At 40.1% G+C, this 72089-nt stretch overlaps 2 protein-coding genes and 1 long non-coding RNA gene across 3 annotated transcripts; all 3 read left to right on the forward strand.

Annotated features, from left to right (window-relative positions):
* Window positions 1–16326: 16326 nt before the first annotated feature.
* LOC122048281 (pentatricopeptide repeat-containing protein At2g41080-like) lies at window positions 16327–17193 on the forward strand. Its single transcript, XM_042609871.1, has 4 exons — window positions 16327–16597; window positions 16643–16896; window positions 16983–16999; window positions 17112–17193. The coding sequence occupies exons 1-4, from the start codon at window positions 16327–16329 to the stop codon at window positions 17191–17193; spliced, it is 624 nt and encodes a 207-aa protein (XP_042465805.1).
* LOC122048282 lies at window positions 16462–18161 on the forward strand. Its single transcript, XM_042609872.1, has 5 exons — window positions 16462–16905; window positions 16983–17032; window positions 17112–17292; window positions 17380–17597; window positions 18000–18161. Exons 3-5 carry the CDS (start codon window positions 17229–17231, stop codon window positions 18159–18161), a joined length of 444 nt encoding a protein of 147 aa, XP_042465806.1. The 5' UTR covers window positions 16462–16905; window positions 16983–17032; window positions 17112–17228.
* Window positions 18162–18167: 6 nt separating this feature from the next.
* On the forward strand, window positions 18168–19418 carry LOC122049111. The gene is made up of 4 exons (XR_006130832.1): window positions 18168–18247; window positions 18322–18403; window positions 18953–19025; window positions 19362–19418. It is a non-coding gene; the product is annotated as an uncharacterized LOC122049111 (long non-coding RNA).
* The last annotated feature ends 52671 nt before the right edge of the window (window positions 19419–72089 follow it).

Consider the following 72089-nt stretch of genomic DNA (forward strand, 5'->3'; position numbering starts at 1 on the left):
GGCCATGCCAAATGGCACGGGCAGTGGTGTCTCATTCTGTTGGGTTATCGGGCCGCGAAAACTGCTTTTTCGAGTCACGGAAACCCCGAATAACCCTAGCCAACGGATCTCGTGTGAAGAATATAGAACAAAATTTACGAATACGAGTTTACAACTTAGATCTACTCCTAGATCTACATGAAGAAAGAATATACCCTTGATGCGAAGCCCTTCGCAATCCCGCTTGTCTTCGGTTCGCCGGATCTCGAAAGTGTCAAAGTAGACACTTCTCTATGTGTATCCACACAAGCAAGAGATGGAGAAAAATCTCTAAGGATGTGCTAGCAACCTTAGAGATCAGTAGGGAGGAGAGGGAGAGCAAGAAGAAAACTCAAGAGGAAGAAGAAGATGGAGTTACAACCACTTGAATGAAAAATCAATTTTCATTCCACCTAAAAGTGGCCGGCCACTTCAAGGCATGTAACCCCCATGGAATATGAAGAGTCAAGTCTCTTGATCTCCTCCATGAGGTGGCATTTGGTCAAGTCAAACTTGACCAAATGAAGAAGCCTTGATGATGTGGCATTGGTCAAGTCAAAGTCAAGTCAAAACTTGACTCTTCATCTTCCTACTTAAGTCAAGTCAAACTTGACCACTTCTCTCCCTTGGTTGATCTAATCTAACCATTGGTTCAAGTTAATTTTAATTTAAAGAATCTCTATTCATTGAATTAAATTAATTAAATGAGTCTAAGTCCAAATTAGACTCACTTAACACATGAACCAAATTGAGTCCAACTCAATTAGCCTACTTTGGATTACTCTTAATCCAATTTGGTTCATAATATGAACGTAATCATTTAGGTTCATCAAATGAACCTAATCTCCATCTAATTTCCCTTAGTGTGTGACCCTATAGGTTCTTGTAACGTTGGCAATGCCCCTAAACCTATTTAGGAGCATAAGTAATGAGCGGTATCTAGCAACACATCATTACTACCCAAGTTACAAGAATGTTGAGATCCAACATCACCTTGTGACTACTAATTGTGACTCCTCACAAAATATGACAAATGTCCTTCTATCCTAGACATCTAGATTGATCAATGTGAGGCATAGACTGTGTCATCCTCTAATCAATCTAAATCTTGAACTCCAAGTAGACTCACTCAATCAAATGAGCTCAATATCCTATATTGACTCATTTGGGCATGGTCATGCACTTCGTGGTCTCACTCTATCAAGAATATCGATGTCGCTCCCGTCATATAGGAGGGATAGATCCCATCTACATCACTCACATCCCTCTGCATAATTCGTTACATACCCAGTAATCGCCTTTATAGTCCACCCAGTTACGGGTGACGTTTGACGAAATCAAAGTACATAACTCCATATGTAGGGATCCATGGTGACTTCAGGTCTAAGGACTAGTAGTCATACTAATAGCCACATGAGAAAGTATATGACACTCATATAACGATCCATGATACTTTCTCATGGCGGGTCATTCAGTATACATTCTCTAATGCATACCCATGTGTCAACTTGATATCTCTATATCCATGACTTGTGAGATCAAGTCATCGAGTTGACCTACATGCTAGTCTTATTGCATTAACATTGTCCCCGAATGTTAATACTCAACTAGGAATGATTAAGAGTAGTGTTCCCTATATCATCTCACTATCGGTTCAACTAACCGATTGATATAGGTGAGAACCGTCTACTCAAGGACGTTATTATACTTAATTTATTTGGCACCAATACAAGTAAGTATAATAACCAAAAACCAAATGCCTTTATTTATATAGAATATGATATAACAAGTCCAAAATACAATCATCAAATGATTGGCTCTAGGGCTCTAGCTAACAATCTCCCACTAGCACTAGTGCCAATCAGTGTAGGCTCTAAGCCCCAATGACCTAATGTGACCATCATGTTTCCTCTGTGCCAAAGCCTTGGTCAAGGGATCTGCGATGTTAGCCTCTGTAGGTACTCTACAAATCTTCACATCTCCTCTCTCGATGATCTCTCGAATGAGATGGAAGCGCCGTAGTATGTGTTTGGTCCGCTGGTGTGAGCGAGGTTCCTTCGCCTGTGCTATAGCTCTATTGTTGTCACAATAGAGCTCAATGGGGTCAGCAATGCTAGGAACCACCCCAAGTTCAGTGATGAACTTGCGGATCCAAACTGCCTCCTTTGCTGCCTCTGATGTAGCAATGTACTCAGCTTCTGTTGTAGAATCAGCTACTGTATCCTGCTTCGAACTCTTCCAGCTGACAGCACCACCATTAATGCAAAATACGAACCCTGACTGCGATCAATAGTCATCCTGGTCGGTCTGGAAGATAGCATCACTGTAACCCTTTACAGCTAGCTCATCATCGCCTCCATATATCAAGAAATATTCTTTAGTCCTTCTTAAGTACTTAAGAATATTCTTGACCTCTATCTAGTGACTTTCACCTGGATCTGACTGGTATCTGCTCGTCATGCTCAAAGCATACGAGACATCAGGTCGAGTACATAGCATGGCGTACATGATCGATCCTATGACTGAGGAATAAGTAATCTGATCCATGCGGTCTCTCTCCTCTCTAGAAGAGGGACCTTGAGTCTTCGAAAGACTCACGCCATGTGACATCGGCAGAAATCCTTTCTTGGAGTTCTGCATGGCAAACCGTAGGAGTATCTTGTCAATGTATGTACTCTGACTTAGGCCAAGAAATCTCTTAGATCTATCTCTATAGATCTGTATCCCTAGAATGTGGGATGTCTCACCTAAGTTCTTCATTGAGAAGCAACTCCCTAGCCAGGTCTTGACAGACTGAAGCATTAGGAAGTCCTTCCAAATGAGTAGTATGTCATCCACATACAATATTAGGAAGACAACTATTTCCCCTAGAACCTTCTTGTAGACACAAGGCTCATCTTCGTTCTTGATGAAACCAAACTGTTTGATTGCATCATCGAATCGAAGATTCCAGCCCCGACAAGCTTGCTTTAATCCATAAATGGACCTATACAGCTTGCATACTCTGCTAGTATGCTGTGGATCTACAAAACCCTCAGGTTGTGTCATGTACACATCCTCGAGCAGGTTTCCATTCAGAAACGTGGTTTTGACATCCATCTGCCATATCTCATAGTCATGATAGGCTGCAATAGCAAGCATGATCCGAATGGACTTAAACATTGCTACTGGAGAAAAGGTTTCATCATAGTCAATACCATGAATCTGCTAGAAACCTTTACCTACCAAGTGACCCTTATAGATAAGTCCATCCATGTCAGTCTTTCTCTTAAAGACCCACTTACACCCAATGGATTTTACCCCTTCAGGTGGATCAACCAAAGTCCATACTTGGTTGGTGTACATGGATTCTATCTCGGATCTCATGGCCTCTAGCCATTTCTCAGAATCTGGTCTCATCACAGCTTCCTGATAGGTGGTAGGCTCATCCTCTATGAACACAACGTCATCATGGTCAGACAAGAGAAATGAATATCTCTCAGGCTGACGACGTACCCTATCAGACCTGCGAAGAGGTATGTCTACTTGAACTGGTTGTTGTTCCTCAACTCCTTATGGAACAACATCATCCACAATACTTTGTGGTTCCAGTTCAACTTCCATCGAGGCTTCAGTGCTATGGTCCGCATCTTGAACTTCTTCAAGATCGAATGTGCTCCCACTAGTCTTTCTAGAAACAAAGTCCCTTTCTAGAAAGACCCCAGTCTTTGCTACAACTACCTTGTGCTGACCGGGAATGTAGAAGTAATATCCCTTAGTTTCCTTGGGATATCCAATAAAGTAGCACTTGTCAGATTTGGGTCCTAACTTGTCTGAGACTTGACGTCGAACATAAGCCTCACAACCCCAAATCCTCATGAAAGACACCTGGGCATCTCTCCCAGTCCATATCCTATATGGTGTCTTTATCACGGCCTTGGATGGAACTCGGTTGAGTATAAAAGCTGACGTGTCTAAAGCATAGCCCCAAAGGTTTGTCGGAAGATCTGTGTGACTCATCATAGATCGTACCATATCTAATAAAGTACGATTCCTCCTTTCAGATACACCATTCCACTGTGGTGTTCCAAGAGGAGTGAGTTGGGATAGAATTCCACACTCAGCTAGATAGTCACGGAACTCATGGCTAAGGTATTCTCCACCTCGATCGGATCGAAGTATCTTAATACTCTTGCCAAGCTGGTTCTGTACTTCATTCTTGAATTCTTTGAACTTTTCAAAGGATTCAGACTTATGTGTCATCAAGTACACATAACCATATCTACTGAAGTCATCAGTAAATGTGATGAAGTACCTATAACCACCTCGAGCAGCGACATTGAAAGGGCCACATACATCACATGTATAAGTCCAAACAAATCAGTCGCTCTCTCGCTGTGCCCACTAAAGGGAGTCTTGGTCATCTTGCCTCGTAGGCATGACTCGCATATCTCATATGATTCAAAATCAAATGAGTCCAGCAAACCATCCTTATGGAGCTGGGATAAGTGCTTATCATTTATATGACCTAAGCAACAGTGCCAGAGGTAGGTTTGGTTCATGTCATTTGACTTGAACCTCTTGGTATTTATGTTATAGATAGGGCTCTCAAGGTCTAGAATATAGAGTCTGTTTATCAGAGGTGCACTACAACAGCACATATCGTTTAAATAGACGGAACAATATTTGTTCTTTATAGTAAACGAGAAACCTTTCTTGTCCAAACAAGAAACTGATATAATGTTCTTAGTTAATCCAGGCACATAACAACAATCGACTAACTCTAGTACAAGCCCAGAGGGCAGAGATAGAAAGTAAGTCCATACAGCAACAGCAGGTCCACCTCGCCCTTTGTCAATGCCCTGCTATTTATCAGCGCCTGCACATCCGTACAAATGTGAGAAGCACATCCAATATCTAATACCCATGATGTAGAAATAGATAGACTGACTTCTATAACATATATACCTGAAGTGGAAGTCTCACTTCGCTTCTTCTTAAGATACTCCAAGTATACCTTACAGTTCCTCTTCCAGTGCCCGGTCTGACCACAGTGGAAGCAGGTAGCATCCTTGGCGACCCCTCCTTTAGGCTTCAGTGCCTTGCATTTTCCCTTGGCTTGAGACTTTCCCTTGCCTTTGGGTTTTCCCTTGCCCTTATGTTTCTGAACCATCAGAACAGTGTTGGGCTTAGCCTTCTTAAGGTTTAGCTCAACAGTTCTTAACATGCTAAGCAGCTCGGGCAGTGGCTTGTCAATCTCATTCATATTGTAGTTTAGAACGAATTGACTGTAGCTATCCGGCAAGGATTGCAAGATTAGGTCAGTAGCCAGCTCTTGGCTAAGAGGGAACCACAACCTTTGTAGGTTCTCTATGTACCCAATCATTTTGAGTACATATGGGCCTACTGGAGCCTAGTCTGACATCTTGCACTGAAACAGTGCCCTTGAGATCTCAAATCTCTCATGCCTCGCTTGACCTTGATATAGTTGACGAAGATGTTCAACCATATCCTAAGCGCCCATTAACTCGTGTTGCTTCTGAAGCTCAGAGTTCATGGTCACGAGCATTAGACAAGACACATCTAATTCGTCATCTTGATGCTTCTTGAGAGCATCTCGGTCAGCTCGCGGGGTAGTGACAGGAGGAGCCTCCGGAATGGGCTGCTCCAGAACGTACAGTTTACGTTCTTGGGTGAGAACTATTCTCAGGTTCCTGTACCAGTCCAGGAAGTTTGCTCCATTGAGCTTGTCCTTCTCGAGGACAGATCGCAGGGAGAAGGTGTTCGTATTCGACGTCATGGTAATCTACAACCGAAATAAAAGCAGAAATAAATATCATATTCTTAATCATTTAATTAGGCCTTTAACTAAATGATGCTCCCACTGAATTCTATAATTCATGTGGGACAAGATCCACATCATACTAAACATTGAGTTAGCTTTGGCTAATACACCCAAGACTTAGTATGATCGGTAGATAACGATTACCAATTACATCTCTATGCAACTCTTGTTTATAGAATCAAAATCCGCATTTATATTAAAACTCGAGTTAGCTTTGGCTAATATGCCCGAGAGTTAATATATATGTGATTTTGACCTAACTTTCCAACCGTTGGAAGAATGCCTATAGTTATACTCGATCCAACCAAGTTAACTAGGAATACTCAATCTAATTGAGTTGTACTCACCCATGCGTTGATCGGCGGGACCAAGATTGTCCCTCCGTACCCTACCAAGATAGTATGTGTTGCTCTACTTTGGCAGATTCAACAACTACATGCGATCGAGGTAGTGGTAGGTGTCACGGCATGGTAGACATTACGAGTTGACGTGATTTAGATCTAATCTAAACGATGATGCGTATCATATACTAGATAGATCTAATCTAATCGAAGGGTGCACATGTGCACGACTTAGATCTAATCTAATCGTTAGGCACAAATTAATTACTTAATTAACTAGCATGCATCACATACACACAAAAGCAATTAATTAAATTAATTTGTGATTTAGTCATGGACCTACTACGATCTTCTCAAGCCAATGAGAAGATCAGATGGTCAACCTAAGGTCAACAGTTTCTCAAGCTCCTTCCGTTGACCACCTCGTGTTGCTCGTGCCCTCCTCGTAACTCCGTCTCGTGTGTACCTTCCACCGCTTAAAAATTTACATTACAATTTTGAAACTCGAGTTACATTCGAGTCTAAATCTAATTTACAACTAGAATATAAGAGAAAGGCACGACGTGCAGGTCATGAAAATAAAAATAAAATGAATACAGCACACACATCACAAATAACGGCGCGCAGGCCGTAATATGAATTACAACACAATTCCAATCTTATTGGGTCTTTTTGGGACATGACTATCAAAAAATTAATATATAATTTTAAATTATATATTTTTCCATAATTTTCTGTAATTTTCACAATTTTTACAATTTTATGAGTAAATTTTTCCTGGCGGTCCCGTTTAGCGTTTTCGGGCGTAATCGCGGAACAAATCCCCTTGCGGGGCCAGGGGCAGCGCCCCTACCCGCGATCTAACCATCGCGAGGGTTCCTTTGCGATCTAACAGCGTCTAAGTCCGCTGTCCCAAAAAATTTTGGGGCGAAACATTGCCGTTTCGGAAAATTCTTCTTGGTAGTCAAAGCCTACAAGTGTCTAAACACTTGTGCTTCGCTTGTACTACAAAGATACCCATTAAAACTATAAAAACATGAATTTACAGAAAGTTTACAGATCTATATTTTTCATAAAAATACGAATCTAAACTCGTACTCGCTTCGCCCGTGGCTCTGATACCACTGTTGGGTTATCGGGCCGCGAAAACCGCTTTTTCGCGTCGCGGAAACCTCGAATCACCCTAGCCAACGGATCTTGTGCGAAGAATATAGAACAAAATTTACGAATACGAGTTTACAACTTAGATCTACTCCTAGATCTACATGAAGAAAGAATATACCCTTGATGCGAAGCCCTTCGCAATCCCGCTTGTCCTCGGTTCGCCGGATCTCGAAAGTATCAAAGTAGACACTTCTCTATGTGTATCCACACAAGGAAGAGATGGAGAAAAATCGCTAAGGATGTGCTAGCAACCTTAGAGATCAGTAGGGAGGAGAGGGAGAGCAAGAAGAAAACTCAAGAGGAAGAAGAAGATGGAGTTACAACCACTTGAATGAAAAATAAATTTTCATTCCACCTAAAAGTGGTCGACCACTTCAAGGCATGTAACCCCCATGGAATATGAAGAGTCAAGTCTCTTGATCTCCTCCATGAGGTGGCATTTGGTCAAGTCAAACTTGACTAAATGAAGAAGCCTTGATGATGTGGCATTGGTCAAGTCAAAGTCAAGTCAAAACTTGACTCTTCATCTTCCTACTTAAGTCAAGTCAAACTTGACCACTTCTCTCCCTTGGTTGATCTAATCTAACCATTGGTTCAAGTCAATTTTAATTTAATGAATCTCTATTCATTGAATTAAATTAATTAAATGAGTCTAAGTCCAAATTAGACTCACTTAACACATGAACCAAATTGAGTCCAACTCAATTAGCCTACTTTGGATTACTCTTAATCCAATTTGGTTCATCATATGAACGTAATCATTTAGGTTCATCAAATGAACCTAATCTCCATCTAATTGCCCTTAGTGTGTGACTCTATAGGTTCTTGTAACGTTGGCAATGCCCCTAAACCTATTTAGGAGCATAAGTAATGAGCGGTATCTAGCAACACATCATTACTACCCAAGTTACAAGAATGTTGAGATCCAACATCACCTTGTGACTACTAATTGTGACTCCTCATACGACAAATGTCCTTCTATCCTAGACATCTAGATTGATCAATGTGAGGCATAAACCGTGTCATCCTCTAATCAATCTAAATCTTGAACTTCAAGTAGACTCAGTCAATCAAATGAGCTCAATATCCTATATTGACTCATTTGGGCATGGTCATGCACTTCGTGGTCTCACTCTATCATGAATATCGATGTCGCTCCCATCATATAGGAGGGATAGATCCCTTCTACATCACTCACATACCTCTGCATAATTCGTTACATACCAAGTAATCGCCTTTATAGTCCACCCAGTTACGGGTGATGTTTGACGAAACCAAAGTACATAACTCCTTATGTAGGGATCCATGGTGACTTCAGGTCTAAGGACTAGTAGTCATACTAATAGCCACATGAGAAAGTATATGACACTCATATAACGATCCATGATACTTTCTCATGGCGGGTCATTCAGTATACTTTCTCTAATGCATACCCATGTGTCAACTTGATATCTCTATATCCATGACTTGTGAGATCAAGTCATCAAGTTGACCTACATGCTAGTCTTATTGCATTAACATTGTCCCTGAAGGTTAATACTCGACTAGGAATGATTAAGAGTAGCGTTCCCTATATCATCTCACTATCGGTTCAACTAACCGATTGATATAGGTGAGAACCGTCTACTCAAGGACGTTATTATACTTAGTTTATTTGGCACCAATACAAGTAAGTATAATAACCAAAAACCAAAAGCCTTTATTTATATAGAATATGATACAACAAGTCCAAAATACAATCATCAAATGATTGCCTCTAGGGCTCTAGCTAACAATCTCCCACTAGCACTAGTGCCAATCAGTGTAGGCTCTAAGCCCCAATGACATAGTGTGACCATCATGCTTCCTCTGTGCCAAAGCCTTGGTCAAGTGATCTACGATGTTAGCCTCTGTAGGTATTCTACAAATCTTCACATCTCCTCTCTCGATAATCTCTCGAATGAGATGGAAGCGCCGTAGTATGTGTTTGGTCCGCTGGTGTGACGCCTGCGCTATAGCTCCATTGTTGTCACAATAGAGCTCAATGGGGTCAACAATGCTAGGAACCACCCCAAGTTCGATGATGAACTTGCGGATCAACGCCTCCTTTGCGCCTCGATGCGAATGTACTCGTAGTAGAATCACTCGTATCCCGAACTCTTCCACCACCATTAATGCAAAATACGAACCCTGACTGCGACTATAGTCATCCTGGTCGGTCTGGAAGCTAGCATCACTGTAACCCTTTACAGCTAGCTCATCATCGCCTAAATATATCAAGAAATATTCTTTAGTCCTTCTTAAGTACTTAAGAATATTCTTGACCGCTATCTAGTGACTTTCACCTGGATCTGACAGATATCTGCTCGTCATGCTCAAAGCATACGAGACATCAGGTCGAGTACATAGCATGGCGTACATGATCGATCCTATGACTGAGGCATAAGGGATCTGATCCATGCGGTCTCTCTCCTCTCTAGAAGAGGGACCTTGAGTCTTCGAAAGACACACGCCATGTGACATCGGCAGAAATCCCTTCTTGTAGTTCTGCATTGCAAACCGTATGAGTACCTTGTCAATGTATGTACTCTGACTTAGGCCAACAATCTCTTAGATCTATCTCTATAGATCAGTATCCCTAGAATGCGGGATGCCTCACTTAAGTCCTTCATTGAGAAGCAACTCCCTAGCCAGGTCTTGACAGACTGAAGCATAGGGATGTCCTTCCCAATGAGTAGTATGTCATCCACATACAATATGAGGAAGACAATTATATCCCCTAGAACCTTCTTGTAGACACAAGGCTCATCTTCGTTCTTGATGAAACCAAACTGTTTGATTACATCATCAAATCGAAGATTCTAGCTCTGAGAAGCTTGCTTTAGTCCATAAATGGACCTATGCAGCTTGCATACTCTACTAGTATGTTGTGGATCTACAAAACCCTCAGGTTGTGTCATGTACACATCCTCGAGCAGGTTTCCATTCAGAAACGCGGTTTTGACATCCATCAGCAATATCTCATAGTCATGGTAGGCTGCAATAGCAAGCATGATCCGAATGGACTTAAACATCGCTACTGGAGAAAAGGTTTCATCATAGTCAATACCATAAATCTGCTTGAAACCTTTAGCTACCAAGCGACCCTTATAGATAAGTCCATCCATGTCAGTCTTTCTCTTAAAGACCCACATACACCCAATGGGTTTTACCCCTTCAGTTGAATCAACCAAAGTCCATACTTGGTTGGTGTACATGGATTCCATTTCGGATCTCATGGCTTCTAGCCATTTCTCGGAATCTGGTCTCATCACAACTTCCTGATAGGTGGTAGGCTCATGCTCTATGAGCATAACGTCATCATGGTCAGACAAGAGAAATGAGTATCTCTCAAGCTGACGACGTACCTTATCAGACCTGCGAAGAGGTATGTCTACTTGAACGGGTTGTTGTTCCTCAACTCCTTGTGGAACAACATCATCCACAACACTTTGTGGTTCCAGTTCAATTTTCATCGTGGCATCAGTGCTATTGTTCACATCTTGAACTTCTTCAAGATCGAACGCGCTCCCACTAGTCTTTCTAGAAACAAAGTCCCTTTCTAGAAAGACCCCAGTCTTTGCCACAACTACCTTGTGTTGACTGGGAATGTAGAAGTAATATCCCTTAGTTTCCTTGGGATATCCAATGAAAAAGCAATTGTCAGATTTGGGTCCTAATTTGTTTGAGACTTGACATCGAACGTAAGCCTCACAACCCCAAATCCTCATGAAAGACACCTGGGCATCTCTCCCAGTCCATATCCTATATGGTGTCTTTATCACGGCCTTGGATGGAACTCGGTTGAGTATAAAAGCTGCCGTGTCTAAAGCATAGCCCCAAAGGTATGTCGGAAGATCTATGTGACTCATCATAGATCGTACCATATCTAATAAAGTACGATTCCTCCTTTCAGATACATCATTCCACTGTGGTGCTCCAGGAGGAGTGAGTTGGGATAGAATTCCACACTCAGCTAGATAGTCACGGAACTCATGCCTAAGGTATTCTCCACCTCGATCGGATCGAAGTATCTTAATACTCTTGCCAAGCTGGTTCTATACTTCAATCTTGAATTCTTTGAACTTTTCAAAGGATTCAGACTTATGTGTCATCAAGTACACATAACCATATCTACTGAAGTCATCAGTAAATGTGATGAAGTACCTATAACCACCTCTAGCAGCGACATTGAAAGGGCCACATACATCACTATGTATAAGTCCAAACAAATCAGTCGGTCTCTCGCTGTTCCCACTAAAGGGAGTCTTGGTCATCTTGCCTCGTAGGCATGACTCGCATATCTCATATGATTCAAAATTAAATGAGTCCAGCAAACCATCCTTATGGAGCTGGGATAAGCGCTTGTCAATTATATGACCTAAGCGACAGTGACAGAGGTAGGTTTGGTTCATGTCATTTGACTTGAACCTCTTGGTATTTATGTTATAGATAGGGCTCTCAAGGTCTAGAATATAGAGTCCATTTATCAGAGGTGCACTACAATAGAACATATCGTTTAAATAGACGGAACAACATTTGTTCTTTATAGTAAATGAGAAACCTTTCTTGTCCAAACAAGAAACTGATATAATGTTCTTAGTTAATGCAGACACATAACAACAATCGACTAACTCTAGTACAAGCCTAGAGGGCAGAGATAGAAAGTAAGTCTCTACAGCAACAGCAGCAACCCGTGCTCCATTGCCTACTCGTAGGTGACCTCGCCCTTTGTCAATGCCCTGCTATTTCTCAGCGCCTGCACATCAGTACAAATGTGAGAAGCACATCCAGTATCTAATACCCATGATGTAGAAATAGATAGATTGACTTCTATAACATATATACCTGAAGTGGAAGTCTCATTTCGCTTCTTCTTAAGATCCTCCAAGTATACCTTGCAGTTCTCTTCCAGTGCCCGGTTTGACCGCAGTGGAAGCAGGTAGCATCCTTGGCGACCCCTCCTTTAGGCTTCTGTGCCTTGCCTTTGCCCTTAGCTTGGGACTTTCCCTTACCTTTGGGCTTGCCCTTGCCCTTATGTTTCTGAACCATCAGAACAGTGTTGGGCTTAGCCTTCTTAAGGTTTAGCTCAGCAGTTCTTAACATGCTAAGCAGCTCGGGCAGTGACTTGTCAATCTCATTAATATTGTAGTTTAGAACGAATTGACTGTAGATATCCGGCAAGGATTGCAAGATTAGGTCAGTAGCCAGCTCTTGGCTAAGAGGGAACCACAACCTTTGTAGGTTCTCTATGTACCCAATCATTTTGAGTACATATGGGCCAATTGGAGCCCCGTCTGACATCTTGCACTGAAACAGTGCCCTTGAGATCTCAAATCTCTCATGCCTCGCTTGACCTTGATATAGTTGACGAAGATGTTCAACCATATTGTAAGCGCCCATTAACTCGTGTTGCTTCTGAAGCTCAAAGTTCATGGTCACGAGGATTAGACAAGACACATCTAATGCGTCATCGTGATGTTTCTTGAAAGCATCTCGGTCAGCTCGAGGGGCAGTGGCAGGAGGAGCCTCTGGAATGGGCTGCTCCAGAACGTACAGTTTACGTTCTTGGGTGAGAACTATTCTCAGGTTCCTGTACCAGTCCAAGAAGTTTGCTCCGTTGAGCTTGTACTTCTCGAGGACAGATCGCAGGGAGAAGGTGTTCGTATTCGACTTCATGGTAATCTACAACAGAAATAAAAGCAGAAATAAATATCATATTCTTAATCATTTAATTAGGCCTTTAACTAAATGATGCTCCCACTGAATTCTATAATTCATGTGGGACAAGATCCACATCATACTAAACCTTGAGTTAACTTTGGCTAATACTCCCAAGACTTAGTATGATCGGTAGGTAATGATTACCAATTACATCTCTATGCAACTCTTGTTTATAGAATCAAAATCCGTATTTATATTAAAACTCGAGTTAGCTTTGGCTAATACGCCCGAGAGTTAATATATATGTGATTTTGACCTAACTTTCCAACCGTTGGAAGAATGTCTATAGTTATACTTGATCCAACCGAGTTAACTAGGAATACTCAATCTAATTGAGTTGTACTCACCCATGCGTTGATCGGCGGCACCAAGATTGTCCCTCCGTACCCTACCAAGATAATATGTGTTGCTCTGCTTTGGCAGATTCAACAACTACATGCGATCGAGGTAGTGGTAGGTATCATGGCATGGTAGACATTACGAGTTGACGTGATTTAGATCTAATCTAAACGATGATGCGTATCATATACTCGATAGATCTAATATAATCGAAGGGTGCATCATGTGCACGACTTAGATCTAATCTAATCGTTAGGCACTAATTAATTACTTAATTAACTAGCATGCATCACATACACACAAAAGCAATTAATTAAATTAATTTGTGATTTAGTCATGGCCCTACTACGATCTTCTCAAGCCAATGAGAAGATCAGATGGTCAACCTAAGGTCAATAGCTTCTCAAGCTGCTTCCGTTGACCACCTCGTGTTGCTCGTGCCCTCCTCGTAACTCCGTCTCGTGTGGACCTTCCACCGCTTCAAAATTTACATTACAATTTTGAAACTCGAGTTACATTCGAGTCTAAATCTAATTTACAACCAGAATATAAGAGAAAGGCACGATGTGCAGGTCGTGAAAATAAAAATAAAATAAATACATCACACGCATCACAAATAACGGACCGCAGGCCGTAATATGAATTACAACACAATTCCAATCTTATTGGGTCTTTTTGGGCCATGACTATCACAAAATTAATATTTAATTCTAAATTATATATTTTTTCATAATTTTCTGTAATTTTCATAATTTTTACAATTTTATGAGTAAATTTTTCCCGGCGGTCCCGTTTAGAGTTTTCGGGCGCAATCGCGGAACGAATCCCCTTGCGGGGCCAGGGGCAGTGCCCCTACCCGCGATCTAACCATCGCGAGGGTTCCTTTGCGATCTAACAGCGTCTAAGCCCGCTGTCCCAAAAAATTTTGGGGCGAAACATTGTCGTTTCGGAAAATTCTTCTCGGTAGTCAAAGCCTACAAGTGTCTAAACACTTGTGCTTCGCTTGTACTACAAAGATACCCACTAAAACTATAAAAACATGAATTTACAGAAAGTTTACAGATCTATATTTTTCATAAAAATACGAATCTAAACTCGTACTCGCTTCGCCCGTGGCTCTGATACCACTGTTGGGTTATCGGGCCGCGAAAACCGCTTTTTCGCGTCGCGGAAACCCCGAATCACCCTAGCCAACGGATCTTGTGCGAAGAATATAGAACAAAATTTACAAATACGAGTTTACAACTTAGATCTACTCCTAGATCTACATGAAGAAAGAATATACCCTTGATGCAAAGTCCTTCGCAATCCCGCTTGTCCTCGGTTCGCCGGATCTCGAAAGTGTCAAAGTAGACACTTCTCTATGTGTATCCACACAAGCAAGAGATGGATAAAAATCTCTAAGGATGTGCTAGCAACCTTAGAGATCAGTAGGGAGGAGAGGGAGAGCAAGAAGAAAACTCAAGAGGAAGAAGAAGATGGAGTTACAACCACTTGAATGAAAAATCAATTTTCATTCCACCTAAAAGTGGCCGGCCACATCAAGGCATGTAACCCCCATGGAATATCAAGAGTCAAGTCTCTTGATCTCCTCCATGAGGTGGCATTTGGTCAAGTCAAATTGGCCAAATGAAGAAGCCTTGATGATGTGGCATTGGCCAAGTCAAAGTCAAGTTAAAACTTGACTCTTCATTTTCTTACTTAAGTCAAGTCAAACTTGACCACTTCTCTCCCTTGGTTGATCTAATCTAACCATTGGTTCAAGTCAATTTTAATTTAATAAATCTCTATTCATTGAATTAAATTAATTAAATGAGTCTAAGTCCAAATTAGACTCACTTAACACATGAACCAAATTGAGTCCAACTCAATTAGCCTACTTTGGATTACTCTTAATCCAATTTGGTTCATCATATGAACGTAATCATTTAGGTTCATCTAATGAACCTAATCTCCATCTAATTGCCCTTACTGTGTGTAACGCCCGCCCTTTACCACTCTTGCCTAGTGAGGGCGGGGTTACTTTCTTTCTTTGACTTAGCATACATAAACATACATACAACGGAAGCATATTTATTTTTTTCTAGAATCATACTAAGCATATGAACATGAAATAACATGGTTCAACTTAAATATTCATACACTACAACAAAAATTACAAACAACAACACCCCTACGACAACGGTTTTAAGAGAAAGCGTTGCATATTTGCTCAAAGACAACGGTTTTTGCCAAAACCGTTGTCTTTGAACTCCCTATTAAATATAAAAGACAACGGTTTTGGCAAAAATGTTGTCATTGAGCGTTTTTTTTTTAAAACGACAACACTTTTTACAACGGTTTTATAAACCGTTGTCTTTATCCGCGTTTTTAGTAAATTTGGTCATTTTCCCGCTCGCTGTTTTCCTTTCCCTCGCTGTTTTGTTTTCGGCGCAGTGTTTTTCCCTTCGCGCTCACGAACCTAGCCACTTTACTTTCTCCTTCGTCGCGATGGAATCAACGAACTGGTGGGAGGTGACTCCGGCCTCCGCTCCCTCCATCCCTTCTTCCTCCACGACCTCAACACTATCCATAGCTCCAATCGTCTTTTTGTAATAGAAACTTCTCGATATCTCTCAAATCCCTTCCGCCTCCGCATTTTTTGTCGCATTCCCATTCCCACAGCCACGACCATCTCCCCCTCTCCCAGCCTCCATCGTTTTCCTCTCATCGTGCTCCGAAAGATGGCCGATCTGACCCCAGCTATGGTCCGACCCCAACCTCTTCTCTCACCTCCTGAACGCCTGCTGCCTACTCCCTTCGCCGCGCTCCCTCCGCCTAGGCCGTCAGCTCCACACAATCATAGCCATCGTCGGCGCTGCCTCTTTCCACCGCTTCACTGGAAACCACCTTTTCCACATGTACCTCAAACTTGGCCGGGTCCCCGCCGCCCGCGCCGTGTTTGACGCAATGGCATGTCGAAACGTGATGTCCTTCAACATCCTCATCGGCGGCCTCATCCACAACGGGGACATCAACGCTGCCCGCAAGCTGTTCGATGAAATGCCAGAGAGGAACCTCGCCACCTGGAACGCCATGATTGCCGGGCTGGCTCACTTCGAGCTCGACGAGGAGGGACTCGAGTGCTTCCTGAGGTCGAGGAGGGAGGGCCTGCGTCCCGATGAGTTTGGTTTGGGAAGCACCTTGTGATGCTGCGCTGGATTGAAGGATGCAGGTTCTGGTCGCCAAATCCATGCCTTCGTGGTTATCAATGGGTTTGAGCAGGACATGTGTGTTGGGAGCTCTCTAGCTCACATGTACATGAGAAGTGGTCATCTTGAAGAAGGAGAAAGGGTTCTGAGAGGATTGCCTTTCCTCAATGTGGTCTCTTGCCATACTGTGATTGCAGGAAGAGCACAAAATGGGGACCCTGAAGGGGCCTTCCACCATTTCATCCTCATGAAGAATGTCGGATTGTTGCCAGACCATGTAACCTTTGTTAGCACCATTTCATCCTCTGTTCTCTTTTACAATTTTCATGTTTTCTTTTTCACATTTTGTCAATCTTTAATCAGATTTCTTTAATGGAGAAGTTAATATACAATCTTTGACACCGAAAGCGAAGGTATGATACTCTTCTTACCAGTTCTTTTCGAATCTTATGGCTATCTATGCTGCTTGTTCATATTAAATCACTGTTACAGTTGCTATTTTTATGCCTCTGAATCCAGGAAATTAGAAGAACAGCAGCAACAGGAAGGTCCTGACTTCTCCCATTACAATTAGAGATTACGTACAATCTTGAAACCCCATACGAGTTGATGGATTCGCCGGGTGCTGATTGGAGTCCGGAATCCGAGTTAGAGCTTCAGGAGATGTTATTGGGTACTTTATATTCAATCTTAATTAGAGCAGCAATTAGATCTAGCCTTCATATCCCATGATTATCCTGACAAAAATGATTATCTGCAGGTCTGGCATCTTCTGACGAATTCAAGAAGAACACGAGAATCATGAAAGAAATGATCAATGATGTGATCAGCAAGGTAAACAAGCCACTCAGTAAAGGCGAGGTCTTGTGGCGCTTGATGATGCAGCTCGACCTTGATGTTGGTCGTGATTGTTCTAGGATTTTTGCTATAGGGACGCATGTTGCTTGGCCTACACGTTGGGTAGTGATGAAAAATGAGGTAAATTTCTGACTCATTCGGCCACCACACTGTGAGTACAAATTTAATTCTTCATTGGGAATTTTTGAGGACTTGTTTCAGCAACCACAAATTTTCAGCTTCTGATTTGGTCAGTGTATGTTTTCTGGTTTTTTTTCTCATTTGCTTGGCATAGTTGTTTAGCTGGATTTTTCCAACCAAACCTTCTTAGATTTTGATTGAAGGTTGTACGTATTTGTTGGATAAAATTTAGTAATACAAGATATATAAGATCTAGCACACCCATGTAATCTGTACATTGAGGTTACATGCGTGAACAAGAACATTGATGGTAATTGAAACCCAATTAAAGGGTTGTTCAGAAAGATGCTGAACATAAGTGATAGAACTTTCCACTAACATTTTTATATTTGCAATTTGTAGAAGCCTCAAAGGAAGAAAAGTATTGCAAAAAGAAGTAATCCTGTCTTGCCATCAAATGTGCCACGGTCATTACATCTATTGTACTGTTACTCTATGTGTGTTTTGGACAGCCCTGAAAAAACTATATCAATTATTTTTTATCATGATTTCTTTGACCATTAGTACGAACTGCTAGTGAACATTGAAGATATCACACCTTTTTATGAGTTGGAGTCAATATCTGCTAATTGTCTGGTTGCTTACATGTGGTAAGTTTTCGCATCACTCATTTTTTTCATTTTATTTGTATTAACATACTAACATTTTTTTGCTTGAATGGAAGGTTTCTCTTCAAAAAGATGAAAAAAGAAAACAAGGTTGATAAGTTCAGATTTGTGGATCCACAAACACTTCCAGTACATGTGGTAAGTTTTCGCATCACTCATTTAATCTATATGCCTGTTAGTGATTGCTTGAGAATAATGAAATGAAGAGCTTGTAAAGGCATTTTGTGTATGATCCATAGTATATTGATATACAAAACATCTATATATTGCAGTTTGATTTCTTAATAGTTTGCTCTATATACTTTTGCTTGGATGAGCAGTGCAAATTACCCGTGAATTGCATGTGCATTGCAGCTAAATTTGTTAGATTTTCTTTTTGTATTGATGAAATGGAATGAAAAATCTATTTTTCCAGCTAGAATGTAGTGAATGTTATAGCTCTTAATCTACACTTATTTGATTGACACTTTGGTTCTTTTAAGTGTCCTATGTAATAATTAAAGCTGTGCGTATGTGATTTCTATTTTGAGGAATTTGTGGAATTGTTTTAGCTCTACAAACAATTCACCCTACCATAACTCATCATGATGATCCAATTCTTTTTGTTCAAGTTTTAATTGGAAGATTTTGAACCCATGTTTTTTACTTTCACTTATGCGGCTTTTGTCATGGGTCTGTTTATTGCAGATCAATTTGCAGCTCCTAGCAACTTGTTACTTGCAAAATGGAAAAGCATATTGTGCATACCAAATTCTCAAAGGTAATGCAGTCTGGAAAATGGCACAGAAAATTACATGAATATTTTGTTTCAAGATGTTAATGGATGTAATGCACTTTGCATGGATTCTATTGATCTTGGATCATAGTTCACTTAAATAATGTTAGCTGCATGTAGTGCTAATTATTTAGTAAACTATGCTAAGCTAGGTATCACTGCTCCTAGTAGATTCCATGTACTGTTATTCTCTAATAAACACCTCTTTTTGTTTCCTTCATTTGGTTTGTTTTTGCCTTCTATGCACTACAGATTGGTTAATTACATTCTCCTTTTGGAATTCTGGAATTTGATAAATTTTGTTAAATTATTCTCTTGCAGGTCGGGCAATACGTGAGGCTTGAGTTTTTTTGATGCAAGAAGTGAGCTTTGTTAGGATGTAGCTTGCCTTGCTAATTTGTAAATTAAAAGCCATATGGAGAACAGCAAATGGAAAACATGTGATTTAATGTATATGGAGAACAGTAATGAAAAACATGTGTATTTTGATGAGTAACAACTCATTTTGTATATTTTTGTATATGTGGCTACAAGATGAATTATATATGGATGTTTATTTTAGATTTAATGTAGTAAATATTTAGTTTTGTATTGGTGGTTTGCTTATAGTAAAATAAGATTGGTTGTTTGGTATTAATGAACATTAAAGACAACAGTTAAAAATGTTGTAAAAATAAGGTAAACCACAACGATTTTTTTTTTTGTAAAAAGTGATAAAAGACAACGGTTTTATCCGTTGTAAAATATATTAAAACTATTGTAAAAAAAACAAAATGTGTCAAATATTATCTACCATAACCGTTTATATCTGTTGTAAAAAAAGTCTACCACAACGGTTTATTTTTGTTGTTGAAATTATCTACCACAACGGTTTTAAAACGTTGTCGTATCCTTCGTAGCCAAATTTTGAGCATATATACAACAACGGATAAAAATCGTTGTCAAATGTCTACAAAGACAACGTATTCAAAACCGTTGTCGTAGGGCCATACATTCTACAACACCCTCAGTTACAACAGTTTTTTCACCCTACGACAACGGATAATATCCGTTGTCGTTTGCAGTTTTTGTTGTAGTGATATTATTCATTCCTAACACATGCATCGGGAATCATGAAAGACATCACATAACATAACATATTATTCTAAGTTCACTTCAACAGGTCATTTTATTTCTTTAGCCAAGTCACCATCACACATCTCTTGCCCCTTCCTGCTGCTCCTCTAGTTTATCCATCCTTTACCTTTATATGTGGTACAAGGAAAAGTATCTGTAAGCACTCAAGGCTTAGTGAGATCCTTTCCTACTCACAAAATCAACATATCATGTAAAATTCATCATATCATACATCATAGAATAAAGGATGCTCATATCATCATATAAATAAAACATGTCATATCATGGCATGAATTTCAATAATATCGTAACATAACGTGACAACATGTTATAGCATAAATCTTATCATGGTATAAGTAACATCATATCATAGCATAAATCATATCATAGCATAAGTAATCATCATATCATGGTATAGATCATATCATAGCATAGGAAATCATTATATCATGGCATATATCACATCATAGCATAAGTGTACATCATAGCATAAGTGAAAGCATTATTTCACATCATATCGTAAGCATGGATGCAAGATATCCTTTAAAACATGGGAAATGTCATGTGCAATATGCCTTTCAAAACATGGTTTATGTCATGTGTGAGATGTCTTAAAACAGTATCATATAGTACTTGAAAATAATCTCAACATGAAGGGGCCCGGCTTAGTACCACATACATACATAATGCGTACATCCTAAGTAGACCCAAGGTAGCTAGTCTTGAACCTACTAGGAACTAGACCCGTAGCTCGGCCTAGGGGCACGTAAGGAGCCCACCCTTTACTAGGCCCGTAATTCGACCTAGGGGCGCATAAGGAGCCCACCCTTTTGGTACAAGCCATTCAAAGTAAAATACATGTCATATCATATCTTTATCATGTGTCATTCATAGCATATCATATTCATGTCATTCATAGCATATCATGTCCATGTCATTCATATCATATCATGTTCATGTCATTCATATCATATCATGTCCATGTCATTCATATCATATCATGTTCATGTCATTCATATCATATCATGTTCATATCATTCATATCATATCATGTTCATGTCATTCATAGCATATCATGTTCATGTCATTCATAACATATCATGTTCATGTCATTCATAAGGTATGCATAAATGGCCACATAGCCATGCATACTTGGGCACATAGCCATCATATTTGGGCACGTAGCCATCACATTTGGGCACATAGCCAATATAGGTATCATTCTCATGCATGGTTCATAAGCATACTTAAACGAGCATGGAAGGAAAAGAAAACATAATCATGCATGGATCACGAGTTAACTTTTCCTAATTCATATCATGGCAAAGGAAAGTACATAATGAGTCATAATTTGGTCTAAATCCTCAACCAACTAAGGGTGGCCGAAACATGCATAGGCTCACTTAGGTTGCATGAAATCATACAAGCATATGAACCCAATTTCATTTCTATAATATTTATCATAAAGAACATCATGAGCATATTTGATTTAGGTTCTTTGCTTCCTAGGTTTAGAAATCCACATTGGCCGAAACATACAAGGTCCAAAACTTGGTTACAAATAGCATGTAAACATGTGAACCCTAAACAATTTCCATGCATTTATCATAGGCAACCACATGAGCATATTAGATTAAAGTTTCAAGCTTCCTAAGTCCATAAACATAGGTGGCCGAATGCCACAAAACATAGGTTCTAAGCATGTGAGTATCCTATAACTTTCATAGCACATCATAGAGAAGAACATAAACATGTTAGGGTTGAATTTAGGATTGCCTAAGCCCTACATTTTGTTGGTGCAACCTTAGGTCAAGGTTGACCTGGTTGACCAGACTCGAGTTGACTTGACTCGAGTTGTGTTTTGATGTTTGACGAGTTCTGTTTGACAATATTTGATGTGAACAGAAAAGTTGTATCTTGATGTTTTACAAGGATACAAGCTTGGGAGATTGTGGGTGCAACCCGTGGTCAAGGTTGACCTGGTTGACCCGAGGTGAGTTGACCTGACTCGGAAAAGTCCAAGCAGGGAGCTTGGCACGGGAAAAGTCCAAGAAGGGAGCTTGGCATGGGAAAAGTCCAAGAAGGGAACTTGGCATGGGAAAAGTCCAAGCAGGGAGTTTGGCATGGTGAAAAGTCCAAGCAGGGAGCTTGGCACGGGAAAAGTCCAAGTATGGAGACTTGGCACGGAGAAGTCCAAGTATGGAAGCTCGTTCTCTGGACCGGATGTGGAAAGTCCTGGTGAGTGAAGTCAGGCAGACGGAAAAGTCCTGGTGAGTGAAGCCAGGCAGTGGGAAAGTCCTGGTGAGTGAAGCCAGGCAGTTGGAAAGTCCTGGTGAGTGAAGCCGGGCAGATTGGAAATCCTGGTGAGTGAAGCCAGGTGAAAACCCTAGTGAGTGAAGCTAGGTGAAAGTCCTGGTAAGTGAAGCCGGGCAAGGGAAAATCCAGATGGATCAAGGGTGATCGGACATCTGGTGTTGAGAAGGTCAAGTAGGTCAAGGGAGTGAGCGGATACTTGACACGAAGAGAAAAGTCCCAGTGGGTCAAAGGGATTGACCGGACACTTGGTGGGGAGTCTTAGCAGGTCAAGGGAGTGACCGGATGCTAAGCATGATGTACCAAGAGGTCAAGGTTGACCGGATATTGGTTTGGACTTGGTTTGGGCAAAAACCAAGACCTGGATCAGTCTGGAGACCGATCAGAAAGCGATCAGTGCCTCTGTGAGCTTACTGATTGGTCTGGGGACCGATCAGCATGAAGCCTGATCGGTCCTCGGGACCGATCAGGGTACGCACAGAGAGTTGGGCAACTCTCTGTGAAACATTCTGATCGGTCTAGGGACCGATCAGCATAGAGCCTGATCGGTCCCCATGACCGATCAGCAGCACCCTAGACCGATCAGGGTGGAGCCTGATCGGTCCAGGCCTAGCCGTTGTGACTCAACGGCTAGGTTATTTCGGGCTTCTGTGTTCTGGCCTTTTTGCTTGCAGGTTCACAGGTTGGCTCAGGATATCAGAGGTTATAAAAGGAGATCGAGCTTCTTCTTCTCCGAAGCTTCTGCTTTTTCTTGATCATCTTCTTGCTTCTGCAAGTGCTGTTCTAGAGCTTTGTTAAGCTCGCTTCCGAAGCTTCGCGTGAGCTTCCTCGACTTCTTCGACTGGTTTCAGCTGCTGCTGTGATTCTGTGAAGTTGGTGCTTCATCTACAGATTTCAGTCGACGATGAGAAGGCAAGCAAGAGTTGTTACATTCATCTTTATATTTGTATCTTGCTGTGCTTCTTGTACTTGTACTCTGATCTTGCTATTGCAAGAGTTTGTGGTGAGGTTTCTCCACCCAGAAGGAGTTCTTATTAGCCGGTTTTCCGGGGACTCATCCACCGACGGATTGATAGACTTTGTCCACCTTACGGACATGCCGAGGAGTAGGAGTTTCATCTCTGAACCTTGTTACATCGTCGAGTTCGAGTTTGAGGTTTGATCTTTCCTTTTTGCGTTTCTATTTAGTTATTTCCGCTGCGCTAACCCTAATCGTAGGAAGAAACGAAAGGATTTGGGGCGGCTATTCACACCCCCCCCCTCTCTAGCCGCGATCATCGGTCCTAACAAGTGGTATCAGAGCGAGGTCGCTCTTCGTTGGATCACCACCCGGGGGAGCACGAGCTAGAGAATGGATCTATTTGGAGAAGATGTCACGATTCCACCTTTCTACGATCGCGACGACTTCGGGTTTTGGAAGGTAAGAATGAAGTACTTTCTTATGACTAACCTAGAAAATTGGAGGTGTGTGCAATTAGGTTTTACTCCTCCATTGGATAAAGAAGGAGAACTTTTGGAGAAGAAGAAGTGGACGAAGGAGCAAATCCACCAATCAACCATCAATGATGAGGTAACGAAAATCATTGAATTTTCTTTACCTAATGATGTTTTGTGTAGGATAGGTGGATATAACGATGCCAAGGAGTTGTGGAACAACTTGGCGAAGTTCCATGAGGAGAGCTCCAATTCAAGCCATGAAGAGGAGTCAAGTGAGCCAAGTAGCTCACATCATGGAAGTGTTGAATTAGAAGTTGAGGGCTACTCAACATCTAAGGATGAAGAGGAGGAGAGTTCTTCTTCAAGTTCGGAGCAAGAAGAAGAAGAAGCGTCTACCTCCGGAAGGGATGAAGAAGAGAGCCTTCATACATCCTCAAACCTAGGTAACTCAAGCATTTTAATTTCTAGCAAATTACACATAATGTGCTTTGAGTGTAGGGAATTTGGGCACTACAAGAGTAAGTTGTTGGGTTCTTCGAGCCGCGAAAACCGCTTTTCGCGTCGCGGAAACCCCGAAGGACCCAAAGCCGTAGATCCGTGCAAAGATACGTATACAAAATCTGAAAAAAACTATTTCTTGTACGAGTTCAAAAACTGATCTACTACTTAGATCTACGAGGAAAAGGTGTTTACCCTTGATGCGCGCCCTACGCGAATCCCGCTCTTCCAAGGTGTTGTCGGATCTCAAGACCGTCAAGCGCCGGTCCTCTAGAAGTATCCACACGGACAACTTAGATGGAGAAAACCTCACACAAAGGTGTGCTAGCACCTTGGTAAGGTTCGGCCAAGTAAGGAGGAGAGGGAGAGGGAGAGCTTGAGAGGAAGAAGAAGAAGATGCACACAAGTGAATGAAAAATCAATTTTTCACACACAAAACAAGTGGCCGGCCACTTTCAAAATTCACATTAATTGCATTAATTGCAATTAATATGAAACCATTAAGAGAGTGGCTTTGTAACTTCCATGAGGTGGCACCCATGATGATGTGGAACATCATTATTGGTCCACCTAATGCCAACTCACCAATGAAGTGGCAAAAGGTCAAGTCAAAATTGACCTTTGGTCTTCCTTCTCAAGTCAAGTTAAACTTGACTCAATCTCTACCATGGTGGATCTAATCCAACCATTTGATTCGAGCCAACTTAATATAATGAATCTAATTCATTAAATTAAATTGATTCAATGAGTCAAAATCTAAATTAGACTCATTTAACACATGAATCAACTTGAGTCGAACTCAAGTTAGCCCAATTAGGATTACTCTTAATCCAATTTGATTCATCAAATGAATCTAATCCTCTTGGTTCATCATATGAACCTAATCTCCACCTAATTGTCCTAAGTGTGTGACCCTATAGGTTCTTGTAACGTTGGCAATGCCCTAAACCCATTTAGGAGCATAAGTAATGAGCGGTATCTAGCAACACATCATTACTACCCAAGTTACAAGAATGTCGAGATCCGACATCACCTTGTGACTACCAATTGTGACTACTCACAAAATAATGACAAGTGTCCTTCTATCCTAGACATCTAGATTGATCAATATGAGGCATAGACCGTGTCATCCTCTAATCAATCTAAATCTTGAACTCCAAGTAGACTCACTCGATCAAATGAGCTCAACATCTAATGTTGACTCATTTGGGCATGGCCATGCACTTAGTGGTCTCACTCTATCAATAATACCGATGTCGCTCCCGTCATATGGGAGGGATAGATTCCATCTACATCACTCACATCCCTCTACATAATTCGTTATATACCCAGTAATCGCCTTTATAGTCCACCCAGTTACGGGTGACGTTTGACAAAACTAAAGTACATAACTCCTTATGTAGGGATCCATGGTGACTTCAGGTCTAAGGACTAATAGTCATACTAATAGCCACATGAGAAAGTATATGACACTCATATAACGATCCATGATACTTTCTCATGGCGGGTCATTCAGTATACATTCTCTAATGCATACCCATGTGTCAGCTTGATATCTCTATATCCATGACTTGTGAGATCAAGTCATCGAGCTGACCTACATGCTAGTTTTATTGTCTTAACATTGTCCCTGAATGCTACTACTCGACTAGGAATGATTTAGAGTAGTGTTCCCTATATCATCTCACTATCGATTCAACTAATCGATTGATATAGGTATGAACCTTCTACTCAAGGACGCTATTATACTTAGTCTATTTGGCACTAATATAAATAAGTATAATAACCAAACAAATGCCTTTATTAATAAACAAGAATATGATATACATGAGTCCATACAATCATCAAATGATTGGCTCTAGGGCTCTAACTAACAATCTCCCACTAGCACTAGTGCCAATCAGTATAGGCTCTAAGGCCTAAAGACGTAGTGTGACCATCATGCTTCCTCTGTGCCAAAGCCTTGGTCAAGGGATCTGCGATGTTAGCCTCTGTAGGTACTCTGCAAATCTTCACATCTCCTCTATCGATAATCTCTCGAATGAGATGGAAGCGCCGTAGTATGTGCTTGGTCCGCTGGTGTGAGCGAGGTTCCTTCGCCTGCGCTATAGCTCCATTGTTGTCACAATAGAGCTCAATGGGTCGCGATGCTAGGAACCACCCCAAGTTCGATGATGAACTTGCGGATCCAAGCGCCTCCTTTGCCTCGATGCGAATATACTTTGTAGAATCACTCGTATCCTTGAACTCTTCGGTGCACCACCATTAATGCAAAATACGAACCACGATGCGATCGGTAATCATCCCGATCGGTCTGGAAGCACCGTAACCCTTTATAGTTAGCTCATCATTACCTCCATATATCAAGAAATATTCTTTAGTCCTTCGTAAGTACTTAAGAATATTCTTGACCGCTATCCAGTGACTTTCACCTGGATCTGCTCGTCATGCTCAAAGCATACGAGACATCAGGTCGAGTACACAACATGGCGTACATGATCGATCCTATGGCTGAGGTATAAGGGATATGATCCATGCGGTCTCTCTCCTCTCTAGAAGAGGGACCTTGAGTCTTCGAAAGACTCACGTCATGTGACATCGGCAGAAATCCCTTCTTGGAGTTCTGCATGGCAAACCGAAGGAGTACCTTGTCAATATATGTACTCTGACTTAGGCCAAGCAATCTCTTAGATCTATCTCTATAGATCTGTATCCCAAGAATGCGAGATGCCTCACCTAAGTCCTTCATTGAGAAGCAACTCCCTAGCCATGTCTTGACAGACTGAAGCATAGGGATGTCCTTCCCAATGAGTAGTATGTCATCCACATACAGTATGAGGAAGACAACTATGTCCCCTACAACCTTCTTGTAGACACAAGGCTCATCTTCGTTCTTGATGAAACCAAACTGTTTGATCGCATCATCGAATCGAAGATTCCAGCTCCAAGAAGCTTGCTTTAGTCCATAAATGGACCTATGCAGCTTGCATACTCTGCCAGTATGCTGTGGATCTACAAAACCCTCAGGTTGTGTCATGTACACATCCTCGAGTAGGTTTCAATTCAGAAACATGGTTTTGACATCCATCTGCCATATCTCATAGTCATGGTATGCTGCAATAGCAAGCATGATCCGAATGGACTTAAACATCGCTACTGGAGAAAAGGTTTCATCATAGTCAATACCATGAATTTGCTTGAAACCTTTAGCTACCAAGCGACCCTTATAGATAAGTCCATCCATGCCAGTCTTTCTCTTAAAGACCCACTTACACCCAATGGGTTTTACCCCTTCAGGTGGATCAACCAAAGTCCATACTTGGTTGGTGTACATGGATTCCATCTCGGATCTCATGGCCTCTAGCCATTTCTCGAAATCTGGTCTCATCACAGCTTCCTGATAGGTGGTAGGCTCATCATCTATGAGCACAACATCATCATGGTCAGACAAGAGAAATGAGTATCTCTCAGGCTGACGACGTACCCTATCAGACCTGCGAAGAGGTATGTCTACTTGAACTGGTTGTTGTTCCTCAACTCCTTGTGGAACAACATCATCCACAACACTTTGTGGTTCCAGTTCAATTTCCATCGAGGCATCAGTGCTATTGTTCGCATCTTGAACTTCTTCAAGATCGAACGTGCTCCCACTAGTCTTTCTAGAAACAAAATCCCTTTCTAGAAAGACCCACAACTACCTTGTGCTGACTGGGAATGTAGAAGTAATATCCCTTAGTTTCCTTGGGATATTCGATGAAATAGCACTTGTCAGATTTGGGTCCTAACTTGTCTGAGACTTGACGTCGAACGTAAGCCTCACAACCCCAAATCCTCATGAAAGACACCTGGGCATCTCTCCCAGTCCATATCCTATATGGTGTCTTTATCACGGCCTTTGATGGAACTCGGTTGAGTATGAAAGCTGCCGTGTCTAGAGCATATCCCCATAGATATGTCGGAAGATCTGTGTGACTCATCATAAATCGCACCATATCTAATAAGGTACGATTCCTCCTTTCGGATACACCATTCTACTGTGGTATTCCAGGAGGAGTGAGTTGAGATAAAATCCCACACTCAGCTAAGTAGTCGCGAAACTCATGGCTTAAGTATTCACCACCTCGATCTGATCGAAGTACCTTAATACTCTTGCCAAGCTGGTTCTGTACTTCATTCTTGAATTCTTTGAACTTTTCAAAGGATTCAGACTTATGTGTCATCAAGTACACATAACCGTATCTACTGAAATCATCAGTAAATGTGATGAAGTACCTATAACCGCCTCTAGCAGCAACATTGAAAGGGCCACATACATCACTATGTATGAGTCCTAACAAATCAGTTGCTCTCTCGCTATGCCCACTAAAGGGGGTCTTGGTCATCTTGCCTCGTAGGCATGACTCGCATATCTCATATGATTCTAAATCAAATGAGTCCAGCAAACCATCCTTATGGAGCTAGGAAAAGCACTTGTCATTTATATGACCTAAGCGACAGTGCCAGAGGTATGTTTGGTTCATGTCATTTGACTTGAACCTCTTGGTACTAATGTTATAGATAGGGCTCTCAAGATCTAGAATATAGAGTCCATTTATTAGTGGTGCACTACAATAGAACATATCTTTCAAATAGACAGAACAATATTTGTCTTTTATTATAAAAGAGTATCCTTTCTTGTCTAAACAAGAAACTGAAACTATGTTCTTAGTAAGAGCAGGCACATAACAACAATCATCTAAATCTAGTACAAGCCCAGAGGGCAGAGATAGCTGATAAGTTCCTACAGCAACAACAGCAACCCGTGCTCCATTGCCTACTCGTAGGTCAATGCTCTGCTATTTCTCAGCGCCTGCACATCAGTACAAATGTGAGAAGCACATCCAGTATCTAATACCCATGATGTAGAAATAGATAGATTGACTTCTATGACATATATACCTGAAGTGGAAGTCTCACTTCACTTCTTCTTAAGATCTTCCAAGTATACCTTGCAGTTCCTCTTCCAGTGCCCGGTCTGACCGCAGTGGAAGCAGGTAGCATCCTTGGCGACCCCTCCTTTAGGCTTCAGTGCCTTGCCTTTGCCCTTGGCTTGGGACTTTCCTTTGCCTTTGTGCTTGCCTTTGCCCTTATGCTTCTAGACCATCAGAATGGGATTAACCTTCTTAAGGTTAATCTCAGTAGTTCGTAACATACTAAGGAGCTCGGGCAGTGGCTTGTCAATCTCGTTCATGTTATAGTTGAGAACGAATTGACTATAGCTATCCGGCAAGGACTGCAAGATCAAGTCAGTGGCCAGCTCTTGGCCTAGTGGGAACCCCAGTCTTTGTAGGTTCTCTATGTACCCAATCATCTTGAGTACATAAGAACCTACAGGAGCCCCGTCTGACATCTTGCACTGAAACAGTGCCTTCGAGATCTCAAATCTCTCATGCCTCGCTTGTCCCTGATATAGTTGGCGAAGATGCTCAACCATATCAAAAGCGCCCATCAACTCATGTTGCTTCTGAAGCTCTGAGTTCATGGTTGCGAGCATTAGACATGACACATCTAATGCGTCATCTTGATGCTTCTTGTAAGCATCTTTGTCGGCTCGCGGGGCATTGGCAGGAGGAGCCTCCGGAATGGGCTGCTCCAGAATACGCTCCTGGGTGAGAACTATTCTCAAGTTCCTGTACCAGTCCAGGAAATTCGCTCCGTTGAGCTTGTCCTTCTCAAGGACAGATCGCAGGGAGAAGGAATTCGTGTTCGACGTCATGGTTATCTACAACAGAAAATTTGCAGAAATAAATATCATATTCTTTAAAAATTATTTAATTAGGCCTTTTAATTAAATGATGCTCCCACTGAATTCTATAATTCTTGTGGGACAAGATCCACATCATACTAACCCTTGAGTTAGCTTTGGCTAATATGCCCAAGGCTTAGTATGATCGGTAGGTAACGATTACCAATTACATCTCTATGCAACTCTTGTTTATAGAATCAATATCCGCATTTATATTAAAACTCGAGTTAGCTTTGGCTAATACGCCCGAGAGTTAATATAGATGTGATATTGACCTATCTTTCCAACTATTGGAAGAATGCCTATAGTTGACTCGATCCAACCGAGTAACTATGAATACTCAATCTAATTGAGTTTTTATTCACCCATGCGTTGATAGACGGGACCAAGATTGTCCCTCCGTACTCTACCAAGATAATATGTATTGCTCTGCTTTGGCAGATTCAACAATACATGTGATCGAGGTAGTGATAGGTATCACGGCACGGTTAGGCATTTTAGAGTTGGTTCGATCTAGATCTAATCTAATCGAGAAGAATGCATCTTGTGCACGACTTAGATCTAATCTAATCGCAAGGGTGCATCATGTGCACGACTTAGATCTAATCTAATCGTTAAGGCACTAATTAATTAATTAATTATTAAACATGCATCAAATACATAATAATTAATTAATTAATCTATTTGTGATTTAGTCATGGCCCTACTACGATCTTCTCAAGCCAATGAGAAGATCGATTGGTCAACCTAGGGTCAACAGCTTCTCCAAGCGCCTCCCTTTGACCACCTTGTGTTGCTCGTGCCCGCCTCGGAACTCCGTCTCGTGTGGATCCTCCACCGCTCCAATTTGTACATTACAATTTGAAACTCGAGTTACATTCGAGTCTAAATCTAATTTACAACAAGAATAAAAGACGAGGCACGACGCGCAGGTCGTGAATAATAAAATAAATACAACACGCGGAAACACATCACGGCACGCAGGCCGTATTATGAATTACAACACAACCAATCATATTGGGCTTTGGGCCATGACTATCACAAATTAATATATATAATTCAAAATTATATATTTTCATAATTTTCTATAATTTTAAAATTAATTTTTACAATTTTTACAAGTAAAATTTCCCGGAGGTCCCATTTAGCGGTTTCGGGCGCAATCGCGGAACGGATCCCCTTGCGGGGCCCAGGGGCAGCGCCCCTACCCGCGATCTAACCATCGCGAGTGTTCCTTTGCGATCCAACAGCGCCTAAACCCGCTGTCCCAAAACGATTTGGGCCGAGACATTACCGTTTCGGAAAAATCTTCCCGACGGGTTCGTTTTTAGCGATTTCGGGTGCGATCGCGGAGCAAATCCCCTTGCGGGGTTAGGGGCAGTGCCCCTACCCACGATCTAACCATCGTGAGTTGCTCCGTTGTGATCTAAAGGCACCCGAGTCCGCTGTCCCAAAAGTTTTTGGGTCGAAACGAAGCCGTTTGGGAAAATTCTTCCCGATAGCCAAAGCCTACAAGTGCCGAGACACTTGTGCTTCGCCTATAAGGAAAAATTACCCATAAAAACATAAAAATTGAATTTTTACAGAAAATCACAGAAGCTTTTTGTTTTCCAAAAACCAAAAACTAACTCGTACAAGTCTTTGCACGTGGCTCTGATACCACTGTTGGGTTCTTCGAGCCGCGAAAACCGCTTTTTCGCGTCGCGGAAACCCCGAAGGATCCAAAGCCGTAGATCCGTGCAAAGATACGTATACAAAATTCAAAAAAAAACTATTTCTTGTACGAGTTCAAAAACTGATCTACTACTTAGATCTACGAGGAAAAGGTGTTTACCCTTGATGCGCGCCCTACGCGAATCCCGCTCTTCCAAGGTGTTGCCGGATCTCAAGACCGTCAAGCGCCGGTCCTCTACAAGTATCCACATGGACAACTTAGATGGAGAAAACCTCACACAAAGGTGTGCTAGCACCTTGGTAAGGTTCGGCCAAGAAAGGAGGAGAGGGAGAGGGAGAGCTTGAGAGGAAGAAGAAGAAGATGCACACAAGTGAATGAAAAATCAATTTTTCACACACAAAACAAGTGGCCGGCCACTTTCAAAATTCACATTAATTGCATTAATTGCAATTAATATGAAACCATTAAGAGAGTGGTTTTGTAACTTCCATGAGGTGGCACCCATGATGATGTGGAACATCATTATTGGTCCACCTAATGCCAACTCACCAATGAAGTGGCAAAAGGTCAAGTCAAAATTGACCTTTGGTCTTCCTTCTCAAGTCAAGTCAAACTTGACTCAATCTCTACCATGGTGGATCTAATCCAACCATTTGATTCGAGCCAACTTAATATAATGAATCTAATTCATTAAATTAAATTGATTCAATGAGTCAAAATCTAAATTAGACTCATTTAACACATGAATCAACTTGAGTCGAACTCAAGTTAGCCCAATTAGGATTACTCTTAATCCAATTTGATTCATCAAATGAATCTAATCCTCTTGGTTCATCATATGAACCTAATCTCCACCTAATTGTCCTAAGTGTGTGACCCTATAGGTTCTTGTAACGTTGGCAATGCCCTAAACCCATTTAGGAGCATAAGTAATGAGCGGTATCTAGCAACACATCATTACTACCCAAATTACAAGAATGTCGAGATCCGACATCACCTTGTGACTACCAATTGTGACTACTCACAAAATAATGACAAGTGTCCTTCTATCCTAGACATCTAGATTGATCAATATGAGGCATAGACCGTGTCATCCTCTAATCAATCTAAATCTTGAACTCCAAGTAGACTCACTCGATCAAATGAGCTCAACATCTAATGTTGACTCATTTGGGCATGGCCATGCACTTAGTGGTCTCACTCTATCAAGAATACCGATGTCGCTCCCGTCATATGGGAGGGATAGATCCCATCTACATCACTCACATCCCTCTACATAATTCGTTATATACCCAGTAATCACCTTTATAGTCCACCCAGTTACGGGTGACGTTTGACGAAACTAAAGTACATAACTCCTTATGTAGGGATCCATGGTGACTTCAGGTCTAAGGACTAATAGTCATACTAATAGCCACATGAGAAAGTATATGACACTCATATAACGATCCATGATACTTTCTCATGGCGGGTCATTCAGTATACATTCTCTAATGCATACCCATGTGTCAGCTTGATATCTCTATATCCATGACTTGTGAGATCAAGTCATCGAGCTGACCTACATGCTAGTCTTATTGTATTAACATTGTCCCTGAATGCTAATACTCGACTAGGAATGATTTAGAGTAGTGTTCCCTATATCATCTCACTATCGATTCAACTAATCGATTGATATAGGTATGAACCTTCTACTCAAGGACGCTATTATACTTAGTCTATTTGGCACTAATATAAATAAGTATAATAACCAAACAAATGCCTTTATTAATAAACAAGAATATGATATACATGAGTCCATACAATCATCAAATGATTGGCTCTAGGGCTCTAACTAACATAAGTGTCCAAAGAGGATTAGAAAGTCTCCACCGGCGCCAAAGGTCAAGAAAGCCGGAGTCCCGATACGCAAAGGCAAAGAGCACGTGGTGTGCTTTCAATGCAATCAAAGGGGACACTATAGGAGTCAATGTCCGAGGGGGAGGCAACCTCACAAGGACAAGAAGACGAGCACATCGATAGGGGGAGCTAAGGCAAACCCTAAAGTAATCTCTAAGGCACATTATTGCAAAAATAATAAGACACATGCTAGTAGCCTTATTGCTATTGTTAATAATGGTAAGCATGATAACATTAGAAATCGATACACATGCTTAGGTGCCAAACATGTGAGCCTAGATAAGGATAACACTAGGAAAGCCAACCCTAGAATTAACCCATCTAAGGCTAAGGAGAACCTAGGTAGAAATCCCAAATCATCTAGACATATGCCTAGGAATACCTCAAAGAAAAATGAAAAATTAAAAATTGAGCTATTAGAGAAGGAGAATCAAGTCTTGAGGTCAAGACTTGATACTTTGGAAAAGGCTCTTAAGAACTTGGAGAAGTTATCTCTAGGGTTTAAGGGTAAAAAACCAATGTCCAAGGACAAGAAAGGTTTGGGTCACAAACCTAAGTCCTAAGTGGTCAAGCCCACTTATCATAATGTTCCATTCGATTATGGAACAAAATCTAGGGCTAGGAAGACCATCACCAAGGTCACAAGGGGAGTCACCCCTAGAGTGGATCTTGATGTGTCCCAAATGACCAAGGCTTTAAAGCCTAGGAGGGTCATTAGGAGGGTTGCTAGGGAAGTCATCCCTAGTGAATATTTAGTGAACCCAATGAGCTCAAATAGGTATTGGGTTCCTAGGAGCGTGATTTCATCGCGCTAGATGAGTTAGGGTGTGCCAACCTTACTTGAATAGGTAGTTAACCTAATCATGGCAAAAGGTGGCACTTTAGGAATTTTCAACGTGCAATCAAGCCTTGAAAATGAAATTGAAAATTATTCCTAAGGTGATTAGGATGTGCCAACCACATTTGAGGAATTTTCTAGAGTCAATCTAGTTGGCACATAGTGATCTAAAAGTTTTGAGGATATGATTTTAGGTCTTTTACACTTAGGAATATAGAATTTATGGCAAAATGATCAAAATTATCAAAAAATGTCAACTAAGGCTAGAAATAGGTATTTTCTATATCTTGACATGTTATTTGCCATATATTGTTTGCCATATGCCATGTCATGACATCATATTTAATCTATGATCATTTGAAATATCATGATAATGCTTAGGTTATTTATATGTCATGCTTTATTTAAGTTTCATACTTTATGCCATGACATCATGACATTGGCACATGTTATTATGTATGATATCATTTTATGCCATGTCATCATTTCTTGCATTTATAATCAATGAAATTGATTTAAGGTTAAAAACATAATTTGATATGGAGATCAAATTGATGTTTAGAAAATGCATGAGACCTTAGCCTAAGATAACCTAAACCCATATCTCACATCAAAATTGACTTGGATGTGTTTTTGATATACCTTAGATGTGTGTGAGATATTAGGATGATGAGTTAGGATCAAGGTGCATAGTTCTTGTGCTTAGATGAGCCTAATTCGAAATTGGGGATCATAGGGAAAGCATATGTACAAGTCATGTACATTTAGCCCAAAGATTGTGGTCCTAAATTAAATGGTTTAAAATCATTTCAAAATTGATTTGAAAAACCTTAACGAAGCTTTTCTAGTGATAGCATTCATCATTGAGCAAAGTGATAAAAAGATGAGTTAACTTTGAGCTATTTCAAAGACTTTTGAACTTTGTATCAAGATTTGAAAATGGAAATTATTTTCATAGAAAACTATTTTTCCATGATAGTATATGTTATGAGGAGTGTATCCTCAAAATTTTACAATTTTTAGAATTTTCTGTGATTTTCTAGAGGTTTCTGAATTTCGGGAGAAGAAATAAAAAATCAGAAATCAGAGTTGTGGACCAATCAGAGGGGATTCTGATCGGTCCAGGAGTGCCTGGATCGGTCACCGTGACCGATCCAGGGAATCCCTGATCAGTCTGGTGACCGATCAGGGCGTGCCAAGTTGCTGAATTTCAACTGTTGACTGAAATTTCAGCTACGGAAGTTGGTGGTTTAGAGTTATAAAGGTTTGAAACTCACCAAGACATTGTTGGTGCAATGGTCAAGGGAGAGTTGACCTTTAGGGGGAGTTCTTACTCCTAAAGACTTGAGTGATATGGGATTATCACTAAGTTAATTGTTGACCTTAGTATCAAGGAGGAAATTAAGGGTTTCAATGAAAGGTATGAGACTTTCATTAGGAAGAAACTCTTGACCTTGATTCACTCTTTTTGATGTGTGTCAAAAAGGGGGAGAGTAGAAAGGAGAATGGAGAATGTCTAGAGAATGTTCAGGGAAGAACATTGGAAAACCTAAGTTAGGTTATCGGGTTAACCTAACTTGATTATGGGTTTGATTATGGGTTTTGTCAAACATCAAAAAGGGGGAGATTGTTGGTGCAACCTAAGGTCAAAGTTGACCTGGTTGACAAGACTCGAGTTGACTTGACTCGAGTTGTGTTTTGATGTTTGACGAGTTCTGTTTGACAATGTTTGACGTGAACAGAAAAATTGTATCTTGATGTTTTACAAGGATACAAGCTTGGAAGATTGTGGGTGCAACCCGTGGTCAAGGTTGACCTGGTTGACCCGAGGTGAGTTGACCTGACTCGGAAAAGTCCAAGCAGGGAGCTTGGCACGGGAAAAGTCCAAGCAGGGAGCTTGGCATGGGAAAAGTCCAAGTAGGGAGTTTGGCATGGTGAAAAGTCCAAACAGGGAGCTTGGCACGGGAAAAGTCCAAGTATGGAGACTTGGCACGGAGAAGTCCAAGTATGGAAGCTTGGCACATGGGAAGTCGGAGAGGGCTCGGTAGCTCGTTCTCTGGATTGTGGTCAGAGAGGGCTCGGGAGCTCGTTCTCTGAACTGGATGGAAGTTGGAGAGGGCTCGGTAGCTCGTTCTCTGGACCGGATGTGGAAAGTCCTTGTGAGTGAAGCCAGGCAGACGGAAAAGTACTGGTGAGTGAAGCCAGGCAGTGGGAAAGTCCTGGTGAGTGAAGCCAGGCAGTGGGAAAGTCCTGGTGAGTGAAGCCAGGCAGTTGGAAAGTCCTGGTGAGTGAAGCCGGGCAGATTGGAAATCCTGGTTAGTGAAGCCAGGTAAAAACCCTAGTGAGTGAAGCTAGGTGAAAGTCCTGGTAAGTGAAGCCGAGCAAGGGAAAATCCAGATGGATCAAGGGTGATCGGACATCTGGTGTTGAGAAGGTCAAGTAGGTCAAGGGAGTGATCGGATACTTGACACGAAGAGAAAAGTCCAAGTGGGTCAAAGGGATTGACCGGACACTTGGTGGGGAGTCTTAGAAGGTCAAGGGAGTGACCAGATGCTAAGCATGATGTACCAAGAGGTCAAGGTTGACCGGATATTGGTTTGGACTTGGTTTGGGCAAAAACCAAGACCTGGATCGGTCTGGAGACCGATCAGAAAGCGATCAGTGCCTCTGTGAGCTTACTGATCGGTCTGGGGACCGATCAGCATGAAGCCTGATCGGTCCCCGAGACCGATCAGGGTACGCACAGAGAGTTGGGCAACTCTCTGTGAAACATTCTGATCGGTCTAGGGACCGATCAGCATATAGCCTGATCGGTCCCCATGACCGATCAGCAGCACCCTGGACCGATCAGGGTGGAGCCTGATCGGTCCAGGCCTAGCCGTTGTGACTCAACGGCTAGGTTATTTCGGGCTTCTGTGTTCTGGCCTTTTTGCTTGCAGGTTCGCAGGTTGGCTCTGGATATCAGAGGTTATAAAAGGAGATCGAGGGCTGCTATAGTCAATCTTCTTTAACCTCTCCGAAGCTTCTGCTTCTTCTTGATCTTCTTCTTGCTTCTGCAAGTGCTGTTCTAGAGCTTTGTTAAGCTCGCTTCCGAAGCTTCGCGTGAGCTTCCTCGACTTCTTCGACTGGTTTCAGCTGTTGCTGTGATTCTGTGAAGTTGGTGCTTCATCTACAGATTTCAGTCGACGATGAGAAGGCAAGCAAGAGTTGTTACATTCATCTTTATATTTGTATCTTGCTGTGCTTCTTGTACTTGTACTCTGATCTTGCTGTTGCAAGAGTTTATGGTGAGGTTTCTCCACCCAGAAGGAGTTCTTATTAGTCGATTTTCTGGGGACTCATCCACCGACAGATTGATAGGCTTCGTCCACCTTACGGACACGCTGAGGAGTAGGAGTTTCATCTCCGAACCTCGTTACATCGTCGAGTTAGAGTTTGAGGTTTGATCTTTCCTTTTTGCGTTTCTATTTAGTTATTTCCGCTGCGCTAACCCTAATCGTAGGAAGAAACGAAAGGATTTGGGGCGGCTATTCACACCCCCCCCTCTCTAGCCGCGATCATCGGTCCTAACACATTTCACTTGGCCGAAAGTTCACCATGTGAAAAACCTAACCCTAATCAACATGAAATCTCAAGTGCATTATGTTATCTTCATATCCTTTCTTAATGTAAAACATAAGTAAGCTAGATTTGAAGTTGAGCCTCCTTAAGGTATTAATCCCTTCATGACCGAAACCCTAAGGTAAGGTCCTACTAATTCTAAGCAACATACAAGTATAAAACATCAAGAGAACATACATAACATATTATGGAAAACTTCATACTTGATATTTATTCTAGGATTTTTCAACCAAATACAAACATGTGAGTACCCTATAAATTTCATAGCATATCATAAGAAGAACATAAACATGTTAGGGTTGAATTTAAGCTTGCCTAAGCCCTACATTTTATTTTGGCCGAAAGTTTACCATGTAAAAAACCTAACCCTAATCAACATGAAATCTCAAATGCATTATGTTATCTTCATATCCTTTCATAAGGTAAAACATAAGCAAGCTAGATTTGAAATTGAGCCTTTCTAAGGTATTTAATCCCTTCATGGCCGAAACCCTATGGTAAGGTCCTACTAGTTCTAAGCAACATACAAGTATAAAACATCAAGAGAACATTCATATCACATCATAGAATAAATCATAAACATGTTAGTTTTTAAATTGAGCTTCCCTAGGGTTTTAAGTCTCTTCATGGCCGAACCCTAAGGTGGGGTTTTACCTAACTCCAAGCCACATACAAGCATGAAATATCAAGGTCATATTCATAGCATATCATGAGGAAAGAAAACTTAAGCATGTGGGTTTTGGTTTTGAGCTTCCATAAGTTTTACAAGTGTCGTGGCCGAAAGTTCCCAAAATAAACCCTAGATTGTTAATCTAAACTCGAACAAAAATCATATAACAACTTGTACCACATGTGAGGGGATACTCACCTCCTCTTGCTTGGTCTTTTCCCTAAGAGAAGATACCCTTTGTGAAGAGGAAGAAGAAAGCTTCTCCTTCTAGTGTTCCCTTTTTGCTTCTCTTGCTTGTGAGAGATAGATCTTGAGGATCCCTTCTTGTGGTTTGGTTTTCTTAGGGAGAAAACCTTAGTTGGATTTTCGGAAAGGGGAAAGGGGATACTCTAGGTCACGGCAATGGTGAGGAAAGGAAAGAAAAAAATGAAAACTCTTCTTTGTTTTTCCTCTTATGCTAGGTGGGAGTAAGAAGCAAAAGAAACTTTGCTTTCCCTTCTTCTTAATTCCTCCTTTTTTCTCTTAATGATGAAGAAAATGTCTTCATTCATCCCCTTAGTTCCTCTCCTCTTATTCCCTCTTGTATCTCCACGAAAATGGAAAAAAAAGTGAGGAAGGAAAAGACAACTTGTCTTGCTTCTTAATCAAGAGAAAGAGGAAGAAAGCTAGTTGATGTTTTCTTGCTTCCTTCTCTTAATCATACTTTTATCTTTATCTACACTTTCCATTCTCTATTCAACAATAACTTATGATGGTCTAGTGGTAATTCCATAATTCTTAACTTAAGAAGGTTCAAGGTTCAATCCTTGACCAATTCCTTTTTCTTTTATATATTTTTTGTTCTATCTTATCTTCTTTTATTCTAAGAGAAAATCTTCACATACTTAGTTTCAGAAATTCGTGGGTGTTACAGTGTGTGATGTAGGACCGTTGGGCCGGCTAGAAGGGGGGGTTGAATAGCCATGAATAAAACACAACCCTTTCTCGAACAATTAAGCTAACACTTGAAAAGTAGATTAAGCAGAAAATAAAGCATAAAAACGAGGCACCAGATTTGACTTGGTTACAACCGGGGAGGTTGTTAATCCAAGGAAGATGGTTGCACTAAGAACTCCTTCAGGCGGAGAAGCCTCGTTTACAGCAGTGTCGGCACAAAAAGAAAGAAGCTAATCAAAGCAATGGAAGCACACAAGTGTTGTTACAATTTCCGAACTGATGAAAAGCTTCTGGACCAAGGCTATATTTATAGCCTTGGTCGGGGCACCTGGAAGTGTTCCGGGCGCCCTGGGGGGGGGGATAAAATTTATCCCCCAATGGTTGGATTGAGTCAAAGCTCGATCCTATGAAAAAGTCAATTCCGGGCGCCCCGAAGGGTTCCGGGCACCCCGGACAGCTCCGGGCGCCCCGGACAGTTCCGGGCGCCCCGGAGCCAAAAGACAACCTAGTTGACTTTTGGTCCGTGCTCTCTTCTCCGGTTCAGCTCGCCTCTGGTCCGGGTCTTTATTCTCCGGCTCCGCTTTGCTTGGGTGATCTCTGACATCTGGAATAGGGCTCACCCGAACCCAACTTCCGGTCTTCTCGAGCGGGCTTCCCTCCGGCTTCTCGTCCCTCGGAATCGCCACGTTTTTCCTTCTCGTCCGCCGGCGTACTCATTCGCAGTCTTCGTCCCTCGGACGCACCGCGTGCCGTCCTTCTCGCTAGCTGCGTCTCTTGCTTCCCGAGCAATCTTCCGCTCCGGCTTTCGTCCCTCGGAACCACTGCACGCTTTCTTCTCGTCCACCGATGTACTCTTCCGCTGCATCTCGTCCCTCGGACTGCCGTCCTTCTCGCTAGCTGCATCTTCCGCTCGACTACCTGTGTTCCTAAGCTCCTGCACACTTAGACACAAGGTTAAAACAAACAGGACCTACCTTAACTTGTTGATCACACCAAAACAATCTTGGGGTTCCAACAATCTCCCCTTTTTTGGTGTGATCAACCTAAGTTAAGCTAGGGTTAAAATAGACATAAAATAGAATTAAGTAAATTAACTTAATTTGCAACTTAAGTGCAAAAAGATAGAAAAAAATTAAATCCATCTACCTACCTCCCCCTAGACTTATACTTTCCTTTCTCCCCCTTTGATCACAAAAAAAAATGGGGTTCCAAGAAAAACAATCTAAGTGTAAAAGACTTAGAAAAAGTATTTCCAAAAAAAAAATCCTAAGTTTTTAAGAAATTTAGAAAATTTTTCTAAGTAATTTAAGCTAAGATTTTTAGTTTCAAGAAAAAAAATTCTTAACTTAGTAAAAAATGATTTTTGAGAATATTTCTAAGTAAGTCAATTTCTAATTTGAAATAAAATGTTTTAAATAACCTTTTTCAAGCACTAATTAATTCTTGTATTAATGCTTCATTAGTAAGTTTATTAAACATTTATTTCAATATTTTGGCTTCCAGGTCGTGGCGAGGCACTAGGCCTTCTTGGTTATTGGAGCAACAACCACTTCCTTAGACAAAGCCTCATAAAGAAATTCTTTGTTTAATTTTCTCATTTAAAGAGCTAATTTTAATTTTGAAATTAATTTAAGCATGATTTAGGAACCCAATATAGGTTCCAACCTACTGGATTAACTAACAAGTTTTTAGGGACATATTTTCTTGAAATGTTTCTAATTTGTCCCGGATGATATTTAAAGTACCAATTTAAATTATTAAATCTTCTAACATTGGTTTTAGATGAACATGCATAATTTTTTAAGTTATCTATTTGAATTTTCAAATTTTGATTTTCTAATTCCAATTTTTCATTTTTTAATTTTAATTTATCTAATTCTTCTAAGGGACAAGACTTAGCTAGAATTACTTTTAAATTTTTATTTTCACTTTCTAATTTGCAGCAGTCTTTTGTTAAAAGTTTAACAAACTTAAACATTTTATCGGGAGGAAGAGATCGTACTTGACTTACCTTTTCGATCTCATTGTCCGTTTCTCCCCCTGAACTGCTGCTTTCTTCCGACATGTCTCCCCCTTCATCGATGCTCTCGATGCTCATTTCAGAAGTGCTTGAATCGCAGTCGTCGTCTTGATGACTCGCCATTAGTGCGAGTCCGGAGAATGCTTCGACTTCCGATTCGGATGACGTATCGTCCCACGTCGCCTTCAGGGCCTTTCTTTTCTTGATAGGCTTCTTACCCTTCTCCTTGTCTTTGTTCTTCAGCTTGGGGCAGTTGTCCTTGACGTGCCCTTCTTCGTCGCAGTGGTAGCAGCGGATCGTCCTTTTCTTCTTCCCCTGCGGATGGTTGGTAGATCTAGATTTACAAAGTTTCTTGAATCTTCTTGCCATCATTACCATTTCCTCGTCGTCGAGAGAGGATTTCGACTTAGGTTCATCTCTCGAAGATTTGAGGGCGATGTTGTTCTTGGGCTCCTTCATTCCTGCACATCTTGACTCATGGACTTCAAATGTTGAAAAAAATTCTTCTAATGAAATTTTTTCTAAGTCCTTAGAAATGTAAAAAGCATCTACTAGTGATGCCCATTTTGAATTTCTCGGAAATGAATTTAACGCGTACCTGAGCGAATCTCGGTTACTTACCTTTTCTCCGAGATTCGTGAGTCCGGTGATGATTTCTTTTATTCTTGAGTGCAGATGTGCGACTGTCTCATCTTCCCCAAGTCGCAGGCTGGTGAGCTGATTACGAAGCAGATCTCTTCTAGCGAGCTTGGCTTCGGACGTCCCTTCGTGCAGCTCAAGGAACTTCTCCCAAAGTTCCTTTGCGGAGTTGTATTTACCGATCCTGTTGACTTCTTGAGGCGGAAGAACGCTTAGCAGATGGTACTCTGCTTTGTCGTTTGCCACGAAGTCGGCCTGTTCCTTTTTTGTCCATTTATCTATTTCCTTGTCCTCTGGAGCTTCAAAGCCAAATTTCATTGTTAAAAATAATTCAATATCTATTGTAAGAAATACCTGCATCAGTTTTTTCCAGGTAGTGAAGTCCCCTTCATATTTCGGTGGGTGGATGCTTGGTCCGGCCATCGCGTTGCTTCGTTCGGCGGTTAGTCCTCCTGAAGCGTCTTGGCTCTGATACCACTTGTTTGGACCGTTGGGCCGGCTAGAAGGGGGGTTGAATAGCCCTGAATAAAACACAACCCTTTCTCGAACAATTAAGCTAACACTTGAAAAGTAAATTAAGCAGAAAATAAAGCATAAAAACGAGGCACCAGATTTGACTTGGTTACAACCGGGGAGGTTGTTAATCCAAGGAAGATGGTTGCACTAAGAACTCCTTCAGGCGGAGAAGCCTCATTAACAGCAGTGTAGGCACAAAAAGAAAGAAGCTAATCAAAGCAATGGAAGCACACAAGTGTTGTTACAATTTCTGAACTGATGAAAAGCTTCTGGACCAAGGCTATATTTATAGCCTTGGTCGGGGCGCCTAGAAGGGTTCCGAGCGCCCTGGGGGGATAAAATTTATCCCCCAACGGTTGGATCGAGTCAAAGCTCGATCCTGTGAAAAAGTCACTTCCGGGCGCCCGGAAGGGTTCCGGGCGCCCCGGACAGCTCTGGGCGCCGCGGACAGTTCCGGGCGCCCCAGAGCCAAAAGTCAACCCAGTTGACTTTTGGTCCGTGCTCTCTTCTCCGGTTCATCTTGCCTCTGGTCCGGGTCTTTCTGCTCCAGCTCCGCTTTGCTTGGGTGATTTCTGACATCCGGAAGAGGGCTCACCCGAACCCAACTTCCGGTCTTATCGAGCGGGCTTCCCTCCGGCTTCTCGTCCCTCGGAATCGCCACGTGTTTCCTTCTCATCTGCCGGCATACTCATCCGCAGTCTTCGTCCCTCGGACGCACCGCGTGCCGTCCTTCTCGCTAGCTGCGTCTCTTGCTTCCCGAGCAATCTTCCGCTCCGGCTTTTGTCCGTCGGAACCACTGCACGCTTCCTTCTCGTCCACCGATGTACTCTTCCGCAGCATTTCGTCCCTCGGACTGCCATCCTTCTCACTAGCTGCGTCTTCAGCTCGACTACCTGCATTCCTAAGCTCCTGCACACTTAGATACAAGGTTAAAACAAACAGGACATAACTTAACTTGTTGATCACACAAAAATAACCTTGGGGTTCCAACATGTGACACTATAGGTTCTTGTAACGTTGGCAATGCCCCTAAACCTATTTAGGAGCATAAGTAATGAGCGGTATCTAGCAACACATCATTACTACCCAAGTTACAAGAATGTTGAAATCCAACATCACCTTGTGACTACTAATTGTGACTCCTCACAAAATATGACAAATGTCCTTCTATCCTAGACATCTAGATTGATCAATGTGAGGCATAGACCGTGTCATCCTCTAATCAATCTAAATCTTGAGCTCAATATCCTATATTGACTCATTTGGGCATGGCCATGCACTTCGTGGTCTCACTCTATCAAGAATATCAATGTCGCTCCCATCATATAGGAGGGATAGATCTCATCTACATCACTCACATCCCTCTGCATAATTCGTTACATACCCAGTAATCGCCTTTATAGTCCACCCAGTTACGGGTGACGTTTGACGAAACCAAAGTACATAACTCCTTATCTAGGGATCCATGGTGACTTCAGGTCTAAGGACTAGTAGTCATACTAATAGCCACATGAGAAAGTATATGACACTCATATAACGATCCATGATACTTTCTCATGGCGGGTCATTCAGTACACATTCTCTAATGCATACCCATGTGTCAACTTGATATCTCTATATCCATGACTTGTGAGATCAAGTCATCGAGTTGACCTACATGCTAGTTTTATTGCATTAAGATTGTCCCTGAATGTTAATACTCGACTAGGAATGATTAAGAGTAGTGTTCCCTATATCATCTCACTATCGGTTCAACTAACCGATTGATATAGGTGAGAACCGTCTACTCAAGGACATTATTATACTTAGTTTATTTGGCACCAATACAAGTAAGTATAATAACCAAAAACCAAATGCCTTTATTTATATAGAATATGATACAACAAGTCCAAAATACAATCATCAAATGATTGGCTCTAGGGCTCTAGCTAACACCTTCTCGGCTAGGTTTGCACGGCCAGTGTGTGTCTCACGGCAGAGTTCATTTTCTCCTCTGATGGCCTCACATGGCTCTGTGTGTCGCACGGCCTCCTTCTTCTTCTTAGGTATTTTCACACGGCCGTGTGAAATCACATAGCCTTGTCCCTCTTCTTCTGCTAGGTTCACATGGCCTATGTGTGTCACACGGTCGAGTTCATGTTATTCTTGGTTGGCCTCACACGACTGTGTGTGTCACACGACCTCCTTCTTCTTCTTCTATGGAATTTTCACACGGCCTGTGTGAGTTATGTTGGGTTTTTCAGGCCGCGAAAACCGCGTTTTCGCGTCACGGAAACCCCGAAAGCCCCAGCCACTAGATCCGTGCAAAGAAAAATAAAATAAAATACGAGTACAAGTTTACAAACTCTAGATCTACACTAGATAAGAGTATTACCCTTGATGTGATGCCCTTCGCTATCCCGCTAGTCCAACGGCTTGCCGGATCTCAAGATTGTCAACGTAGACAATCCTCTACACGTATCCACACGAACACACTGGATGGAGAAGGACCAAACAAGGTGTGCTAGCACCAAGGGTGTTCGGCCAAGGTAGGAGAAGGAGAGCAAAAAGAGAGAGCTCAAGGAGGAAGAAGAAGATGGAGTTACCAAAAGACTTGAATGAAAAAATCAATTTTTCATCCACACTAAAGTGGCCGGCCACCCATGGAGAAGTGTAACCCCCTTTCTCATTTAATGTAGCCATTACAAGGGAATTTGTAACCTACATGAGGTGGCACACACATGTGCTAGCCTTGATGATGTGGCACATCATCATTGGCCACTTAATGCCAACTCACCAATAAGGTGGCATAAAGTCAAGTCAAACTTGACTCTTCATCTTCCTCTCAAGTCAAGTCAAACTTGACTTAATCTCTCTCATGGTTGATCTAATCCAACCATTTAATTTAAGCCAATTTAATATAATGAATTTAATTCATTTAATTAAATTAATTCAATGAGTCATAATCTAAATTAGACTCATTGAACACATGAATTAACTTGAGTCTAGCTCAATTAGCCAATTAGGATTACTCTTAATCCAATTTGATTCATCAAATGAATCTAATCCTCTTGGTTCATCATATGAACATAATCTCCATCTAATTGTCCTTAGTGTGTGACCCTATAGGTTCTTATAACGTTGGCAATGCCCCTAAACCCATTTAGGAGATAACTAATTAGCGGTATCTAGCAAAACATCATTACTACCCAAGTTACAAGAATGTCGAGATCCAACATCACCTTGTGACTACTAATTGTGACTTCTCACAATATATGACAAGTGTCCTTCTATCCTAGACATCTAGATTGATCAATGTGAGGCATAGACCGTGTCATCCTCTGACCAATCTAAAGCTTGAAATCCAAGTAGACTCACTAAATCAAATGAGCTCAATATATCATATTGACTCATTTGGGCATGACAATGCACTTCGTGGTCTCACTCTATGAAGAATATCTATGTCGCTCCCGTCATATAGGAGGGATAGATCCCATCTACATCACTCACATCCCTCTGCATAATTCGTTACATACCCAGTAATCGCCTTTATAGTCCACCCAGTTACGAGTGACGTTTGATGAAACCAAAGTACATAACTCCTTATGTAGGGATCCATGGTGACTTCAGGTCCAAGGACTAGTAGTCATGCTAATAGCGACATGAGAAAGTATATGACACTCATATAACGATCCATGATACTTTCTCATGGCGGGTCATTCAGTATACATTCTCCAATGCATACCCATGTGTTAACTTGATATCTCTATATCCATGACTTGTGAGATCAAGTCATCGAGTTGACTTACATTCTAGTCTTATTGTATTAACATTATCCCTCAATGTTAATACTCGACTAGGAATGATTAAGAGTAGTGTTCCCTATATCATCTCACTATCGGTTCAACTAACCGATTGATATAGGTGAGAACCTTCTACTCAAGGACGCTATTATACTTAGTTTATTTGGCACCAATACAAGTAAGTATAATAACCAAAACAACTGCCTTTATTTATATAAGAATATGATACAACAAGTCCATAATACAATTATCAAATGATTGGCTCTAGGGCTCTAACTAATAATCTCCCCGTAGCACTAGTGTCAATCAGTGTAGGCTCTAAGCCCCAATGACCTAGTGTGACCATCATGCTTCCTCTGTGCCAATGCCTTGGTCAAGGGATCTGCGATGTTAGCCTCTGTAGGTACTCTGCATATCTTCACATCTCATCTCTCAATAATCTCTCGAATGAGATGGAAGCGCCGTAGTATGTGTTTGGTCCGCTGGTGTGAACGAGGTTCCTTGGCCTGTGCTATAACTCCATTGTTGTCACAATAAAGCTCAATAGGGTCAGCGATACTGGGAACCACCCCAAGTTCAGTGATGAACATGCGGATCCAAACTACCTCCTTTGCTGCCTCTGATACAGCAATGTACTCGGCCTCTGTCGTAGAATCAGCTAATATGTCCTGCTTCGAACTCTTCCAGCTCACAGCACCACCATTAATGCAAAATACGAACCCTGACTGCGATCGATAATCATCCTGGTCGGTCAGGAAGCTAGCATTACTGTAACCCTTTACAGCTAGCTCATCATTGCCTCCATATATCAAGAAATATTCTTTAGTCCTTCTTAAGTACTTAAGAATATTCTTGACCGCTATCCAGTGACTTTCACCTAGATCTGACTGGTATCTGCTCATCATGCTCAAAGCATATGAGACATCAGGTCGAGTACATAGCATGGTGTACATGATAGATCCTATGGATGAGGCATAAGGGATCTGATCCATGCGGTCTCTCTCCTCTCTAGAAGAGGGACCTTGAGTCTTCGAAAGACTCACGCCATGTGACATCGGCAGAAATCCCTTCTTGGAGTTCTGCAAGGCAAACCGAAGGAGTACCTTGTCAATATATGAACTCTGACTTAGGCCAAGCAATCTCTTAGATCTATCTCTATAGATCTGTATCCCTAGAATGCGGGATGCCTCACCTAAGTCCTTCATTGAGAAGCAACTTCCTAGCCAGGTCTTGACAGATTGAAGCATAGGGATGTCCTTCCCAATGAATAGTATGTCATCCACATACAATATGAGGAGGACAACTATATCCCCTAGAACCTTCTTGTAGACACAAGGCTCATCTTCGTTCTTGATAAAACCAAACTGTTTGATTGCATCATCGAATCGATGATTCCAGCTCCGAGAAGCTTGCTTTAGTCCATAAATGGACCTATGCAGCTTGCATACTCTGCTAATATGATGTGGATCTACAAAACTCTCAGGTTGTGTCATGTACACATCCTCGAGTAGGTTTCCATTAAGAAACCCAATTTTGACATCCATTTGCCATATCTCATAGTCATTGTAACCAGCAATAGAAAGCATGATCCGAATGGACTTAAACACCGCTATTGGAGAAAAGGTTTCATCATAGTCAATACCATGAATATGTTGGTTAGTCATAAGAAAATCATACCGGTTCACTGTACAAAAATATTTTGTACAAGTGTCAAACCTTTCCTTAAATAACCTATTGTGTTCTTTAGAAGTTAAATTAGGAATCACAGACGGAACTTAACATCATTGATTCCAAATTTAACTTATCTGTTCTTAATGGTTTAGATTTGAATCGCAAGCGGAACTTAACAATATTGATACAAATCTACCTAAGTTATTAATTGCATAAATATTAATTTCCAAAATTAGCTTCCAGGACTGCATGGCGAGGCACATGGCCTTCTTGGATATGGGAGCAACCACCACCGCCTAGGCAAAGCCTTTTAAGGAAAACTAATATTTATTTCCTTAAATAACTCTAGGTTAACCAAAAAGAACAATCGAATCACAAATTCGAAAAAGAAGAAAACACAAACTCGAAAAAACTATTTCGAAAACTCTATAATCATATGCCTCTTGTGTTTGGTATTTCCATAAATAACTATACAAAGAAAACTAGTATGATGCGGAAAACAATTACTAGTTATACCTTTCTTGGTAAGCAAAATAACCTCTTGATCTTCTACCGTATTCCTCTTTTTATCTCGGACGTTGTGTGGGCAACGATCTTTTGAGACGAGAACCACCAAGCTCCTTCTTCTCCAAGCTAGATTCGGCCACCAAGAATTCTCCATGAGAAGTAGAGGTCCGTCCACCACCACCAAGCTCCAAGGGATGCAAGAAACAAAACCTCCTTTCTCTCCTTCTTCTCCTAGCTTGAACCAGCCACCATCAAGAGCTCCAAGAGGGGATAAAACCAGCCACTAGAGAAGAAGAGAAGAGGAGAGGGAGAGCCTCTAAGGGTCGGCCACACCAAGGAAAAAAAGAGAGGAAGAAAAGAATAGAGTTGTTAGCCATGAAGGCACCTCTACCCCCACTTTTATATTCCTTGGTCTTGGCAAATAAAGAAATTTTAATAAAAACTTCCTTAATTCCTTTTCCATGAAAAATAAATTTTAATTGATTTAAAATCAATTCCTTTTTCAATTTCAATGGTCGGCCACTTATTTCCCCAAAACAAGGAGAGTTTTAATTAAAACAAAAATTAAAATTTCCTAATTTGTTTCCGGAAATTTATAAAAAATTTCTTTAATAATTTTTCTGTTCATAGTGGATTATAAAAAGGAAAATTTATAAATTAAAATCTTTCTTTTAAACATGTGGATAATTTTCAAAAAGGAAAGTTATCTCTAAAAATTAAAATCTCTTTTCAATCTACAAATAAGGAAAGATATCAAATCTTTTCTTAATCTTTTGTAGAAACTAATAAAAGAGAATATTTAATTTTTAAACTCTCTTTTAAATCATGAACATGGTTAAAAAGGAAAGTTTTCTTAAAATTTAAAATCCACCTTTTAATCTACAAATAAGGAAAGATTTTAAATCTTTTCTTAAACTTTTGTAGAAAGCTATAAATGGAAATATTTAAATTTTAAACTCTTTTTTAAAATCATGGAATCCACATAAGAAAAAAAAATTTATAAATAAAATCCTTTTTAATATGATGTGACCGGCCACATCATGCTTGGTCTCCAAGCATTGGCCGACCACCAACTTGGCTCAACCTTTGGGTCTTGGCCAGCCCTAGCTTGGGTTCCAAGTTAGCTTGGCCGACCCCTATAGGTTGGGTAAGAATGTTGGTATGTGGTGGGTATAAATCTCTATATACAAGAGGCTACGATAGAGACCGAGAGGAGGAATTGGTTTTAGTCTCCCGATGAAATTAAGCTTCCCGTGTTCGCCCTGAACACACAACTTAATTCCATCAATAATAATTCATTCCACTAAAGAACTATTATTGAACTACCGCACCAATTCCAAATTACATTTTTGGGCTCCTTCTTATTATGAGTGTGTTAGTCTCCTTGTGTTTAAGATGTCGAATGTCCACTAATTAAGTGAGTTACTAACAACTCATTTAATTAATATCTTAGTCCAAGAGTAGTATCACTCAACCTTATCATCATGTCGGACTAAGTCCACCTGCAGGGTTTAACATGACAATCCTTATGAGCTCCTCTTGGGGACATTATCAACCTAGATCACTAGGACACAGTTTCCTTCTATAATCAACAACACACACTATAAGTGATATCATTTCCCAACTTATCGGGCTTATTGATTTATCGAACTAAATCTCACCCATTGATAAATTAAAGAAATAAATATCAAATATATGTGCTTATTATTATATTAGGATTAAGAGCATACACTTCCATAATAACTGAGGTCTTTGTTCCTTTATAAAGTGAATATAAAAGAAACGACCTCTAAATGGTCCTGCTCAATACACTCTAAGTGTACTAGTGTAATTATAGTTAAGATAAATTAATACCTAATTACACTACGTCCTTCCAATGGTTTGTTCCTTTCCATCTTGGTCATGAGCTACTATTTTTAATTTATAAAGAACCGATAACACGATCTTCTGTGTGTGACACGACACACTATGTTATCTACAATATAAATTAATTGAACATCTACATTTGGTATATATAAATGTAGACACTTGACCAATGTGATTCTTATAAATGTTTATACAAAAGCTAGGCTTTTAGTATACACTCCAACAATCTCCCACTTATACTAAAAGACTATGCTGCCATAAATGCTGCCATACATCTAAATCCCATCCATTCAACATGCCCATCAAAAGCTCTTGCCTTAAGGGCTTTAGTGAAAGGATCTATAGGTCATCATTTGATGTAATCTAGGCGGCAACAACTTCTCCTCGTTTATACGATTTCTCGTATTGGGTGGTACTTGCGCTCTTTTGTGTTCACTTGTCTTATGGACTCATGGTTTCTTCGAGTTTGCTACTGCACCATTATTATTACAATAAATTGTAATAATCTTTGGACAAACCAGAAATCATATCTAAGTCCATCTTGAGGTTACTGAGTCACTCAGCTTCTATGACTGCCTCAGAGGCTGCCACTTACTCAGCTTCTATGGTTGAGTCCGAAAAAGCACTTTTACTTATCATTCTTCCATAGTTATGACTTTACCTCCTAAAGTAAACACAAAATCCCGAGGTCGACTTATTATTATCCCTATCTGATTAGAGGTCAAAATCCGTGCAACCTACAGGGACCAAATTATTTGCCTTGTAAGCTAGCATATAATCTCTAATGCCTCTAAGGTACTTCAATATATGTTTTACTGCAGACCAATGTCCTTGTCCAGTGTTTCTTTGATGTCTACTAACCATGCCCATGGTAAAACAGATATCCAGTCTCGTACACAGCATTGCATACATTAGGCTTCCCACAGCCGAAGCATAATGAACTGCCTTTATGTCCTTTATCTCCTTTGATGTCTTCGAAGACATCTCTTTAGATAAAGCTACTCCATGCCTAAAAGGTTAGAAACCTTTCTTGGAGTTCTGCATGCTAAACGAGCAAGGATTGTATGAAGCTCGGGATAAGCACAACATTCTTTTCTTGCAATCACTTATGTCTTTGATCCCAAGAATGTGTGCACATTCTCCTAAGTTCTTCATATCGAATTATTTGGACAACCATACCCTTACTTCTGACAACACTTTGATATTGTTTCCAACTACCAAAAATGTTATCTATGTATAGTACAAGAAATACCACCACTTTTTCATCACACTTCTTGTATACACAAGACTCATTCGATTATTAAATAAATCCATAGGTCCGGATTACTTTATTAAATTGAATGTTCCAAGACCTTGAAGCTTTTCTTCAGTCCATAGACTGATTGAGCTTACATACTAGATGCTCTTTGCCCTTTGCAATGAACCTTTCTGGTTGCTTTATATGGATGCATTCTTCAAGACTTCCATAAAGGAAAGTTGTCTTGTCATCCATTTGCCAAATCTCATAATAGATAAAAGAATCCTGATAGACTTAAGCATGACTACTGGTAAAAAGTTTCCTTTTTCCAACAATCTTTGCTTTGAAAGTTTCTACCTTCCTGTCTATCCCTCTTTTCCTATTGTAGACTTATTTTCACTTAATGACTTTTACACCATTTGGTGATTCTACAAGCTCACAGACTTTATTAGAATACATATATTTTAATTCTGTATTCATTGCTTTTTGCAAAGATACTGCATCTTTATCTTGGAGTGCTTTGTCATATATCTGGGGATCAGGTTCATATTTACTCGGGATCAAGTCCGAAGATTCTCCCAAAAACATGAATCTCTCAAGTTGCCTCACAACCCTCCCACTACGACAAGGCACTGTTTGTGTATCAATTGTGATACGTGTTACAGTTTATTGTGATATTTCATCTTGTACAGTTGGTACTAGATTAGACAAATCCTTTATTATTTTCTTAAGAACAAATTTACTTATGGGCTTATGGTTCATAGTATAGTCCTTTTCTAAAATCGGGCATTGGTGCCAACAATGACCTTCCGATTTTAAAGACTACAAACCTCTTTTCGTTTTTCTAGGATAACTCACAAACAAGTGAACTCATGTCCAACTTTTCAGTGTATCTCACGTGCTAGACCACCCAAATCCGAATATGCTTCAGACTAGGCTTATGCTCATTCTGCAATTCTGTGGGAGTAGAGAGTTCTGACTTAGAAGGTACTATATTCACTTCCGTTTTCAGTGTATATCCTTAAAACGAATTTGGTAATTTTCTAAATAACTCATCATCATTCTAATTATTCCATAAGAGCCTTATACCTTCTTTATACTACACCATTAAGTTGGGATGTACCAAGTGCAGTTAGTTGGGATTGAATCCCTACTTCTGATAAGTGACTCCTAAATTCTTCCAAGAGGTATTTGCTACTACGATCTCACCGTAGTGTTTCGATATTTTTACTTTGACATTTCTCCGCATCAGCCTCATACTCTTTGAACTAATCAAAGCACTTAGACTTGCGGTGTATCAAGTAAATCTATCTGTGTCTCGAATAGTTGTTTATAAAATAGACAAACTATTCGAAACTACCTCTTGTCTAGATAGTCATAGGACCACACAAATCAGAATGAACCAATTCCATTATATCTTTGGCTCTGTATCCCTTAGACTTAAAAGCTTCTTGGTTATTTTTCCTTCCAAATAAGACTCGCAGGTTGGAAAGATTTCCACTACCAATGAACCCAAGAGTTCATTCGTTATTATCCTTTGAATCCTACTCAAGTTAATATAACCTAGCCTTGGGTGCCAAAAATATGATTGACTCATTTCCGAAGGTTACTTTCTTTTAAAGTTAGAAAATGTGTTATTAATTTCCATTTATTGCATCGTGGGAGTTATTGGATTATAAATTGTCAACCAACGTACCAAAACAGATAACTTCCCTATTTTTCTTGATATCAAGTTTATTATCAAAATAGACAGAATATCTATTCTTTAATAGTTTAGAAACTGAAATCAGGTTCTTTCTAAACTTAGTACGTAAAGACAATTTCTAATAATCCATATTTTATTCCTATCAAAGGATAAACATCTAACACTGCAACAGCTGCTACTTTTACAGCAGTGCCCATGTGGACGGTGATTTATATAGTTGTCGGATTTTCTGAATTGCAGACATAATCAGTGGTTCATGTATCTACACACCAGGTACCGGTAGATAACACCACTAAATATGTTTCAACAACTAATAAAATACACCGTTATTGTTCTCAGTTCTGAGAGGACAGTCTACCTTAATGTCCAAGTTTTCCAATTATTACAATTGAGACTACTAAGTCTATTCTATAGTATAACAACTAGGGGATTGACTCACATTTTAAATCCTAAGAATCACAAAAATATTTGGTCAAGACCAACATCTCAAAATCCCCGTGAATTTTGTATGTCACGTTAGTGTGGACGTATACAAATTCTAAAAGGAGATTTCATCCATTAATTTTATTATCTCGTCAACCTATGACAAATAAAATTAATAGTTGGTCTGTCTTTGATCAAATATTTGGTCATGACTCTAAATTTAAAATAATATTGATTCCTCTAACAATACTATTTAAATTTACCAACACCTCAAAACACCGTGAATTTTGCATGCCACGTTAGTGTGGACGTATACAAAATCATCATTTGTAAGAGGAGGGTTTTACCCATTAACTATCTTATCAACCTAATTGTATGACAAATAAAATTATCTCAAACACCGTTAATTTTGTATGCCATGTTAGTGTGGACGTATACAAAATCAATCATTTGTAAGAGGGGTTTTAACCCATTAATTTTATTATATTGTCACCCTAGTTTTATGACAAATTAATAGTTGGTTTCCCTTTGGTCACACAAGTGATAGCAGTGACTCCGTTGGGGAGGATACTATTAAATGTGTCTAAGTGTATACCATTACTTGATACTAAGTCCATTAAATAGAATTGTGCCCCTTCAGTTAGAGAAGATCACACACATCCTAAATAACTTCCTATAACCATCCATTAAGGAAATTTGATCTAATGATCCGCAAACAAACTCATCCGTTGTGGAGGGAGGCACTCAGAGCCAACACGCAAGCTTGTTGCATCACTTACAAACCAGTAATGGAGACCGTGGGATTAATATACTAATCCCTCTCCCACTTCGTTATTTAAAGTGAGGAATTTTAAACTATCCTAGCATACATCACATGCATACACACACATCACAATAAATAAAAGCAATAAATATGGAAATTATTTTCCAACTATTATGGCATTTTCATCACTGTCCTCCGTGTGCTCCAACCCTAGCTACTGCCCTCTTTAGCCACCGCCATCGGGTCAAGTCGTCACATCCATCTTGCTTCTTATTCTGCTGCGCCTCTGGTGCACCATAAGTACCACGCCTCGTAAGAATCCGATCCGCGACAAATATAGAATTTTACATATATCGATCCTATATTCCATAAATGGAATGTACATGTATTCTAGATTGAACAAAAAATGTAAAATCCTAATAACTAATACAACTCCTGCTGTATTTAATTTTACAATCATACGCACACAATTAAATGCCCTTGACATGTCCAAGGGTCCAATCACACACAATAAAAATATGTCATAATAGTTGGAGCCTGCAAACACAAAGTTAGCACATCCTACTATTATCCTGCATAAATTATGTATGACATGTGCATAACCTATTTGAAAACCAAACACACAGAGGCAAACCCTAGCTCTGATACCAATTGTTGGCTAGTCCTAAGAAAATCGTACCGGTTCCACTGTACAAAAAATTTTGTACAAGTGTCGAACCTTTTCTTAAATAACCAATTGTGTTCTTTAGAAGTTAAATTAGGAATCACAAACGGAACTTAACATCATTGATTCCAAATTTAACTTATCTGTTCTTAATGGTTTAGATTTGAATCGCAAGTGGAACTTAACACTATTGATTCAAATCTACCTAAGTTATTTATTCCATAAATATTAATTTACAAAATTGGCTTCCAGGACTGCATGGCGAGGCACATGGCCTTCTTGGATATGGGAGCAACCACCACCGCCTAGGCAAAGCCTTTTAAGGAAAGATAATATGTATTTCCTTAAATAACTCTAGGTTAACCAAAAAGAACAATCGAATCACAATTTCGAAAAAGAAGAAAACATAAACTCGAAAAAACTATTTCGAAAACTCTAGAATCATATGCCTCTTGTGTTTGGTATTTCCATAAATAACTATACAAAGAAAATTAGTATGATGCGGAAAACAATTACTAGTTATACCTTTCTTTATAAGCAAAATAACCTCTTGATCTTCTACCGTATTCTTCTTTTTATCTCGGACGTTGTGTGGGCAACGATCTTCCGAGACGAGAGCCACCAAGCTCCTTCTTCTCCAAGCTAGATTCGGCCACCAAGAATTCTCCATGAGAAGTAGAGGTCCGACCACCACCACCAAGCTCCAAGGGATGCAAGAAACAAAACCTCCTTTCTCTCCTTCTTCTCCTAGATTGAACCGGCCACCATCAAGAGCTCCAAGAGGGGATAAAACTAGCCACTAGAGAAGAAGAGAAGAGGATAGGGATAGCCTCTAAGGGTCGGCCACACCAAGGAGAAAAAGAGAAGAAGAAAAGAATAGAGTTGTTAGCCATGAAGGCACCTTTACCACCACTTTTATATTCCTTGGTCTTGGCAAATAAGGAAATTTTAATAAAAACTTCCTTAATTCCTTTGCCATGAAAAATAAATTTTAATTGATTTAAAATCAATTCCTTTTTCAATTTCAATGGCCGGCTACTTATTTCCCCAAAACAAGGAGAGTTTTAATTAAAACAAAAATTAAAATTTCCTAATTTGTTTCCGGAAATTTATTAAAAATTTCTTCAATAATTTTTATGTTCATAGTGGATTATAAAAAGGAAAATTTATAAATTAAAATCTTTCTTTTAAACATGTGGATAATTTTCAAAAAGGAAAGTTATATCTAAAAATTAAAATCTGTTTTCAATCTACAAATAAGGAAAGATATCAAATCTTTTCTTAATCTTTTGTAAAAACTAATAAAAGAGAATATTTAATTTTTAAACTCTCTTTTAAATCATGAACATGGTTAAAAAGGAAAGTTTTCTTAAAATTTAAAATCCACCTTTTAATCTACAAATAAGGAAAGATTTTAAATCTTTTCTTAAACTTTTGTATAAATCTATAAAAGGAAATATTTAAATTTTAAACTCTCTTTTAAAACCATGGAATCCACATAAGAAAAAAAATTATAAATAAAATCCTTTTTAATATGATGTGGCCGGCCACATTATGCTTGGACTCCAAGCATTGGCCGACCACCAACTTGGCTCAACCTTTGGGTCTTGGCCATGTGAGTTAGAGCCCTAGAGCCAATCATTTGATGATTGTAAGGACTCATTGTATCATATTCTTGTATATTAATAAAGGCATTTGGATTTTGGTTCTTATACTTACTTGTATTGGTGACAAATAAACTAAGTATAATAATGTCCTTGAGTAGATGGTTCTCACCTATATCAATCGGTTAGTTGAACCGATAGTGAGATGATAAAGGGAACACTACTCTTAATCATTCCTAGTCGAGTATTAACATTCAGGGACAATGTTAATGCAATAAGACTAGCATGTAGGTCAACTCAATGACTTGATCTCACAAGTCATGGATATAGAGATATCAAGTTGACACATGGGTATACATTAGAGAATGTATACTGAATGACCCGCCATGAGAAAGTACCATGGATCGTTATATGAGTGTCATATACTTTCTCATGTGGCTATTAGTATGACTACTAGTCCTTAGACCTGAAGTCACCATAGATCCCTACATAAGGAGTTATGTATTTGGTTTCGTCAAACGTCACCTGTAACTGGGTGGACTATAAAGACGATTACTGGGTATATAACAAATTATGTAGAGGGACGTGAGTGATGTAGATGATATCTATCCCTCCCATATGACGGGAGCGACATCGGTATTCTTGATAGAGTGAGACCACTAAGTGCATGGCCATGCCCAAATGAGTCATCATTAGATGTTGAGCTCATTTGATCGAGTGAGTCTACTTGGAGTTCAAGATTTAGATTGATTAGAGGATGACACGGTCTATGCCTCATATTGATCAATCTAGATGTCTAGGATAGAAGGACACTTGTCATATATTGTGAAGAGTCACAATTAGTAGTCACAAGGTGATGTCGGATCTCGACATTCTTGTAACTTGGGTAGTAATGATGTGTTGCTAGATACCGCTCATTACATATACTCCTAAATGGGTTTAGGGCATTGCCAACGTTACAAGAATCTATAGGGTCACACACTAAGGACAATTAGATGGAGATTTGGTTCATATGATGAACCAAGAGGATTAGATTCATTTGATGAATCAAATTGGATTAAAAGTAATCCTAATTGGGCTAATTGAGTTGGACCCAAGTTGATTCATGTATTTAATGAGTCTAATTTAGATTATGACTTATTAAATCAATTTAATTTAATGAATTAGATTCATTATATTAAGTTGGCTCGAATCAAATGGTTGGATTAGATCAACCATGGTAGAGATTGGGTCAAGTTTGACTTGACTTGAGAAGGAAGACCAAAGGTCAATTTTGACTTGACCTTTTACCACCTCATTGGTGAGTTGGCATTAGGTGGACCAATGATGATGTTCCACATCATCATGGTGTGCCACCTTATGGGAGTTACATACCCATTCTCTTTAATGAGGCATTAAATGAGAAATGAGGGTTACTCTTGGAGAGATGGCCGGCCACTTTAGGGGGTTAATGAAATTCATTTTCATTCAACTCCTCATTCACTCCTTTCTTCTTCCTCAAGCTCTCCCTCTCCCTCTCCTCCTTGCTTGGCCGAATCTTACCAAGGTGCTAGCACACCTTTGTGTGAGGTTTTCTCCACCTACGTGTCTGTGTGGATACTTCTAGTCGACCGACGCTTGACGGTCTAGAGATCCGGCAATTCCTTGGACGAGCGGGAACGCGAAAGGGCACGCTTCAAGGTATACTTCTTAACACATAGATCTAGGAGTAGATCTAGATATTTAAAACCTCGTACTCGTAATTTTCGTTCGGTTTTCCTTGCACGGATCTACGGCTTTGGGTGATTCGGGGTTTCCGCGACGCGAAAAGCGGTTTTCGCGGCCCGAAAAACCCAACAGGTCGGCCCTAGCTTGGGTTCCAAGTTAGCTTGGCCGACCCCTATAGGTTGGGTAAGAAGGTGGGTATGTGGTGGGTATAAATCTCTATATACAAGAGGCTACGATAGGGACCGAGAGGAGGAATTGGTTTTGGTCTCCCGAGGAAATTAAGCTTCCCGTGTTCGCCCCAAACACAAAACTTAATTCCATCAATAATAATTCATTCCACTAAAGAACTATTATTGAACTACCGCATCAATCCCAAATTACATTTTTGGGTTCCTTCTTATTATGAGTGTGTTAGTCTCCCTGTGTTTAAGATGTCGAATGTCCACTAATTAAGAAAGTTGCTGAGAACTCATTTAATTAATATCTTAGTCCAAGAGTAGTACCACACAACCTTATCGTCATGTCGGACTAAGTCCACTTGCAGGGTTTAACATGACAATGCTTATGAGCACCTCTTGGGGACATTATCAACCTAGATCACTAGGACACGATTTCCTTCTATAATCAACAACACACACTATAAGTGATATCATTTCCCAACTTATCGGGCTTATTGATTTATCGAACTAAATCTCACCCATTGATAAATTAAAGAAATAAATATCAAATATATGTGCTTATTATTATATTAGGATTAAGAGCACACACTTTCATAATAACTGAGGTCTTTGTTCCTTTATAAAGTCAGTATAAAAGAAACGACCTCTAAATGGTCCTACTCAATACACTCTAAGTGTACTAGCCTAATTATATAGTTAAGATAAACTAATACCTAATTACACTACGACCTTCCAATGGTTTGTTCCTTTCCATCTTGGTCGTGAGCTACTGTTTTTAATTTATAAAGAACCGATAACACGATCTTCTGTGTGTGACACCACATACTATGTTATCTACAATATAAATTAATTAAACATCTACATTTGGTATATATAAATGTAGACACTTGACCAATGTGATTCTTATAAATGTTTATACAAAAGCTAGGCTTTTAGTATACACTCCAACAGAATCTGCTTGAAACCTTTAGCTACCAAGCGACCCTTATAGATAAGTCCATCCATGTCAGTCTTTCTCTTAAAGACCTACTTACACCCAATGGATTTTACCCCTTCAGGTGGATCAACCAAAGTCCATACTTGGTTGGTGTACATGGATTCTATCTCGGATCTCATGGCCTCTAGCCATTTCTCAGAATCTGGTCTCATCACAGCTTCTTGATAGGTGGTAGGCTCATTCTCTATGAACACAACGTCATCATGGTCAGACAAGAGAAATGAATATCTCTCAGGCTGACGACGTACCCTATCAGACCTGCGAAGAGGTATGTCTACTTGAACTGGTTGTTGTTCCTCAACTCCTTATGGAACAACATCATCCACAATACTTTGTGGTTCCAGTTCAACTTCCATCGAGGCTTCAGTGCTATGGTCCGCATCTTGAACTTCTTCAAGATCGAATGTGCTCCCACTAGTCTTTCTAGAAATAAAGTCCCTTTCTAGAAAGACCCAGTCTTTGCCACAACTACCTTGTGCTGACCGGGAATGTAGAAGTAATATCCCTTAGTTTCCTTGGGATATCCAATAAAGTAGCACTTGTCAGATTTGGGTCCTAACTTGTCTGAGACTTGACGTCGAACATAAGCCTCACAACCCCAAATCCTCATGAAAGACACCTGGACATCTCTCTCAGTCCATATCCTATATGGTGTCTTTATCACGGCCTTAGATGGAACTCGGTTGAGTATAAAAACTGCCGTGTCTAGAGCATAGCCCCAAAGGTATGTCGGAAGATCTGTGTGACTCATCATAGATCGTACCATATCTAATAGGGTACGATTCTTCCTTTCGGATACACCATTCCACTATGGTGTTCCAGGAGGAGTGAGTTGGGATAGAATCCCATACTCAACTAGGTAGTCACGAAACTCATGGCTAAGGTATTCTCCACCTCGATCTGATCGAAGTATCTTAATACTCTTGCCAAGCTGGTTCTGTACTTCATTCTTGAATTCTTTGAACTTTTCAAAGGATTCAGACTTATGTGTCATCAAGTACACATAACCATATCTACTGAAGTTATCAGTAAATGTGATGAAGTACCTATAACCGCCTTTAGCAGCGACATTGAAAGGGCCACATACATCACCATGTATGAGTCCTAACAAATCAGTCGCTCTTTCGCTGTGCCCACTAAAGGGAGTCTTGGTCATCTTGCCTAATAGGCATGACTCGCACGTCTCATAAGATTCAAAATCAAATAAGTCCAGCAAATCATCTTTATGGAGCTGGGATAAGCGCTTGTCATTTATATGACCTAAGCGACAGTGCTAGAGATACGTTTGGTTCAGGTCATTTGACTTGAAGCTCTTGGTATTTATGTTATAGATAAGACTTTCAAGATCTTGAATGTAGAGTCCGTTCATCAGAGGTGCACTACAATAGAACATATCTTTTAAATAAACAGAACAACATTTATCCTTTATAATAAAAGAGAAACCTTTCTTGTCCAAACAAGAAACTGAAATTATGTTCTTAGTTAATGCAAACAAATAACAACATTCATCAAATTCTAATATAAGCCCAGAGGGCAGAGATAGATGATAAGTCCCTACAGCAACAGCAGCAACCCGTGCTCCATTGCCTACGCGTAGGTCCACCACGCCCTTCGCTAATGCCCTGCTATTTCTCAGCGCCTGAACATTAGTACAAACATGAGATGCACATCCGGTATCTAATACCCATGATGAAGAAATAGATAGATTGACTTCTATAACATATATACCTGAAGTGGAAGTCTCACTTCGCTTCTTCTTAAGATCTTCCAGGTACGGTTTGACCGCAGTGGAAGCAGTAGCATCCTTGGCGACCCTCCTTTAGGCTTCAGTGCTTTGCCTTTGCCCTTGGCTTAAGACTTTCCCTTGCCTTTGGGCTTGCCCTTGCCCTTGTGTTTCGAACCATCGAACAGAGTGGTTCAGCTCAGCAGTTCTTAACATGCTAAGCAGCTCGGGTAGTGGCTTGTCAATTTCGTTCATATTGTAGTTTAGAACAAACTAACTATAGCTATCCAGCAAGGATTGCAAGATCAGGTCAGTGGCCAGCTCTTGGCCAAGCGGGAATCCCAACCTCTGTAGGTTTTCATGTACTTAATCATTTTGAGTACATATGGGCCTACGGGAGCCCCATCTGACATCTTGCACTGAAATAGTGCCCTTGAGATCTCAAATCTCTCATGCCTCGCTTGTCCTTGATATAGTTGACGAAGATGTTCAACCATATCGTAAGCGCCCATTAACTCATGTTGCTTCTGAAGCTCAGAGTTCTTGGTCGCGAGCATTAGACAGGACAAATCTAATGCGTCATCTTGATGCTTCTTGTAAGCATCTTTGTCTGCTCGCGTGGCATTGGCAGGAGGAGCCTCCGGAATGGGCTGCTCCAGAACATACAGTTTACGTTCCTGGGTGAGAACTATTCTCAAGTTCCTGTATTAGTTCAGGAAATTTGCTCCATTGAGCTTGTCCTTCTCAAGGACAGAACGCAAAGAGAAGATGTTCATATTCGACGTCATGGTTTATCTACAACAGAAAAATGTAGAAAATCAATATCATATTCTATAAATCATTTAATTAGGTCTTTAACTAAATGATGCTCCAACTGAATTCTATAATTCATGTGGGACAAAATCCTCATCATACTAACCCTTGAGTTAGCTTTGGCTAATACGCCCAAGACTTAGTATGATCGGTAGGTAACTAATTACCAATTACATCTCTATGCAACTCTTGTTTATAGGATCAAAATCCGCATTTATATTAAAACTCGAGTTAGCTTTGGCTAATACGCCCAAGAGTTAATATAAACGTGATTTTGACCTATCTATCAACCATTGGATAATGCCTATAGTTAAACTCAATCCAATTGAGTTAACTAGTTACTCAATCTAATTGAGTTGTACTCACCCATGCGTTGATAGGCGGGACCAAGATTGTCCCTCCATACCCTACTAAGATAGTATGCGTTGCTCTGCTTTGGCAGATTCAACAACAACATGCGATCGAGGTAGTGGTAGGTATCACGGCATGGTAGGCATTACGAGTTGACGTGATTTGGATCTAATCTAAACGATGATGCGTATCATATACTCGATAGATCTAATCTAATCGAAGGGTGCATTATGTGCACGACTTAGATCTAATCTATTCGTTAGGCACTAATTAATTACTTAATCATGCATCACATATACACAAGCAATTAATTAAATTAATTTGTGATTTAGTCATGGCCCTACTAGGATCTTCTCAAGCCAATGAGAAGATCGGATGGTCAATCTAAGGTCAACAGCTTCTCAAGCTTCTTCCTTTGACCACCTTGTGTTGCTCGCGCCCTCCTCGTAACTACGTCTCGTGTGGACCTTCCACTGCTCCAATTTTGTACATTACAATTTTGAAACTCGAGTTACATTCAAATCTAAACTAATTTACAACAAGAATAAAATAGAAAGGCACGACGCGCTGGTCGCGAAAAAAATAAAAATACAACACGCACATCACATCACGGCACGCAGGCCGTATTATGAATTACAACACATTTATTCCAATCCAATTGGGTCTTTTGGGCCATGACTATCAAAAATTATATATAATTCTAAATTATGTATTTTCTATAATTTTCTGCAATTTTAATACCAATTTTTACGAGTAAAAATTCCCGGCGGTCCCGTTTAGCTGTTTTACGGCGCAATCGCGGAACGAATCCCCTTGCGGAGCCAGGGGCAGCGCCCCTACCCGTGATCTAACTATCGTGAGGGTTCCTTAGCGATTCTACAGTGCCTTAGCTCGCTGTCCCAAAAGGATTTGGGGCGAAACCAAGCCATTTTCGAAAAATCTTCTCGGTAGCCGAAGCCTACAAGTGCCGAAACAATTGTGCTTCGCTTCTACGAGAAAATTACCCATAAAAACTATAAAAAACCAAAATTTACATAAAATCACAGAAGCTATATTTTTCATAAAAATCAAAATAAACTCGTACAAGTCTTTGCACGTGGCTTTGATACCACTGTTGGGTTTTTCGAGCCGCGAAAACCGCGTTTTTGCGTTGCGGAAACCCCGAAAGCCCCAGCCACCGGATCCGTGCAAAGAAAAATAAAATAAAATACGAGTACAAGTTTACAAACTCTAGATCTACACTAGATAAGAGTATTACCCTCGATGCGATGCCCTTCACTATCCCGCTAGTCCAACGGCTTGCCGGATCTCAAGATTGTCAATGTAAACAATCCTCTACACGTATCAACACGAACACACTGGATGGAGAAGGACCAAACAAGGTGTGCTAGCACCTAGGGTGTTCGGCCAAGGTAGGAGAAGGAGAGCAAAAAGAGAGAGCTCAAGGAGGAAGATGAAGATGGAGTTACCAAAAGACTTGAATGAAAAAATCAAATTTTCATCCACACAAAAGTGGCCGGCCACCCATGGAGAAGTGTAACCCCCTTTCTCATTTAATGTAGCCATTAAAAGGGAATTTGTAACCTCCATGAGGTGGCACACACATGTGCTAGCCTTGATGATGTGGCACATCATCATTGGCCACTTAATGCCAACTCACCAATGAGGTGGCATAAAGTCAAGTCAAACTTGACTCTTCATCTTCCTCTCAAGTCAAGTCAAACTTGACTTAATCTCTCTCATGGTTGATCTAATCCAACCATTTAATTCAAGCCAATTTAATATAATGAATCTAATTCATTTAATTAAATTTATTCAATGAGTCATAATCTAAATTAGACTCATTGAACACATGAATTAACTTGAGTCCAACAAAATTAGCTCAATTAGGATTACTCTTAATCTAATTTGATTCATCAAATGAATCAAATCCTCTTGGTTCATCATATGAACCTAATCTCCATCTAATTGTCCTTAGTGTGTAACCCTATAGGTTCTTATAACGTTGGCAATGCCCCTAAACCCATTTAGGAGCATAAGTAATGAGCGGTATCTAGCAACACATCATTACTACCCAAGTTACAAGAATGTTGAGATCCAACATCACCTTGTGACTACTAATTGTGACTCCTCACAATATATGACAAGTATCCTTCTATCCTAGACATCTAGATTGATCAATGTGAGGCATTTACCGTGTCATCCTCTGACCAATCTAAATCTTGAAATCCAAGTAGACTCACTAAATCAAATGAGCTCAATATCTCATATTGACTCATTTGGGCATGGCCATGCACTTCGTGGTCTCACTCTGTCAAGAATATCGATGTCGCTCCCGTCATATAGGAGAGATAGATCCCATCTACATCACTCACATCCCTCTGCATAATTCGTTACATACTTAGTAATCGCCTTTATAGTCCACCCAGTTACGGGTGACGTTTGACGAAATCAAAGTACATAACTCCTTACGTAGGGATCCATGGTAACTTCAGGTCCAAGGACTAGTAGTCATACTAATAGCCACATGAGAAAGTATATGACACTCATATAATGATCCATGATACTTTCTCATGGCGGGTCATTCAATATATATTCTCCAATGCATACCCATGTGTTAACTTGATATCTCTATATCCATGACTTGTGAGATCAAGTCATCGAGTTGACTTACATGCTAGTCTTATTGTATATTAACATTGTCCCTGAATGTTAATACTCGAATAGGAATGATTAAGAGTAGTGTTCCCTATATCATCTCACTATCGGTTCAACTAACCGATTGATATAGGAGAGAACCTTCTACTCAAGGACGCTATTATACTTAATTTATTTGGCACCAATACAAGTAAGTATAATAACCAAAACAAATGCCTTTATTTATATAAGAATATGATATAACAAGTCCATAATACAATCATCAAATGATTGGCTGTAGGGCTCTAACTAAGAAGTTACACGACCAGCTGCTTCTCTCCCTCAGTAAGTGTCACACGACCAGTGTGAGTCACACGACCATCTCTGTTAGGTCCAGTATTGCTAAATTTCCATATGGACATACGGGAGTCCCATCTTGCAACTTGCACTGAAATAGTACCTTGAAGATCTCGAATCTCTCGTGCCTTGCTTGTCTTTGATATAGTTGACGAAGATGTTCAACCATATCATAAGCTGACATTAACTCATGTTACTTCTGAAGCTCAGAGTTTATGGTTGCGAGCATGAGGCATGACACATCTAATGCGTCATCTTGATGCTTCTTGTAAACATCTCGGTCAGCTCGCATGGCCGTGGCAGGAGGTGCCTCTGGAATGGACTGCTCCAGGACGTATAGTTTTCTCTCTTGAGTGAGAACAATTCTCAGATTCCTGTACCAGTCCAGGAAATTAGCTCCATTGAGCTTATCCTTGTCAAGGACAGAACGCAGGGAGAAGGTGTTCGTGTTTGTCGACATGACAATCTACAACAGAAATAATGCAGAAAATAAATATCATATTCCAAATAGAATTTAATTAGGCCTTTAATTAAATGATGCTCCCACTGAATTATAGAACCTTTTGTAGAATCAAGTCATGGATGTGGTCAAACCACACTTACTAGATTCTTCCATCTAGCTATAATTCTTGTGGGAGATGATCCACATCATACTACGCCTTGAGTTAGCTTTGGCTAAATCGCCTAAGACTTAGTATGATCGGTAGGTAACTAATTACCAATTATATCTCTATGCAACTCTTGTTTATAGGATCAAGATCCTCACTTATATTAAAACTTGAGTTAGCTTTGGTTAAATCGCCCAAAATTAAATATAAATGTGATTTTGTCCTATCTTCTAACCATTGAAAAATGCCTTTAGTTATGCCCAATCCAATTGAGTTAACTAGTTATACTCAATCTAATTAAGTTTGTACTCACCCAAGCTTTGATAGGCGGGACCAAGATTGTCCCTCCGCACCCTACCAAGATAATATGCGTTGCTCTACTTTGGCAGATTCAACACCAACAAATGATCGAGGTAGTGATGGGTATCAGAACTTGATAGGCATTTTGAGTTGATTTGATTAAGATCTAATCTAATCGTTAATGTGTATCATATACGCATCAAGGTGTTGGTTAGTCCTAGGAAAATGTACCCGTTCCACTGTACAAAATTTTTTTGTACAAGTGTCAAACCTTTCCTTAAATAACCTATTGTGTTCTTTAGAAGTTAAATTAGGAATCGCAGATGAAACTTAACATCATTGATTCCAAATTTAACTTATGTGTTCTTAAAGGTTTAGATTTGAATTGCAAGTGGAACTTAACACTATTGATTGAAATCCACCTATGTTATTAATTCCATTAAATATTAATTTCCAAAATTAGCTTCCAGGACTACATGGCGAGGCACATGGCCTTCTTGGATATGGGAGCAACCACCACCACCTAGACAAAGCCTTTTAACGAAAGCTAATATTTAATTTCCTTAAATAACTCTAGGTTAACCAAAAAGAACAATCGAATCACAAACTTGAAAAAGAAGAAAACACAAACTCGAAAAACTTAATTTGAAAAACTAGATCTAATGCCTCTTGTGTTTGGAATTCTTACAAAAAAAATAACTAGCATGATGCGGAAAACAATTGCTAATTATATATTCTCTTTGTATGCTAATGACCTCGAGATCTTCTGCCATATTCCTCGCCTCGCCTTCGACGTTGTGTGGGCGACGATCCTCCAAGATGAATACCACCCAAAAACTTTCTTCCTCTTCCTCAAAAATCCAGCCACCACCACCACCAAGGAGAAGAGAGCAAAGGGAATGGGAGAAGAGAGAGGGCCGACTACTAAGAGATCCTCCAAGCAAGAGAATAAGAGTTGTGTCTCATGAAGCCTCCCCACCCCTTCTTTCCCCTTCTTTTATAATACTTGCCCAAGGCAAATAAGGGAAGAATATTTACAAAAATTAAAATCTTCCTCTAATTTTCCTTTTCCCTTTTATTTTTTCTTTTCTTTCCTCTTGATTGAATCAATCACCAAAAATTAATTTGATGATTTTATTTTTTTTTCAATATGGCCGGCCACCTTGCTTAGGCACCAAGCAAGGGTGGCCGACCCCTATAAGAGGAAAAGAATTTTATTTTTTATAAAGTTTTACAAGTAGAAAAACTCTTATAAAATTTTACAAGCTCTCTTTCCTAAAGTAAGAGTTAAAAATGGAAAGTTCTAAAAATTAAAGTCATGCTTTAAAATTTAAAATTTCTCTTATAAAATTTCCTTTTTTAACATGGTGATAGAAAATTTAAATTTTAAAACTTATCTTTCTTTTTTTCTTAAACCATGAGGATGGTTAAAAAAGGAAAGTTTCAAAACTTTTAAAACTCTCTATTAAAACATGTGGCCTAATTCAAATAAGGAAAGTTTTAAAAATTAAAATCTCTCTTTTAAAACTTATAGTTTTCTACAAAGAGAATATTTTAAAAATTCAAAACAACCCTCCTTATTTGAATTATTGTGGTCGGCCCCTACTAGCTTGGTCACCAAGCAATAGGGCCGGCCCCTATAGAAGAGGATGTGGCCGGCCCTTGCTTGGTCACCAAGCATTGGACCGGCCCCCTTCTTGGACACCAAGATGGGCTTATATTTGGATGGACTTGAGGCTATAATGAGGCTACGACAGGGACCTAGAGGAGAAATTAGTTTTGGCCTTCTGATGAGCTTGAGTATCCCGTGGTCGCCCCAAACACGCAACTCAAGTTCATCGATAATAACTCATTCCACTAGAGAGTTATTATCGCACTACCGCACCAATCCCAAATTACATTATGGGCTCCTTATTATGAGTGTGTTAGTCTCCCTGTGTTTAAGATAATGAATGCCCACTAATTAAGTAAGTTACTGACAACTCACTTAATTAATATCTAGCTCCAAGAGTAGTACCACTCAACCTCATTGTCATGTCGGACTAAGTCCACCTGCAGGGTTTAACATGACAATCCTTATGAGCTCCTCTTGGGGACATTCTCGACCTAGATAACTAGGACATATATTCCTTCTATAATTAACAACACACAGTATAAGTAATATCATTTTCCAACTTATCGGGCATATTGATTTATCGAGCTAAACCTCACCCTTTGATAAGTCAAAGAAATAAATATTAAATATATGTGCTTGTTATTATATTAGGATTAAGAGCACACACTTCCATAATAACTAAGGTCTAGTTCTTTTATAAAGTTAGTACAAAAAGAACTTACCTAAAATGATCCTACTCAATACACTTAGAGTGTACCAGTATAATTTATTAATCAAGATAAACTAATATCTAATTATACTACGACTATTTCGATGTTTTGTTCCTTTCCATCTTAGTCGTGAGCAACTGTTTATAATTTATAAAGAACCGACAACATGATCTTCTGTGTGACACCACACACCATGTTGTCTACTATATAAATTAATTGAACAATTATATTTAACAAATAATTGTAGATATTGACCAATGTGATTCTTTTATTTCAAAAATAAATGTTTACCAAAGCTAAACTTTTAGTATAAACTCCAACACAAGGAACTAATTATCCTACACTAGCAAGCATCATATACACACAAGCAATGAATAATTAAATTTTGATTAGGTCATGATCCTACTACGATCTTCTCAAGCCAATGAGAAGATCGGATGGTCAACCTAGGGTCAACAGCTTCTTCACGCCCCTCCCTTTGACCGCCATGTGTTGCTCGCACCCTCCTCGTCGTTCCTTCTCGAGTGGACCTTCCACCGCTCCATTTTTGTACATTACAAATATGAAACTCGAGTTACATTCGAGTCTAAAACTATTTTACAATAGGAATATAAAAGGAGAGGTACGACGCGCAGGTCGCATATAACAAATACAACAGACAAAAATGGCACGCAGGCCATATTATGAATTACAACACACTTTGTCCGTTCAAATTGGGTTACTGGGCCATGCCCATCACAAAATCATACATAATTCTAAATTATGTATTTTACATAAATTTCTATAATTTTACTACTTTTTTTACAATTTTATGAGTTACAATTTCCCAGCGGTCCCGTTTAGTGATTTTCAGGCACGATCGCGGGACAATGCCCCTTGCGGGGTTACGGGCAGCACCCCTTCTCATGAAATGAGTATCACGAGTATCCTACTACGATATAACAGTGACTTAAGCCGCTGTCCCAAAACAATTTGGGCAAGAACTTGCCGTTTCAGAAAAATTTTTCTCGGTAGTCGAAGCCTACAAGTGTCCTAGCACTCGTTGCTTCGCCTCTACGAGAAAAATACTCATAAAAACCATAAAAATCGTAAACTTATAGAAACTTACAGATCTGTAATTTTTCATAAAAATTAAAATAAAAATGAGTACATGCTTCACACGTGGCTCTGATACCACTTTTAGAACTTTTGAGCCGCAAAAACCACTTTTTGCGTTGCGGAAACCCCGAAGTTCTTAGCCATTGGATCCGTGCGAAGATAAAATTTTTTCATGTACTTAGTTTTTCTTCTCTAGATCTACTTTAGATCTACATGTCAAGGGATATACCTTTGAAGTGAAGCCCTTTGCAAATCCTACTCATCCAAGGTTCTTCGGATCTCAAGTGTGTTCAAGCGGACAAACATCTAGAACTATCCACACGAACACGAGATGGAGAGAACAAACTAAGAGTGTGCTAGCACCCTTAGAAGTCATGGCAAGGATGAGAGGGAGAGGGAAGAAGAGAGGAGGCGGAAGATCACTTGAATGAGCACACCAAAAATAATTCACACACTTGTAACTCCTCTCCTCTTTAAGTGGCCGGCCACTCATGGAAGACCAAGAGTCATGGCTCTTGGTTTTCCGCATGAGGTGGCACACACTTGAGCTAGCTTTGATGATGTGGAACACCATCATTGGCCGGCCCCATGCCATGTCACAAATGAGGTGGCAAATGGTCAAGTCAAACTTGACCCTTCATCTTCCCTCTCAAGTCAAGTCAAACTTGACCTCTTATCTCCCATGGTTGAACAAATCCAACCTTTGATTCAAGTCAATTTTGATTTAATGAATCTCTATTCATTGAATTAAATTGACTCAATGAATCATAATCTAAATTAGACTCATTGGACACATGAATCAAATTGAGTCAAACTCAATTAGTTTAATTTGGATTACTCTTAATCTAATTTGGTTCATCACATGAACCTAATCCTCTAAGTTCATCAAATGAACCTAATCTCCATCTAATTGCTCTTTGTATGTGGCCCTATAGGTTCTTGTAACATTGGCAATGTTCCTAAATCCATTTAGAAACATAAGTAATGAGTGGTATCTAGCAACACATCATTACTACCCAAGTTACATGAATATTGAGATCCAACATCACCTTGTGACTACTAATTGTGACTCTCACAATATATGACAATTTCCTTCTATCCTTGACATCTAGATTGACCAATTGAGGAATAGACCATGTCATCCTCTAATCAATCTATATCTTGAACTTCAAGTAGACTCACTCTAATGAAATGATCTCAACATCTTATATTGACTCACTTGGGCATGATCATGCACTTAGTGGTCTCACTCTATCAAGAATCATGATGTCTCTCCCGTCATATAGGAGGGATAGATCCCTTCTACATCACTCACATCCCTCCGCATAATTTGTTACATACCTAGTAATCGCCTTTATAGTCCACCCAGTTACGGGTGATGTTTGACGAAGCCAAAGTATGCAACTCCTTATGTAGGGAACTATGATGACTTCAGGCCCAAGGACTAATAGTTATACTAATAGTAACATGAGAAAGTATATGACACTCATATAACGATCCATGATACTTTCTCATGGCGGGTCATTCAGTATACATTCTCGAATGCATACCCATGTGTCAACTTGATGTCTCTATATCCATGACTTGTGAGATCAAGTCATCGAGTTGACCTACATGCTAATCTCAGTGCATTAACATTGTCCCTGAATGTTAATACTTGACTAGGAATGATTAAGAGTAGTGTTCTCTATATCATCTCACTATCGTTTCAACCAATCGATTGATATAGATAAGAACCTTCTACTCAAGGACGATATTATACTTAGTTA

The sequence above is a fragment of the Zingiber officinale genome, chromosome 2B (genome assembly GCF_018446385.1).
Source record: "Zingiber officinale cultivar Zhangliang chromosome 2B, Zo_v1.1, whole genome shotgun sequence".
Classification (NCBI taxonomy): Eukaryota; Viridiplantae; Streptophyta; class Magnoliopsida; order Zingiberales; family Zingiberaceae; genus Zingiber; species Zingiber officinale.

Excerpts from the sequence above, each read along its gene's own strand:
- LOC122048281 (XM_042609871.1), top strand. The coding sequence starts at position 16,327 with ATGTACCTCAAACTTGGCCGGGTCCCCGCCGCCCGCGCCGTGTTTGAC. Across the intron at positions 16,598-16,642 it reads CCTGCGTCCCGATGAGTTTG|GTTCTGGTCGCCAAATCCAT; the intron begins GTTTGGGAAGCA and ends TGAAGGATGCAG.
- LOC122048282 (XM_042609872.1), top strand. The coding sequence starts at position 17,229 with ATGGATTCGCCGGGTGCTGATTGGAGTCCGGAATCCGAGTTAGAGCTT. Across the intron at positions 17,293-17,379 it reads GCTTCAGGAGATGTTATTGG|GTCTGGCATCTTCTGACGAA; the intron begins GTACTTTATATT and ends GATTATCTGCAG. Across the intron at positions 17,598-17,999 it reads GGGTAGTGATGAAAAATGAG|AAGCCTCAAAGGAAGAAAAG; the intron begins GTAAATTTCTGA and ends TGCAATTTGTAG.